This window comes from Adiantum capillus-veneris, chromosome 11, assembly GCF_014529385.1.
Source record: "Adiantum capillus-veneris isolate H3 chromosome 11, ASM1452938v2, whole genome shotgun sequence".
Taxonomy (NCBI): Eukaryota; Viridiplantae; Streptophyta; class Polypodiopsida; order Polypodiales; family Pteridaceae; genus Adiantum; species Adiantum capillus-veneris.
In genome coordinates this window covers 136,043,908-136,115,996 of record NC_140941.1, presented here as the reverse complement: position 1 = coordinate 136,115,996, position 72,089 = coordinate 136,043,908, and the positions used below count along the sequence as shown (strand labels likewise).

Genomic DNA, 72,089 nt, shown 5'->3' with positions numbered 1-72,089 from the left:
AACTGGCTAGGGCCACGCTTATCAAGGGCATACACACCTTATATGATCACAATATCAAAACATGGAATCCACTGACACCTTATGAAGTAGAGATGAAGACGGCTAGAAAAGACCAGCTAGAGTAGAAAGTCTTTTTTAGATCAATTCAAAAGGATAATATTGGTTCAATTGCTCTAGAGTCTTCCAAGGTACCACATAAAAAGAAGAAGGCACCAGGCAAAATGAAAGTTCGTTGGACGGACACTAGGTAAAACTAGAGGTCTTCTAGAAATTTTGGTTACATACCAAAATTCAAGAAAGGGGAGGAGAAATATAACATTTAATGCACTAGTAACTTGTGTGTAGTGGAAATTGATAACATAGTGAGCCTTGCATTAAACACAAGTTCCTAATGAGCATAGAGAGAGTACTTAATTTGAGAAAGCAACCTAGCAATTTAAACCTAGATAATTTGGCATTGACAATACTTGAAAAGAGAGAGAAATAGAACAATTGACAGCAATTGAGGACCGGATTTACATGGAGCCAGTCCCCCCTCCATAAAGGCTTTGTATTATAGCTTCTCCCATCAAATGAGACTTTTGTACAATACAATCCTTGTGTTCCTTGACAAAAATCATTGGTGCAATGAAGATGGAAGCTTCATGCACCAAATTATGCTTGAAAAACACACCTAGTGTCCCTAGCCTCAGTCCCAAGACCTCACACACCTTCAAAAATGGTGAGAGCTAGCAGGGAATGAGGATAGATTGAGAGGAAGAAGAGGTATCTTACAAGAAAGAAGTATTCTCCTCACATAATCACTCTAATAGCATAGCTTAGCTTAGTAATTAGCATGGTAGAAGAGATGAGCATGCCATTGAAGCTTGGCTCTTGGTTGGATTTACATTCCATAGCCAAGAGTTGTTGGTGTAGGCCTCTACTTCTCAATGCTTGGAGAAGGAGATGGAGTTATTCTTGCACACATGAGTTGTGTGTGTGTGTGTGTAGCAATGAGTTAGAGTAAAAATGCAGCCTTCTCTCTCATCTTGTTCGACCCCTCTTGCTATTTTCTCATGCTGGCATCCCATTGGTCCCTGTAAAGCTTCCAATCACAAATTAGAAGCATAATTGCTAGCCTTGTGACATGTGTCCCCCTTTCCCCTTTTGTGAGAGCTTTAGGTAATTAAATAATTCAATTAAACTCTCATTGGACCTCTTAGTCTTCTGGCAAATAGGAATCAGGCAAGCCATTGGGCTGCTGAATGCTCATTGGATCCCTTGGTAGACTGTCCAATAGTCTTCTAGGGAGCTTAATCTCTATTGGTTCTTTTATCAAGCATTTTTAAATCGATTAGAATAATCTTACTCTAGCCTAATTCTCATTGGTCCACCTCTATGGCCATCCAATAGGATTTGAGGAGAGGTTGGGAGCAACTAGCCTAGGAACCTGACATGTGTCTAGAATTACCTTTGTGTAAAGGGGGAGCCTTCGAGTGTGCGTGCGTGTTTCTCTCTCATCCCCTACTAATAGGGCTCGCCCCCTGCTTCCTAGGGATGTGGCAAGACTTTTTAGTCTTCCCATGACCATCCAAATTTCCCCTTGCTTTGGCCATTGGATTAATGAGTTAATTTTTGGAACCTTAGCCTATGGAAGTCTTAATAAAGCTAAACCTTAGGTCTTTTAAGCCCCATTGAAGCACATCTTTTGAAGACTGTCCCCCTTTGGATCCCTATTTTCCCTTCTTTGGATCCTTGACAGAGACGGTTTGGCAGTCTTATCAATATTCAAGCTTTTACTCCCTTGGTACTTCCCCATATTAACATGAGAAAATCATTTGGGAGTATTAGATATTAGTTATTATGACATTACCTCTCTCTTGAACTCATAGTCGTCCTCGACTATGAGGTAGAGAAGATAAAGCCTAGTCATTAGTCAGTTTGCTAGCGGGTAGAGGATCCCTATTTTACCCTATGACATCGTCCCATAATGGATGACTGGTCCATTTGGTGCTTGAGAGCGTTAGCTGTCGCAAGCATGTATGCACATTAGTCCGTATCAATCTTCCATAGTAGAGTGAAAAGCTCTACTTGGTGTTCGGGAGACATCGTTTCCAAAAACATGATCCTAAGCATGCATACTCATTAACATGCATACTCATTAGCATGCATACTCATTAACATATGTGCACATTAAATAAAAAATGAGAGTCTTATAACACAAAAACTTTGTTTATCTATATATAATTACATTTGCTTACTGTAGGGAATCATTGTAAGCATTGACAAGGTTTAGGTTATCCTTTAGTTGTATGTTTTCTGGGATGCATTTTGTTTTTAAATTAATGTTATTTGCGCTTATTGTCGAGGTAAAGGCTCACATGAGCCCATGGGTTGTCCCCCATGCTCATGATTTTTTGGATTCTATTGAGGTTTTGGCATGTTTATTTGCAATGGGCAACCCGTTTGGGGAGCCCATTGCATGCAAATAGACATACGCTAAACTCATGCTGTTTTTTGGCATGTCTATTGGCATGCCATGGGCTCCCCAAAAGAGCTACCCATTGTATGCAAATAGTCATGCCAAAACCTCTCTGATGGAGGGGTCAAACGTTAGCCCAAAACCCCTCTGATAAAGAGGTCAAACTCATCCCAAAACCTCTAGTTTTTTGGATGAGTTTGGCCCCTTATTAGAGGGGTTTTGGCATGTCTATTTGCATGCAATGGGCTATTACAAAACCCCTCTATTTGACCCTAGCCCAAAACCCTATGTTTATTGTCCTAATTGGTTGAGGTATAGGCTCATGTGAGCCCATGGGTTGTCCCTCATGGTCATGTTTTTTTGGCCCTATTTTTCCTCCCCCCTTCAATGTCCAAAACCCCTAGCAAATGGCACGAGTTTGGCCTCTCCATTAGAGAGATTTTGGCATTCTTATTTGCATGCAATGTGAAGCCCGTTTGGGGAGCTCATTGCATGCAAATAGACATGCCAAAACCCTCTAATAGAGGGGGTAAATCATGTTGTTTGGCCTCGGTTCCTGCTACTACATTTAGAGGCATTTTGGAAAGTCTATTTGACCCTAAGCCCAAAACCCTTGGTTTATTGCCCTAATTGGTTGAGGTAAAGTCTCATGTGAGCCCGTGGGTTGTCCCCCATGCTCATGTTTTTTTGGCCCTATTTTTCCTCTACCATTCAATATCCAAAACCCCTAGCAAACGGCAAGCCATTTGGCCCCTCTATTAGAGAGGTTTTGGCATGCCTATTTGCATGCAATGGGCTGCCCGTTTGGGGAGCCTGTTGCATGAAAATAGACATGCCAAAACCCCTCCAACAGAGGGGCCAAACGGCATGGCTGCCTGTTTCAAAAGCCCATTGCATGCAAATAGACATGCCAAAACCTCTCTAATAGAGAGCCCCTCTATTAGAGAGGTTTTGGCATGCCTATTTGCATGCAATGGACTGTCCAAACTTTTGGCATGTCTCTTTGCATGCAATGGGTTGTCCGTCTGGGAAGCCCATCGCATGCAAATAGGCATGCCAAAATCTCTCTAATAGAGGGGCCATACGCCATGAGTTTGGCCCCTCTATTGCTCAAACACTTGCAACAAAAACAGTGTGTGCCATTGAGGATGCATTTCCTCGATCAATTCTTCTTAGTCAAATCCACCTCTTGGTTCACGTGGTTGAGGAGATTGGTATATGCGGAGTAGTGCAGCACGATGGATGTTCTTTTTAGAGAGGTTTTTAAAGACTCTCAAAGATTTTTTGTGGCTACAGTCTCAACCAGAGGCATGTACAGCCAAAGGGTGATGTGCAAGAGGCATTTGTTTATATCTCAGAGTATTTGGCACAAGCTGATCCCTCAATGCTTCGCATACGGTCAGATGATGAGGATGCAAGGATGATTTCACACTTGCCAAGTGGAAAGGGAAAATTATTTAACATGGATATGAATCTATCTCGAGTGGTCAATAACTTTTGTATTCTCAAGGCAAAGGTTATGACCAAGTGGGAGGACTTGTGGACAATGGCAAAGGAGTGGAGCGAATTCATGAGAGAATGACCAAAGAAAAAGCGTGCGGAGAAGACATCACCGACAAAGAATGGGAGTATGCATGAGGCTGTGTACCAAAGCTAGAGTACTCATATACCTAAACCATATATTGTATAGTTTTTTTCTTGATTATATCTTTGTAATTGATAAAATATATTTTCCTATTTTGTAGTGCCTTTCCTTTAACTCTATGTGGTCAAAGGGTCGTTACTTTCGTATGCGCCACATTGACGAGAGTAGAACCACCATGGACTGTGGAATCATGGGCAACTTTGACATAGATGGTGATGAAGACAGGTACTATGGAACTATTCAAAGGATGCTAAAGTTTAATTTTAGAACCTTTCATACCTTCATCTTCGAGTGGAAGTGGTTTGAAAATGTGACTAGACGGCATGAGAATGGCCTCTACATGGTGGACTCTAGTGTGCATCAAACAATGAGGTATGAAAATTTAGTTTTGCCACATGCAATTGTGAGCAGGTGAGTGACTACCTTTTTTATCATTATTTGCTTGTAACATTAATTATAGCAATGTTACTCACTTTGAGCTTCTGTTCTATAGGTCATCTATATCCCAGCAATCCACCAACCAAAACTTTGGTTCGTAATTCCTGTAACACCTCGGGGGCGAACCATTTTTTTAACTATTGAAGTGGAGACCATATTTGACCCTCTTCCACATCCTACTTTGGATGAGGAGGAGAGAGAGAGGAGAGGGCGATCGATGATTCAAGTCCGGCGGTTGCAAGTCTTAGCAAGGATGATTGTCATGATGATGATGAGATGGAGGATGATGAATTCGAAGATGATGAAGATAATGCAACGCATCCAGTAATAGCATGGTAGCTATCACTATGAGACGGGTAGCTACCAGTCCTATACTAGTGGCTCCTAGTTTAGGCAATGGATAATCTAACCACTACTAGCTACCAATGATCCTGGTAGGTACCAATTTCATAGTGGTAGCTACATTGTCTACCAAAGGTAGATACCACCCTAAAACTAGTAGCCACCACCAGTTTGTGCTAAGAGTGGTATTGGAAACTACTAAGTTGAAAGTGGTAGCTACCTTGCCTACCAGGAATTCTTCCATGGTAGAATGGTAGTTTCCACTACCATATTGGTTTCTACCTTTATCAAGGATAGCATGGCATCTCCACTATGAGGTTGGTAGCTACCAGTCCTGTACTAGTGGCTACTAGTCTAGGCAAGGATAGTCTAACCACTAGTAATCTACCAATTTGATCTTGGTAGGTACCAGTCTCATAGTGGTAGCTACATTATCTATCAAAGGTAGATGCCACCCTATCACTCTTAGCCACCACTATGTGACATCAATTGATCTATCTATAGGCCTATCATAGAAGAATCTACAGTTGACAGGGTTCCCTTGATAACAATAGATAGATAATAATTTCTAACTGAATGTTACTAACAGAAGCTAGGGTAAATACCATAGTCCATGCTTTGGATGCATCACCATTGCTTAAGGGCACTGATCATGGTTTGGTTTGTGATTGAACTCCTTGGAGATCGGCATCAATATTGTCGAGTATCACTAAAGCCCGCATAGCTCTCGAAATGGGTTGCATGCATCCCATCTCCATGCATGTATCTTTGCTTGCAGAAGTGTGGCAAAAACAGTACATGTGAAAGGCATGATTACAGGGCAACAAAAACATGCCAAGTGCATCATCATCATACACCATCAACCCGAGTAGTAAAAACTTTGTGGAAAGCAAAGGTACCCATATCCACATATGGAAATTTTAGTGGAGGTGCAAACACCAAATTTGTACTTCTTTTGACATGCATGCTTCTCACAAAATCCATTTGCGCACGTGTACACTCCTCGATTTCATGTGCTAAATCTATTTCCTGTTGAGCCCTAGCCATAGCCTAAGTTGATGCCTTGTCCACAACAATTCCTTGAAATGTTTGGATTGCTAGTAACAACCTGCCGACATTATTTCTAAGCTGCTCCACATGCACTCAATCCACATCAATCATGTTGTCTTTTGCCTTCTGTAATGCAGCCTCTGAATCCTTTAATTTCCCGATGAGTGTGTCTACTAGGAGATTGGTACCTTCATCTCGCCTTATGCAGTTCAAGCAGCTTCTTGGTAGCTTCATTACACTCTGACAATGCCAAAACATGCCTGCTTTCAACCATGTTGTAAATAGAATTTAGATCTGCACAAGAGATGATGGACCAAATAATTTTTTATTTTGTTGCACACACTACAAGAGGTACTTAATATTAGCGACGCTCACAGTGCGATGCTCAAATGTGAAAACCCGCGGCATTTCTATAGGCGTCGCTATGAGCTTCGCTAATTTACTTGTAACTTAGCAACGCTCATAGTGACGCCTATAGCGACGCCAATAGGGGTAAAAAAATAACCGAGAGCTTCCGAAAACTCAGATCTCAGATCTGAGTTTTCAGCGCGTGCTTAAGCAAGCAAAGGTAACCCGCACTCTCCCTCTCTCTCTCTCTCTTTATTCTCCACACACACACACACACACACACACACGAGGAGAGGAAGGAGAGCCAGGTATGCTCCTTCCCTCTCCTCACTCTCATGTTCCCTTTCCCTCTTTCTCTCTCCCTCTCTCTCTCTCTCTCACACACACACACATTGTGTTTTTGAGAGAGAGAGAGAGAGAGAGAGAGAGAGAGAGAGAGAGAGAGAGAGAGAAAGAGAGAGCACATGCATAAATAAAAAACGCACACACATGCATAAACAAAGAATGCATACACACACATTGAGAGAGAGAGAGAGAGAGAGAGAGAGAGAGAGAGAGAGAAAGAGAAAGAGAGAGAAGAAGAAGAAGAAGAAGAAGAAGAGAGTCTTAACGTCGTAGGAAACTATCCCAAGAGACCTTAAAGATCTAGTTGATGAGGAGTTGAACTCAAGACCTGTTATTCAAGAGGAAAATGGCATAACCAATCTATCACACTTGGGTGATAGAAAGGTTATACCATTTTCCTCCTTTTATTGGCAAGCACACACACACCCGAGAAGAAGAGAGTTTAATTTAACGTCGTAGTAAACTATCCCAAGAGACCTTAAAGATCTAGCCGACGAGGACTTGAACTCAAGACCTGTTATTCAAGAGGGAATGGCATAACCAATCTACCACACTTGGGTGATAGAAAGGTTATACCATTTTCCTCTTTTTATTGGCACACACACACACACACACACACACACACACACACACACACACGAGAAGAAGAGAGTTTTAACGTTGTAGGAAACTATCCCAAGAGACGTTAAAGATTAGGTTAGATGTAGATTTACGTTAGATTAGATTTAGGTTTATTTAAGTTAGATTAGACTAGATTTATGTTTATTTTTAGTTATATTTACGTTAGATTAGATTTAGGTTTATTTACATTAGATTTAGATTTAGGTTTATTTTGAGTTTATGATTAAATTAGATCTAGATTTATGTTCGATGGACTAGCTTTTTTTAGATTTAGGTTATTAGTGCATGTCAATGAAGGTGCGCTCATGATGGTAAGCATTGTATGAAAAACACTTGCTCATATGAAAAACACTGAAAAAGACTCCGTTTTCCTACATGAGAAAATTTATTGCGCTCACAGCCTCGACAATCCATGCGGACCAGTAATTCCATCTACATGTTCGACTACTGCTACCATACAATAAGCCGTCATGATCAGCCAATGGAAGAGCAAATTGAGCCTACACAGAAATTAGTGATGCAAGATGACGATTCCAAGGGTCACACACACACACACACACACACACCACAACCCGTCAAATCTAGAGTAAGAATTAAGTGCTTTGAGCAGACATCAACTACATTGCAAGAATGGCGTACCTGCATGCTATAGACAAAGATCTACTATGAAAAGATGTTAAGATGCTGTGAAATGCTACAACTAGAGAAGAGGCAAAGGGGTTTTGTCCACTACATGCAATATCATGTAGACGTGGGTGTGTAGATTTCTTGTACCCACAAATATAGGCATTGACCAATAAAGACGAGATTATAACCCAGTGGTTCTGATCTCCGTGCACCTCTAGACCGAGGTGTGCGGGGATTGGACATGACTAGAGAATGTGAGGTAGTTTACAGTGTCAACAGAGAGAGAGAGAGAGAGAGAGAGAGAGAGAGAGAGAGAGAGAGAGAGAGAGAGAGAGAGAGAGAGAGAGAGAGAGAGAGAGAGTTGTCCAGGCTATAAGGTTTTTACCCTCATTATGAGTAGTGACGAGGATGTGGGGCCGTCCAACCGAAACACCTATCTCTCAATGAGGATCTTATGTCCTTGTAATCAATGCAAGTATGTTGTGCGACGGACAAGACGCATTTCTTTGCAGCACGTTCGTGAATTTGGCGGGTTCGATCCATCTATTATAGATCGAGTTGTTGCCAATTATAACTCGTCAGACTCTGACGCTGGCCAACAGGCAGCAATCTTGCAACCCATTAGACGTGTTGGCAGGCGCTTTGGTTAAGCAGCATATATGAGGCCACAAGATGTAGCCTCTGACAGCTCAGGGAATGATCATGCATACCACATTCCCAATGAGGCAATGTTTGAGCCCGAGATCAATGAAATGATCGAGACGATCATGGATTCAGAAAGGCTTATCTATGATGATATGAAAAGTGAAGCCGATACGCCATTGTATAATGGAGCACGTGTGTCTAGATTGAAGGCGCTCTTGGTTCTTCTCAACATGCATGCAAAGTTTGGATGGGGTGACACTAGCGTCACAGCGCTTTTCAGGTGATCTATTATAATTAGTTTACTTTAATAAAAAACTCTAGATGTATAATGATCTGATAGATTTTTACACAATTGTACCATATTTTTTTCGTTGTGTAGATTGCTCAAAGAGCACATATGCCAGCTGATAATGTGATGCCAGATTCCAGAGAGAAAGCAAGAAAGATTTTGCAAAACTTGGGGATGGATTACAATTCGATCCACGCTTGTCCTAACGACTGCATTCTTTTCAGAGGGGAATACATATATATGGAGAAGTGTCCGAAATGTGATTCCGAGAGATATCGAGTAGATCTTCACGGAACAAAAATTCCGCAAAAGGTTTTGTGATATTTTCCTCTACTTCCTCGCATCAAGAATTTCTTTGAATGTAAGTCCATGGCCGCCCTAGCATCATGGCATGAGGAGAATAAATCTTCGGATGGTGTGCTATGGATTCCTGCAGATTGTGCAGCCTGGAAACATATAGATGAAACATGGTCGGATTTTGCCAGGGAAGCTTGAAATTTACGCTTAGGCCTGGCTATGGATGGTGTAAATCCATTTGGTCAAAGATCAACATCTTATAGTGTATGGCCCGTTGTCATCGTACATTCCCCCGTGGTTGACTACGAGAGGGGCACCTATGGCTAAGCTTGATTGTGCCGGGGCGATATAAAGTATGGATGTGTATCTTCGTCCACTATTGGAAGAGCTACAACAATTGTGGATTGCCACAGAAGTGGTGGATATGAGCCGACACACAGGTCGACGGAATGCTTTGATCAGAGGCATTGTAATGTGGACCATGCATGACTATCCCGGACTAACAGAATGCTCAGGTGATTTACACTCCTCACTCAAACATTGTAAATCTTGGTTTTTCTCAAGCTTATCTATTATCATGTGTATACATGCAGGGCTTCAAACAAGCAGATACAGAGCATGTGTCACATGTGGACCTAGTCTGAATGCACGTCAGGCGCCCTCATTGAAGAAGCAAATCTACGAAGGTCATCAAGCGTATCTTCCAGAGAATCATGTGTTACGCGACGGATTTTTGGGAAGAGAGCCATCGAGGATGTCTGCACAAGCATGGTTAGAGCAGAAGGAGATGTGTGATGACGGTTTGCCCCCAGGGATGAAGAGACTATCTCTATGGTACGAGTTACCATATTGGCCCCGACTCATGATCAATCACTTGCTCGATCCAATGCACATATTCAAGAATGTGGGTTATCTACTATGGGACCATCTGACCGGCAAGTAAGATACTTTGGGAGCCAGGGTTGACCTTAGAAATGTGGAACGTATGGAGCAATATTGGCCGCAGACAGCGTCCGATGGATCGATAAAACTCCCTAAAGCACCATGGATTTTCACAGGAGCCCAAGAACGCAAAGTAAAAGAGAGCATTCGATCTTTGCAGACCCCCACTGGCGTAATGCACTCGCTCCGAACGTGTTTTACTAAAGAAGGAAATCTTACCGGTTTGAAGTCACACGACTGGCATAAAATGTGTCAGGTATGTTCATAGTGGAATATATCATAGTGGGAATTGTGTAACAAATTCATGTGTGGACTTTAATATCATTGCTGCACGTGTTTTGTAGTTTATTTTACCCGGTGGCCATTTAGGGATGTTTGTCTCTTGACGTCCGTAACACAATCTACAAACTTGCGAAGTTGGTGCAATGGATATCACAAAAGGAGATCAACGTAGACTCCATACCATTCACCAAACTAAACACTGCGGAGGTTGTGTGCATGTTTGAGAAACACTTTCCTACTACCATGCTAACCATTCAGGTGCATCTTCTTGTGCACATAGTTGATGAGGTGGAAATAGCTGGCACAATACATTCCAGATGGATGTTCTTTTTAGAACGTTTCATGAAAACGCTCAAGGGATATGTGCGTCAGAAGGCACGTTCGGAGGGTAGCATGGCAAAAGGTTGGCTGGTATCAGAGTCCCTAGTGTACATTGGAGAGTGGCTGGATGGATTTGATAAAGCCCGGGACACGCTATGGCGAACCATAGATGATGAGCGCAATCTGGGATTGTCATGTGCAATCTCGGAAGATCTAGAGGCTAAAATCAATCGATTTTGCATGCTTCACAATCCAGTGATGCAAAAGTGGATTTCACAATATGAGGATGCAAAGCAAGAATGACAAAGGGTACGAATCGAGTGGAGACGAGGAAGACGACCACCAATGCACTATCTGACGGGTTTGGAGAGCCTACCAACATTCATGAGCTTAAGATGGTTGCACAAGCAATTGAAAAGCGCACAACAGTGCGGTGAAGAAGTGACTGAGGAGGAGTGGGAGTACTCTCGGAGTTGCGTGACCAAGGTAAGTTTGCAATGTACAACTAGTGACTTTCTAGATGTTTGAACGGCCACTCATAATTTTTGTTCATTGTAGTATAAGTCATACACAGCAGCATGGTCTAAAGGTTGACATTTTAGGGTGGAACGGATTGAAAAAAGTGTTTTACTCAAGATTGTGGAATCATGGCAAAATTTGAACAGTCTAGTCGACGATGGTCCTCTGATGTAGATCCTGTGGTGGCGGAACTCACTTACTTCGGCACGCTACAATAGATTTTGAGGATCGATTATAGAGGATTTTTTGTCGACTTGTTCGACGTGTAATAGTTCAAGATAATCATGGAGGGTCGCAACGCTACTGTGCGTAGAGGAGAGTCTGGTTTTCTTGAGGTGGATTCAACCAAGAAATGGACTGAACTAAGAGACACTTTCGTACTACCCGAGCATTGTGAACAAGTAAGTATGTAAATAGTTAACATCCCATTTTAGAAGTTATGTGCTTGGAAGCTCTCATGTAAGTTATGTGGCTCTGGCAGGTGATATTTCATCCTAGAAAGTCTGCATCAAACTGGTGGTACGTCATAGAGGTAGCCCCTCGTAGTGCACGGACGTATGAAGGCTACCATGTGCCAATCACAGCGGCATCAATGGAGGAGATCGGATAAGATGCTCAGTCAGAAGCCGCTGAGGTGGTGCCAGACGAGCATCAAGCTGCTACTCTCTACGGGGTGCATGCAGAGAATCTACAAAATGAAACGGAGGACATCTGTTTAAACGGAGAGCTCTATATAGATATAGGAAGTTATGCTGAACTTTGCGAGGATGAGAGAGAGACCTCTTAAAGCCATAAATATTGTATTTGAACAATCTAGCTCCGTTTTATAATGTATATTGTATTCACGTGGCTTTTTATCCATTTTTTTCTATATGCGTCATTGCGTCATTGTATTTAATGTTCATTGTGTCATTGCGTCATTGTATTTAATGGTCTTTGCGTCCACTCCAGGTACGTATGCTCTAAGTATGTTCTCACAAGTAGGGACGACGAGCACTGCGCTCCGAGTGGGATGGAGACTAAAGCTGCAATCGTGAAGCTGGTTTGCTCAATATAGATGCTGCTCATCTCACCACTAGATCTAGCTGATCGGGTGAAAGAGACACTAAGAAGCACTACTACTGCTTCTCAACGTCTCTTTCACCCGATCAATTAGATTTAGTGGTGGAGCAAGCAACATCTATGAGCAGATCTTCACGATGCAGCTTCAGTCTCCATCGCACCCGGAGCGCAGTGCTTTTACAAATTCACAAAAATTCAACGAAATCTCTCTACACAGGAATCCCTCCCCCTTTATGAGTCCCCTCTCTCTCTTTCTCTCTCTCTCTCTCTCTCTATATATATATATATCTACTTGTCCATGTTTTCTTCTCCATTCATTCAATATTAACTTTAAATGTTCGTGTGTTTAATGCAGGTATGGATGATGAGCAGTTTCTTTCTTCTTTGTCACCCGAGCAGAGACAATGGTACGTGGAGCGTCATCGCTTTGGCGCACCATCGCGCGTTCCTACTCCGGCCGCGTCTCCCTTTGTTTCAGAGCATTCAACGCGCTCCGAAGCTTCGGTGTCGACGAGACGATGGTGGTGGTTGTTGTGGGGATGTCGCCACCCGTGCTTCGACACCGCCTTGTGTTCGACGAGGCTCTTTACCCTCCCCTTCTTTGCCCGCCCCGACACTAACCACGACATCGCCATCGACACCAGGTTTTGTGCGGCTGATGGCCGTTCCTAGCGGCTACACACCACTAGCTACTCCTCCAGGAGTCACTCCAGTGGTGGACACTCCTCGCTTCGGGGCCCAGACTCCAGTGGAGACACCTGACATCCGTACCCCCCTCGACACGCCACTAGAGACTCCTGTCGGGACACCCAGGTTCACGCGTCACCGGTCAGAGGGCTTGCCTTACTCCGTCGACTTCAGCGGCGGCATCATCTTGGATGATGAAGGCAAGAAGGTGATTTCACGCATGTGCGGTCTTTGCTCTCAGGTGTTTAGACACTACATACTAAACACCTGAAGTGAAGTACCAAGTGATTTAAAAGACAGAGTCATCAGCAGGCTTCATGACAAGTTTCCCGTTCCAACACGGGATGACCGCTTCAATGAAGACCTGATGAAGGTTCGAATGCGCGAATACTGCAAGCACAAGCGTTCCGAAGTGCAAAAAGGAATCAAGCATGGGTGGAACATACCAGATTGGCTGGCCAAAGAAGATTGGAAGAATGCGAAGAAAGCAGCGCGCGAGAATCCCGACAAGTAGAAGCAACAAAAGAAGGCAGCCAGAGCGCGAGTAGAGGCAGGGAGCTCGCACCACTTGGGGAGCGGTGGGTGGGCATCATTTGAGGCCGATTTTGTAAGTGTTTTTGCATTGCTTTTTATGTTTGATAGTTTAGGGTTTAGGGATTTTTAAATTGTAACATAATGGATTCTTTGTATGTTTTGACAGTGGTCGATGACAAGACGTGACCCCACATTGTACGAGCGCGAGTACGCAGGTAGGAAGGGCTTAAACGCCCTGATGGACATTCTGAGTTCTTGCGGCGGCATGGTTAGTATTAGGGTTTACTCTTTTCTATTTTTTGTATTGTTTTCTAAACGTCGCTATATGTTTATACTTACAGAAAGCTGTCTTATTGTTTTTTTTTTTGCAGAATCCGACAGATACGCCGCTTGGACGCATGAGATGTCTGATTAGATGACGTCAGTCTAGCTGTAGCTAGATAGCATTAGTTTCTTTTTTGTCATAGGATATGTATCATGAGACTACTTTTATACGTCTTTTTGAAAACCATGTATATTTTTTCAATAATGACAATGGTGTTGTAACTATTACATTTGCAAAGTTTAACAATCAAGTGATTTTGCCTATGATGTGTACAACTGTCATTGATTTACTTTCATCAATTTACGCTTGTCAATTTTGTATCTTTATTCTGCAAACAATACTATGGATGATGGGGTTAATGGTTATATTGTCTTTGGGTGACTACTTTGGGTCTATATCTAAGCTTGCACTTTTTTCCAAAGGTGAATCAATTAATGAAACATTCAATATGGTTGATGGTTGAATGTCCTGCCACCAAAAAAAATTCTCTCGGGTGTCGCTATGACCGTCGCTATATAAGGCTCTGCAGCGTTGCTATAAACGTCGCTATAGATGGCCTGTAAACGTCACTATATGCGTCGCTATAACCGTCGCTATATGATCGTCGCTATAGGCGTCGCTATATAGCGGTTATAGTGACACATATAGCGACCATTATAGCGACGCTTATAGCGACGTTCCCGTATTGACGCTGCTAGCGATGGTCTTAGCGACGTTGGGGGGTATAAAAACCCAATGTATTACCGTCACTAACAGCGTCACAAGAGCACACAACCTCTTGTAGTGACATCATCCACTCTAGGGATCAGAGTTTCTTGTCCTACCTCCAAGTGATCTAGAGTTCTCGTCATTCACCGAGAACTTTGAGGGGAAAAGGAGGAATGGAAAAATGCCCATCTCTACTTCTTTGCCTGCAATTTGATTGCATCCATATGTGTGATCATACTCTCCAAAAACAAAGCCCAATTGACATGTCCCTTCAGTTGTTCTCATAGAAAGCCCTTGGAAAATGCCTAAGGATTGTGCATCCACTCCGGAGTCGGGAAGGTCATATACTTTATGTGCTTGGGCTTTGTTCATGCAGAAAGTTGTCTTCCTTTCTAAAGACTCATAAGGATTGCACCGATTTATCTTGTACAAGGAAAAAACAAAGACATGAAAACATGGGCAACCAGCCAATAAAAGTTAAACTAAAAATACATATAGCACATACATGTATGCTTCAATGCATGATTGCATGCTTAGACTACCCCGGGTTTTAAATGCAAGCTTGAATGCATGCATATAAGTTTATGAAGCTTGAATGAATCCACAAACATTTAGCCTCCAACGGAGTTTTCTTCAAAGCAAGCTTATAAGCTTGTGGGCCTTGAAAACAACAATGTACTATGTGCACAGACAGCCAACATTAAAATACATGAATGCATGCATGCACTAGTAATACATAAGGTTGAGAGGTCACAATATCAACATGAGTTTAGTAAAATACATGAATGCTTGTAGTAGTACCTCTATGTTGGGAGTGACAACATATGCCATCTTTAAAGGAGTGGAGGCCTTGCGTGAAAGAGTAGTGTACACCTTCTTTGTCTTCTTCCTGGCAGGGGATGTCGATGGTGTGGACAAAGGGGAGTGTGAGGGCGGAGGAGAGGGAGATAGAGAACGGGTTTTCCTCTTCCTCCCTGTTGACTTGCTTTCCTTTGCTTCAACTGGGGGAGTCGCCTGGCCACGAGCATTGCCCGCCCTCTACAACCGTCGACGAACAGGCTTCATGATATCGTGGTAAGGTGGTGTCCCCCACTACTTTCACACACGTAGTGAAGTTCTGTAGACAATTTCAAAAGAGTAAAGCTTTTGATTCAATTCTTAAAAAATATTAAAGTAATTATGTTTCCTCACCTAGCTACCAAACATCCCACCCCCTTACTACCAACTCCAAAAATAAGTAGTTAGTGTACCACCTATTCATGCATATACCCAATATATTTGCGTTGTGTGAATTGTATGACTACTATGAACGCATAGTCGTATGAGAACCATGAGCCCATACTCCGAGCCATATATGCACTGTGTGGGGAATGGCTCTAACTTCCTATCGTTTGAGCTCGTTTCATTCATTATTCTTATGCCCACGTTTGATTGGATTTTTGTGTGCATGCTACTATGACCAGCCCTTCTTTACGTAGCAAAATAAAGTCAACACGAGGCTATGGTCTAGTCAAGCGTCACGCGGAAGCTGCTGGACAGCGGTGCGGAGGCTGAAGCTAAGGGATTCGATGGTTTTGAGTCCTCCTCCTTGCGCATATGTTGCTCTCAACTTGCAGGCGAGTCAACTCTTCTCTCTCTCTCTCGTGCCAGCAAAGCCCTTGTCCCTTCTGTCGTTCCCCTTAAACCGATTTTTTCATTAGTTCTTAGCTCACCCACAGAACCCACAACGCAGGTGCCCATATTGCCATGGTAGACAAGGTCCCTTTGTATACTGTGGCGATTGGACAGCAAGAGAGTTAACCATTTTGCTTCATTGTAGATTCATTCCCCTTGTGAATGAATACATGGTGTAAGAGTGTGCATCACAAAGTACACTGGCAATCAGCAACATTGAAGGATTTGGAGAACGCTGACTGACTGAGATATAATAGCAACATGACAACGATTGAAGGAGATCATCATGCGATCGTCCGATTGGCCTTGGGACGTCTTGGATGTTTGGGTGACCTCTACGATGCTCGCAAAGAATGCTTCACTGCAGGATCCATCTTTAGTCGATCCAAGGTTCTCTCTCTCTCTCTCTCTCTCTCTCTCTCTCTCCCTCTCCCTCTCTCTCCCTCTTCAAATTCTACCAATTGTGCATTCAAGTTCACCCACTATCAATCACTTAATAGGACCAATGTGCTCCCATAATTGGGTTTTTTATGGTCAAGAACACAATTGGCTTGATTGGACCTTAGTATAATTTGTGTCTAGCCATCAACAACAATGCAAACTCTCTAAAGAGAGCAGTGGAGAGCTCATGATTAGAGGCTATGATACATTTTTTTCAATGATCTTGCCAACTAAGCTAGTAGTCATTGACATATTCCTTTATCATGTTTGGCAAGATAATCAAGCTCATTCACCCCTCGGGTGTCTTGATTTGGAAAGGGTTGAAACCATAAGTTGATATGCCACTTCTAGTTTATGTGTAGTATGTGGCCAAGGCATTTGGCCCAAGTCTTTTGAAGGGAATAAAAGATAAATTAAGGCGGTATTGTGAAAGAGATTTGAGTGGGGATAACTTATGAATTCGATTTTCTATTGCAAGAAGAATCAATGCACCTATTTCAATCTATGTTGAATCTACATCTGTCATACTGTAAGAAAAGTCATCGCTTGCAGTCGAAGGAGTGAATTATAGGAATCTATGTTAAGAAAGTACCCGTTTTGCTATGTAAAAGTATAGAAATCCGTTTAAGGAAGCTACAAGAAAAGTTCGGGTCAGGCTTTTAGTAGGAAATGTGTGAATCAATTTTCATTTTACCAACGTACAAGGAAGATCAAAAGTTCCTCCCATCTCGAGGATCCGTAGAAGATCGGTGAAGGTAAAGGACAGACACTATATGTGCATTACAACAAAGGTGCAAGTCAGAAGCTATAGCATAAGTACTCTTTTGAGTTAAAGAGCTCTAAGGCTCCTTGCAAGGACTAAGTCCATTCCAACATCCAAAATACTCTTTTGAGTGAGCCAAAGGGAAGCTGTACTAGTGGGGAAGAGGAAAATGAATGGACCAGCTTACTGGTCCAAGTTTTATGCCTTCCAAATGAGCTCTCTTGAACCATTCAAGACAATCTCTGCTGCTTGAAGAAAACTACTTGAATTTGATGAGCTTCAAGAAAAGCCATCCTTGAGCACATGGCCAAACTGTAACGAAGATTCAATTGTACCTATAAAAGGCTTCAAACATTCAGAGGGATTTGGCACCACAAAAGACATATTGAAGGAATGTTCTAGTTGTGTGTGTGTGTGTGTGTGTGTGTGTGAGAGAGAGAGAGAGAGAGAGAGAGAGAGAGAGATATTAACGTCTCGAAAGAGCCAAAATGGCCCATGAGACAAGAAACTATACATCTGGTAATACATCTCTCGTCTACTGAAACAGAAAAAAGATCTACTCAACATCATAGTGATGTTTGAGTCTACAAAGCTAAAACTAAGCTAAAACTGAGAATATGTACAAATACATGACTGATCTCATCCAAATCTGACCATCAACTTCTATCTCCCTATCCTCTATCCTAGGATATCCCAGATGGGTAGATCGAGTATAGAGAGGCCGCTGAAAGGTGGCACTCGTCTCCGATGTTGAGCGATGATGCCTCTGATTTGGTGCAAATGACGGGGTCTGGGTCGAGGCCCGGGTGGTCGAGGACTGCGAGTACGACCCTGTGCAGTGGCCTGATCAAGACGGACTCCTCTAGGCCTCGATGGACGTGGTCCTGGGGGTGTGGTTGTATCCATAGACGGAGTCTGCGTCCCAAGGTCCTCTCCCTCTCAACTGAAGAAGTCACGCATAGTGCGCTGTCGATCTGTTGGTGGAGAACTATCTTGTAATAGTTTGTCCCTGTGCCTCCTCAGCTCTAGTAAAAAGAGTCCGAGGCATCTCTGGTCCTCATAATCCATCACCCGACGTAATGGTCCAAAGCCCTCTCAGAAAAGGCAATGGTATCTCCCCCTGATCTCGTAATAGACTGTGCAACGGCAAATGTAATGCTCCTCAGATTCCACCTCTTGGTGGCATAGCTGACATGTCCTATCTGTCCGGGCCATCTGCATGTATCTGCCCGTCTCGATGCGTAGTTGATGGGAGGAGGTACGAATCTGTCCAATGGCACTGCGCAACCCATGTGAGAGATGTACATCCATGTATGCTGGCCGAATCACAAAACCCTCCAACGAAACATGCAAGAAGTGGTCCCTGTAATGGGCCATCTTCGTGCCTAATGGCTCTGGAGGTCGCTGCCAGGTCCTTTCTGTCTCCAGCTGCACAATATCTGATCTGATCACCCGGTTGCGCTCAGTGCGCGTAAGCTGGAGGTGCGGGTAGTCCAAGCTATACTGGAAGGGTGGAAGTGCATCCATCTGTAGTCCATGTCTCCCAAACCATGTCTGCATCTGTGCATACCAACAATCATGAACCCCATCTTCTGCTAACTGTCTGGAGGAATCTAGTGCCAATCTCGAATATCTCTCTGGGGGGAGCTCCCATATGCGATGTAGGCCTGTCACACTCTGAAATATGGCCTCTGTCACTATGGAGGATGCTGCCATCTCAGCTCTGACAATAGCATGTGGTATTGATGCCTTGCACCGGATCATCTGTGCAATCATCGTAACTAGTGGTCTCTCCATACGCCTCCACTCCTCTGTACTGAGGCTAGGCCCCCACACCATGGATCCATATAACAATGCCGGGGTGACCAACGAATCGAACAACCAAAGCTTCGTGCGCGGCTCCTGAAACTGTACATGAGCACACTGCCTCTCAAGCCTCCCCAAAGCTGCGAAGCCCCTGTCCAACCTAGCATCTGCTGCTGGCTTCAATGAGAAGCGCAGGCCTGTAAAAGTCACTCCTAAGTATACATAAGACCGTACCTGCTCCACCATCTCCCCTCTAAATGTGAAATGATGCTTTGCTCGAGTGACCCATGCCTGTGTGGTGTTGAACCTTGGTTTTCCCAAGGTTCACTGTCAAGTCCCTATCTGCACAAAATCTCTGGAGAGCATCCAACTATCTCTGTAGCCCCTCTGGAGAGTCCGAAATCAATATCACATCGTCTGCATACAAAAGAAGTGGTATCATCACCCCTGCCAGGCTGGATCCTGCATCACCATATGTATCCACATACTCTGAGAGCTCATCGATGTAAATCCCAAAGAGAGTGGGAGACAGTGGGCATCCCTGTTTCACCCCAATGGTACTTTCAATAGCATCTGAAAGTCCACTTGGGGCCCTCACCCTCCCAGTCACTGACTCATACAATGCATAAATCCCCCATCGGATAGCCTCTGGAACTCCTATATCCTGTAGCCTCTGCATCAAACGAAATCTCGGGACAGAATCAAATGCCTTGCGGAAGTCCACAAAGCAACAATATAGTCTCCTCCTATCTCCCTCTGCCCACCGCTCCTCTATCAATGCCCGAAGAGTCAGTATGTGATCCATAGTGGAGAACCCTCGCCGAAAACCAGCCTGTCCTCTAGCTCTTTGGCCATGTCTCTATGCCCAGACACTGAGCTCTCTCTCTACGATAGACCCATAAATCTTGGCCAGATAATGCCCAATCATAATGGTCCTATAGTTGCCCTGTACCATCGGATCCCCACTTTTGAAAAGTGGGACTATGGTATTGGCCGTCCAACTGGCTGGAAAGCCCTCACAAACCGCCCTGTTAAACATGTGTGCCAAAAGGGGGGCCAGTTCCCTACATGCATAGATGAAGTGCTCACCCACTAGCCCATCCTGATCTTGGGCTCTCCCATGCTGTAATCTGCTGATGGCCTCTACTACCATATGTATAGTAAAGAAGTCGCTCATGTGCGGTCTAATGTCCCCTGGCTGTGCAATGGGGGGCTGTCCTGGGATATCATATAGTGCCTCTGCATACGCTCTCCATGCCTCTGGGGTTGTAATGGGGGTACCCGGCTGTCTCTCCTGAAACATCCTCCATGCTCTCTTGCTGTCCTGACTCAAGAACAACTGGTATATCTCGTCCTCCAGGCGTATCAGGTAGGCCCTCTTCTTCTGCCGAATAAGACGGCGGAAGATCGTCTGTGCATGCTTATGGCTACATGCCCCACAAGCCTCCTCTCTCTGAAGCCTCTTCCGGGTCTCCCGGCACTCATCATCATACCAACTGTTGCACAGAGCAGTGCAACGCAGAGGGGCTGCTGATGCCACTGTACATGGGAAGGCCAATCCCGCTGATGCATGTAACACATGTGCCATACCCTGGGTGAGCTCATCCAATGTGCGATGCGGATCCAATACATACAGCCTATCCGACACTGTGGCCCCATAGATGTCAGTAGTCACTGTAGTAAACTGATAATGTGGATGTCTAGGGGATGGGTCTCTGTGCAGCTCTGCATCTCCACCACCCATCAATGTGAAGCTCAAATATGCATGATCTACTGCCAAAGCCAGGGGACGCCTTGAAATAGTAAAATCTCTGATGTCCGGAATCAGTGCATGTGATCCCATCAAGTAGTCTACCGTACTCGAACCCCCTTTGGGGTTCCAACATGTAAGAGCATCCGATCCGGGCCATCGTGGAAGGCCATTATAGATAAGCAACCCATGGGCACTGCCTAAAGCTAGAAAATGCATGCCGTATTCTGTCACATTCCCAGCATCCTGTGCCATCCTATGCATATCCAAGTCACATGGGTTCAACTCGCGGAGCATCTCGTCCTGAGTATCATACATTGCCGCTTGCTCCGTGCGAGTGCGTGCATTGAAATCCCCTGCCAGAAGTATGTCCCCCATGCTGGCAAATCTCACAATATCCTCATATAAAGGCAAAAACGGTGATTCCCCATGAGAAGCATAACGCGAATGAGCCGGTGGAAAATAGCATGCTGCAATGTACAAGTCCCTATTGCATCTCCTGCGTACTCGAATCCACATATAGCGTGCCTCAGGGTCTCTATGTACAATATGTACGCTGTCATGCAAGGCATCTCTATATAATACTGCCACCCCTCCTGAGCCTCGAGTACCTCCAGGCGTCCGGGGCTGTGGACGGAACACGGATTCCCATCTATAGCCACGGACGTCTGGTAGTCGTCTCCCTGCACACTGACGAGTCTCTGTATAAATAGCTAGGTCCACCTCCCTGAATGTATCCTCAAAGTATCCTGCATCTAACCTGAGCGACCCGTTACAATTCCACACCGTGCATCTCAATGTCTCATGGGCGGCCAACCGTCAACGAGCCTTCCGCTCGGCAATGATCACCCGTCCATCTCTATAAACAGCAAACTTTCCTTGTTTTCGGGCTTCCAATACCTTTGGCATACATTCCTTACGGTGTGCAACTTGGGCGGGGGTAAGATCCAGGTAGATTTTCTCACCCTTCAATGCTGATCGTTTGGCCAGGAATGTATTCTTTTTCCCCATGTCCTCAAATTTCAGCATAAGGATACGACCCCTTTTGTCTGCCACATCCCCAACCCACCATGCATCCAGCACTAATGACGACTCAACTCCCAATTTGCTACATAAAGCCGCGGCATCCTCCTTGGCGGTCTTTGCCTCCTCCCATCCAACCACTCTAACGCCGAGGGCCCTAACTTTGCGCTTGGCTTCCTCTTCAAGTGTAGCATTCATCACTTCCGTTTGATTAGAGGGCATGCCTTTGTTTTTCTTGACAACCTCAATCCAAGGAGCGCATTCTTTCACCTCTTTGTCCACCGCATCTTTCGCCATTTCAGCCCATGTGTGTACCTTTTTTTCAACATTCTCTTGCACTTTTGACACACTTGCTTCCACCGCTGCAATTGCCTCCTTGCTTTTTTTAGTCTCATTTTCCATTGCTGTGGACACCTCCTGCTTGCATGCCTCTTTCATGGCCTTGCCTTCAGCTTTCAACCCCTCTTGTAACAATTTAAACATGTCCTTGGCCATGAAAGCGTGTATCTTTCCCTCAAGAGGGACCAATTCAGCCTTGAGTTGAGCTGTCATCTCCTTCTGTGATTTGCCTTCATATGTTTGCATCTCCTCCTTCCATTTTGCATACATAGAGATCCCAAGGGTGTGCATTTCTCCCCTAATCTCCGATTTAAATGCAGTCATACATTCCAGTATTCGGGATTCAACCTTTGCCATTTCCTCCTTCACATAAGCATACATCTCATCTTTGTCCACTGGTGCAGCTCGTGTGCGGGCTGATTTTGACAATCTCTTGACTGAGATAGGCGTTTGGCCAACCTCTCTCGCTCTTCTCCGTACATACTTATTGAATGGCATTCTTATGTCAGGACTGAATGCATTGTTCAGATTAATTCCCTTCACAGGGGATACCGGGGGGGTGTCAGGATGCCCCTCAGGGTCCGAACGATCCATATCTCTCTACTGCATACCCAGAGAGAGAGAGAGAGAGAGAGAGAGAGAGAGAGAGACCTACCTGCGCTGCTGCTCGCTGTTGTCAATTCCCTTCTATGCTGCCTGTGTAACCTTGGATAATAGAACTGCTGTGTCCAATGACTCTGTATCCTGCGCGCTATTGCTCACCCTGCGCGTGCTGCTGTAGAGAGATAGAGAGGGCCTGCTCGCTGCCCTGCTGCCCTGAGACCTGCTCACGGAGAAAGCTTCCCTCACGCTGCCCTTCCCTTCACACGTGCTGCTGCCTTCCCTTCACGCACGCGAGAGAGAGAGAGAGAGAGAGAGAGAGAGAGAGAGAGAGAGAGAGAGAGAGAGAGAGAGAGAGAGAGAGAGAGAGAGAGAGAGAGAAATCGTCATTACAGGTGGCAGGTCGTTGCCAAGCGTACAAGGGGCTTTCACTTGTGACAGTGAGAAATGCAGGACATGAAGTTCCTTACACTCAGCCTGGAAGAGGATATGTGTTGATTAAGTCATTCTTGGCGAGCGATGAACTGAAATGAAATGTATATTAACGTTTGCAAAAGGCCTAGAAGACCTATGAGATCAAAAGAGTAACTACTTCATCATGATTCTATGATCCATATCCAACAATGACATCACATGAAGTCTCTCATAGGCCTATGCCTCATGGCCTCAATCTCCTCCTCTCTGAAGAACCTGGCAAAGGCCGCTCTCTGCCTCTCAATGATGGCATCGATCCGATGATGAAACATATGATGTCGATGTGACCTACCACAGATTTGTGGCATCCGTATCTGCTAATCTGTGTAGCTCTACTCTATGAGAGTCCCCTGTGTGGTCCAGAGACTCCTCTGGGCCAGATACGTGTAGGACTCCACATACTCCACCATCTCCTGCCCATACATGAGGACCAGTGCTGATGCCCTCACCCATTGTGATGTAGTGTTAAAGATCATTACCTCGGTCTTGCCAAGATTTACTGACAGGTCTCTATCATGTGTAAAGGTCCATAATGCATCAAGCTGCTTCTGCAGCCCTTGTGGTGAGTCAGCTATGAGCACAATGTCATCAGGTATCCTAGTACTTGATAGATGTGCTCCTCTATCTCCCTCTCTATCAATGTACTCTTAACACCTCATCAACATACATACCAAAAGGAGTAGGTGAAAGTGGGCATCCCTGTTTCACTACAACGGTGGAATGAACCACCTCCAATAAGACCTCTGCTGTGCGTACTCTGTCTGTCACTGTCTTAAACAATGCCATGATTCCCCATGTAAGGTCAGTGGGGACTCCAATTCATATAGCCTCTGCATCAATCTTGCTCTAGGGATTATGTCAAACACCTTGCTAAAATCCACAAATGGCAACTGCGGATCTGACTCCTATGCGCTCTACCCTCCACAATAATGGCTCTCAGGGTGAGATGTGATCCAAATAGAGTACCCCCTCCTAAACCCTGCCTGTCCCTGAGCTCTAATACACTCTCTCGCTGCCCCTTGGCTAAGCTGACGCTCTAGTATAGAAACGTATAACTTAGCCAACTTATGCCCAACCATGATGGTGCAATAGTTGCTAGGTAGCATAGGATCTCTTGCCTTAGTATGTGCACGATGGTATTAGAGCTCTAGCTCTCAGGAAAGCCTTCACACATTGCTCTATTGAACATGTTTCTCAAGCGAGGTACCGACCTATCTCGAGATTGAGGTAGGTGCTCTACAACTAGCCCATCATGGTCCTGTGCTCTCCCAATATGTAATCTGTATGTACCATGCTAAGAGTGAAAAAGGTAGATGTAAGTGGGAAAGATCCTGGTGGCGGCTGTGTGGGGGGCTGATCTGGTGTTGCAAATAGACTCGTAGCATACTTGCCCCATGTGTCCAGAGAGGTGATGGGTGTAGTTGCACATTGCTCATGAAAGAGTCTCCATGCCTCTCTCGAATCCTGACTCAAGAATAGCTGATAGATGTCCTGCTCAAGCTACGCTAAAAAGGCACCGTTCTTTCGCCTCACCAAGTGTTGAAAGAAAATCTGTGACCATCGATGAGTACTCTCCTCAGTAGCTACCTCTTGTCGTAAGTGTGCTCGAGTCTCCCTACACTCATCATCAAACCAACTGTTCTGGGGCATGGTCCCAGTAGGAGTGCTCGTGTCGCCCCGGAGTGGGAAAAGGCTTCTGTTGCTGCTGTGTGGATGGCATCACTGAGCGTCACTGACCATGCCAGTGTGGGTAGCATGTAAATTCTCCAGACAGTGGTAATGCCATTAACTATGGCCAACTCATGTGTAGCTCCCATCTCCAAAAGATGTCTACTATACTTTGTGTATCCCTCTGCATTCTGTGAAGATCTCTCAATGCCAAGATCTGTTGTGTCATGCTCTGGAAGTCCTCTGATGATGTGTCAAAAAAATCCACCTCGTAGCTTGTAGTCCTAGCATTGACATCCCCAACCAAAATAACATCTCCCTGTCTAGAGTACTCCATGATCTCCTCATCCGTAATCACATATGGTGATTTCCCTCTTGGGCATGCATATCCAGAGGTAGCAGGTGCGAAATTAAAGCAAAAGAAAAAGAAACAAAGGTTCTATGTCTGCACTTTGACCCACATGTATCGTGCATGCTCATCCCTCTGCAGTACCTGAATGATAGTGTGCAATCCCTCTCTATATAACATGGCAATTGCTCATGATCCTCTTCTCCCTGTACTCGTGCGTGCTCCACTTTTGAAGCTGACTCCCACCTATACCTTGTGACTATGAGCAAGGTCCCCTGCTGACACTGCTGGGTCTCTGTGTAAAAAAGATAATATCTTGTCCTCTAATTGTCTCCTCGAAGACTCCCGCATCTAATCGTAGCGCTCCATTGCAGTTCCAAACCACCATGTAAACTGGTCCCATAGGTCATGCACCATCATGAAGCCCTCTTCTCTAATATGATCACCCTGCCATCCCTATAGACTGCCCACTTTTCAGCATCCGTTGCCTCTAATATGCATGGCATACACTCGTGCCATCTGGGGGATAGTCAAATCATCTTCTCCCGTTTCAACAACTGTCGATGTGAGAGGAAATCCTTCCTTTTCTCCAAGGACGCAAGGATGAGGGCTCATTCCTCCGTTGCATCCTTCCCCACTCTCCATGCATCTATGTACGGGGTCTCCTCTACTCCCTTCTTTGGGCATAACACCAATGCTTCCTCTGTGGGGTTTCCCTTCTCCTTCCACCCTACTACCCGCTCATGTAGCTCTCTTACTTGCCTCCTCTAGAGTGTCGTTGATAATTGTTAGAGAGGATGGTACGAGAATCTCTTTTTGCTTCCTCACCACGTCTATCCATGTCATGTTTTCCTCATGTTGTTTCACTACATCCTTCCATGCTTTCTTCCCCTCCTTCATATGTGATTTTACAGACAAGATCTGTGTTTGATTTCTAGTGTTCCCACAAACACTCCCTCCTCCCTTGCCACCTTTTGAATATCTGTTTTACATGTCAAGTTTTCAGCTTTGAGTTGATCAATGATCGCATCCTTCCCTTTTGACTAAATCCTTTAGTAGGGATATTTAATTGTCCCTTTCCTTGAGCATTTCTATCCACGTACTCTTCATGTGCATCTTCCATACATCCATTCTCTGTTCAATCCACACTTGGATCTTTGTTTTCGCATTTTAGATCATCTCCCCCACCACCCACTTCACCTTGCTCTGAGAGTATTGAGCCATGATGATCTTTGATTTTACATTTCCAGGCGACATGTAATAGACTTGGAAAATCCAAGCCAAAGATCTACTGCAAATAATTGTGCAAAACGTGGAGAGAGAGAAATGAAATGAAATGAAATGTTAGAGAGAGAGAGAGAGAGAGAGAGAGAGAGAGAGAGAGAGAGAGCACAACGTAGTTTTGTGCCCAGCACTGGCCCCAAAGATCGTTGGTATTTCTTTATTATTATGCTTTGCAAAGTACAATGTCTGAAAGTTGTGCTTCTGTGAGTGCTCCCAAGCTAATCTGAGTAGAAGAGAGGTCCTCAGCTATAATGTGCAGCAGAAGTGAATGATGGTGTATGCTTGGATAAGTGCTCAGTTCGTGCCAAAGGTTCCTTTTAGTGAAGGGGAGAGAGAGTCCCCCTTTACTTTATGAGAGATTGTGCAATGGAACAAAAAAAGAGAGAATGAACCTGTGCGAGAAATTGCGGGGAGAGAGAGAGAGAGAGAGAGAGAGAGAGAGAGAGAGAGAGAGAGAGCAGATGGGGTCCCAAAACCCCCCTCCAAGGGCCCCCCTCTCTATTGCTAGAGAGGTATTTGCTTTAGATTGCACAAAGTCTGGTACAATGGGTCTAGACGTTGAGATGCTTGGTGACGACGGCGACAACGATGACGTTGATGCTTGAGGTAGGTGATGAGACTGCGAGGGTAAAGGGCTGAAATCTGAATACGCTAGGGGTACTGACTGAGGTCTGGAATTGTGAGGAGGCTATGGGCTGATCTTCTATCGCCGGTGGCGGCGATAGGCTGAAAACTGAAAACGCTGAGGTATCCGAGGGCTGAAACTGATTGCTAAGGGTACTGTGGTGACGGGAGTCTGCTGGCGATAATGAAGGCTGAAAACGCTGATCACCTGGTTGGAAAACGCTGGTGAGGCTAATGCAAAAACGCCAAGGGCTGATGGGCGTTGATGACAACCACTAATGGGCTGCAAAGGAAATGCTAGGTACTTGTCCTGCCGGTACTTGAGAGGCTCGTCTACTGCTCCTTTGGCTTCTACTGGCGCCCCAAGGGCTGGCTATGTAGGTGCAATTTACTCGGTCGAGCAAGGTGATGAATGAACCCACGATTTCATTAATAAATCCTAAGTCACTTAATAAATAAATGTCTAATAAGAGTTGGTTCCCACATGCACAAGAGAGGTGGTTTGTATGCGGTGAATTGCTTATGCTGGGTTAAATGCTTATGCTAGGGTACTATTGGCTTGTGCAATCAGAGGGTATGCTGCTCCTCTTAAGTGCCTAGACATGCACATCTTGCGTACAAGCTCACAAGGGTGCCAGGACACTTCCTAGGCTAACCTAAACCCTAGAAGTAGGAGTTACAGTTTGTCCACATGCACATAGGGTTAGATATGCACGTGAAATCCCCTCCTTTTCAAGATAAGGTAATGGTACCGAGCTGTATGGCATCCGTATAGCCGCCAAAAACTCGTGGGAGTCTAAAAGAACTCTTCGCTGGCCCCAATATTTGAACTTCAAGAAGGTTTACAGTGCTTGCTTCTTTGGGCCGCACCGAAAGCAATGCAGAATCATCTGTGTAGGCTCCGTGTCTACAACTTTGTCTACGATCTCGGGTTCATCTTCTTCAAGAATCTGAGGATTTCCCTGAAACCACTTCAAACACAATATCATAGACACATCTGTTACTTGTTGAGTAACTGGAAAAAGACTATGCTTCCTAAATGATTGCAGATGGAATGCAGAAGAAAAATGTGACAAATTGTCAAACCTTTCAACAAGTACATGCTAAAAATGGGATCTAAACTTGATTTCGACTCAAAACTATCTATTGTGGCAAACCACAAGGGGAATACCAATGCTTGATGGACAATCGTGCGAGTGCTTTTGCGGTGACTATGTCCTGTCAAGGAAAATGATTGAGATGAGTGACAATCGTGAACAATGTGTTTTTCTTGAATGGAAACTTCCTACCTTTCCTAGAATTCATGTTTATGTGCTCATCCGTGAGTGAATCATGTGCATTGTGTAATATGGAATTCCTATGAGAAGGTAACACATAAAGACGGTGATGGAAATACAAGAGACTTTCACGAATGAGAGACTCGAACAATGCATACTGACTAATCATGCGAACAAGAGATATATTCTGAATGGGAACTGTGGTCTTTGACTTGAGAGCCAAGATCGGTTCTGCGTGACTGATCGTATCTGCAATTGGGTTAGCTTTACTAGGAACACAATCAATCAAACCACCAAATTGCTCACAAGACTGGAACCGTCTAGCTTGACGGTCACCCCAATGTGTACTCGGTATAGACTAGAGCAACTTGAAGGCTTGATGATCCTTACGAACAATCAAACCTCTATCATGCACAAAATGCATGTCCTGCTCAGGAAAAAAGGTTTCTTCTCATGCAATGATTGATTCTTTTTTGGATTGTGGGGCTGTGTGCTTAGAGAGACTATGAGACTGCGTGTTTTATCCTCTTCCAAAACATGAGAGTGAGAGATCAATGACACAGACGGGTTGCTCTTGTCACAACAAAGAACCAAAGGAGCGGCACCTTCGACTGCGAGAGAGAGTGTTTTCTTTCTAACTAACTTGTGGATCATAATCTTTAAACCACTTGATGCCAAAGATCATATCACATCCTTTAAGAGGAGAAACCACAAACTTACGACGAAAACCGACATTTTGAACTAAGGCTTTCACATTAGGACGTTCATGCGTGAAGGAGGAGTGCATACCTGGAGCAAATCTAGAGATCACAATGGGATCTATTGGAAGAGCTTCTAAACGTACGCTCTTCACGAGAGTCACAATCACATCATGGATACTACCAGAATCAAACAAGATCACAATGCGTTGACTATTCACATGACCATAACATTGCATAAGAGACTCATCTACATGATCATTAGAAACTTGAAACACATTAATGTTCTCATTTATTGCATTAATAAAAGATGTGGAGTCTGTGGATTATTTGGACGCTTTCTTGGGACAATCTCTTTTCATGTGACCTTTAGTGTGACATTCAAAACATCTTCCTTTCTTTCCATATTCAATTTTTTCTTCAAGACTTAACCAACCTCCTGCTATTCCTTGCGCAGATTTTTTTATCAGGTGTCAACTTAGGGTATTCTTGAATTTTAGCCTTTCCTTTACTATTACTGTGAGGTGAAGTAGATGAAAATCATAATCATTGTAACTTATTTACTAATCAAATCCAGATTGCGGTAATCTTTTATGGATTCCTCAATCTACTAAATGTCGTTACTATCACATTCACATCATCCCTCAGGTGACTAAGATAAAATGTTGCAGTCATTTCATCTTTCCGACATGTACTCAAACAATACAAAAATGAGAAAGCACATGTAACATATCTATTTTAGGGGTTCCCATTTCAAATTACTTCTTTATATAAAGTCATTCAGCAGAATACTGACAGCCTATCAGTATCCTTGAAATCTCAAAAGAAATCACTAACTTTATTCCCGTCGAGGTAACTTGTGGCAAAGAAGCGGAGTAACTCCCCTCTTGTACAGTCCGCACGGCTCCATATTCAACCTGCTGATTCATCAGTAACTCTTGGAATAATCGGTGCTAACCCAAAAGCCTCAAGGTAAAGCTCTAGTATCTGAGGAGTATCTGCTAAGTCCTCCATCCTCTTGGCATCAAGAGCTAGATAATTCCTGAACTTGACCAAATACCGTCGTGTCAACTTACCTTTCACTTTTCTTTCCTTGTGAGCCAGGACCTGTTTTGGAATAAGAATCTCTTTTGTCTCTTCCACTTCTGGTTGCTCGTCTGGATCCCTTTCCAGCAGCACTTCACCTTTGAAAGGTTTCAATAGACTCACATGAAATAAATTGTGAATCTTTTAAGTATCTGGTAACTTCAGTCTGAAGGATACGTCATTTATCTTTTCCTGTATCTGGAAAGGTTCATAGTAGCACGTACTTAGCTTCGGAAAAAGCCTCTCCTTACCCTTCCGCTTTTGTAGGCGTGCTTCCTCAAACCGGAGTAGCACCCAATTGTTTTCCTTCAACTTCAAGTCACGCCGATGTTTGTCTTCTGCCTTCGTATGCCGTGCTTGAGACTTCTCCAAAGCCTCTCGTACCTTGGGAAAAGTAGTGTCCAGATCCTATGTATACTGATCTCCTTCAAAAATCTTATCTTTGGTGCTGAGAACGGGTGGAACCTTCCTGACACCCTTGACAATCTCATATGGTGCCTTCCCCATAGATGTGTGAACTATGTTGTTGTAAGAAAACGCCACTAAGGGAAAAACCTTTTCCTACTGAGTCTTCTGGTCATAGATACATGGCTTTAACAAGTCTAAAACCACTGAGTTGGCAATCTCTGAGTGCCCATTTGTCTGTGGATGAAACGAGGACGAGAACTTAAGCCATGTGCCTATATTCTCTCATATTGCTCTCCAAACAAAATTGTAGAATGGGGATCTCTATCCAACACGATAGATTCAAGCATACCAAGTAATCTGAAAATTTGTGAGACAAGATCAATCATATCCTCTAAGTTTTGATAGTGTATCGCCAAAATAGCCATTATCTGTGGCTTTCAAGACAATGCATCTTCCACCGAATTCTTCTTTCCCGTAGCATGGACTATTTGAAAGTGGAACTGCAATAAAATGTTCACCCATCTCATTTGCTTTCGGATTTGCTTATCCGAAAGCTGTTTCTGGGACAAGAAATATCTTAGGCTCTGATGATTGGTGAACACTATAAAATTTGCTCCGAGTAGGAAATGTCACCACTAAGTAAGAGCGTGTATGACGGCTAACAGCTCCTTTTCATGGATCTGTGAACCCACTTTGGTCACGAGAACATTCTACTCTCATAGGCTACAACATGGCCCTCATGCATTAAGACCACCCCCAACCTACATCCACACGCATCATGGTAAACCTCAAGTTGTTTCTACAAATCTAGTAAAATCAACACAAGACGAGTTGTCAGTTTTTCCTTGAGAGTCTTGAATGCGGCAATTTCTGATGGTCCCCAAGCAAAGGGAACTCCTTTCTGAGTTAAAATGTGTAGGCGAGGAGCAATCTCTGCAAACTTTCGAATGAACCGCTTGTAGTGAAAGCGCGAAGCAGAGGGTACCGGTAGGTGCGCGTCGCAATGTAGTACAGGATTGGGGCAAGAAGCAGGAAGAAGAGTGCAGCAGAGAGGAAGCGCTAGGGATCGAAGCAGAGAGAGAGAGAGAGAGAGAGAGAGAGAGAGAGAGAGAGAGAGAGAGAGAGAGAGAGAGAGAGCTCACGTTTTTGGGGAAAACTCAATAAGTGGGTTTTCCCACTTTTATTATAAGTGACTTTAAAAAAATGTGTCCAGGTTCAATATTAACCCGGACAAAGTATAAAAATGAACAAAAAGGGGTTATTTAGGCCTTTAACCCAACAACCTCCCACTTAAAGGCATAAATGACGCCTTTAAGTTAACCAACTCCCACCAGCTGTATGCAATGCTCATGTTGAGCCTTAGCAAGACTCTTGGTGAGAACATCTGCAGGGTTATCGTGTATATGGATCTTAGTCAAGGTGACTAGACCATCCTCCAATACCTGTCATATGAAGTGGTACCACACATCTATGTGTTTGGTACGCGCATGAAACATGGCATTTTTGGCTAAATAGACAGCACTGTGGCTATCACAACCCAACACGGGTGTATGAGCAGGCATGCCAAGTTCTTTTGCAAGTCTGCCCAACCAAATGGCCTCTTTTGAAGCTTCTGTGGTTGAAATATATTCAGCCTGAGTAGTACTCAATGCCACAATTTTCTGTAACCTAGAACACCAAGAGACTGCACCACCAGCAATGGCAAATACATATCCACTGGTAGATTTCCTGGTATCCATGTCACGTGCTATGTCTGCATCACAATATCCCTGCAACTTCAAGTCACTCTTTCCATAACAAATACACTTTGATTGTGTACCTTTCAAATATCTCAAAATGCATTTGACAGCTTCCCAATGCGCTTTGCCAGGATTCGACATGTATCGACTAACAACTCCCACTGCATAAGCGATGTCGGGACGAGTGGCAACCATAGCATACATAAGAAAACCACAAGCTGATGCATATGGGATTCCCTTCATTGCTTTCAATGCCACCTCATCCTTTGGGCAATCTGCTTTGCTAAGCTTAATGTATGGAGGTAAAGGTACTCCAAGAGGCTTAACATCAGCCATATTAAACCTGTAAAGTACTTTTGCAATGTACCTTTCTTGAGATAAAAACAGCAATTTCAGCTTTCTATCTCTTTTAATACACATGCCCAAAATATGCTCTGCATCACCCAAATCCTTCATAGCAAATGCTGAATTTAGCTTACGTTTTAGAGCATCGAGACTAGTCTTATGTTTCCCAGCAAGTAGCATGTCATCAACATAGAGAACAAGTATGATGGGACTACCATCTTCATCCCTTTTCGTATACAAACAATGATCTGCATGGCTACGTTTAAAGCCTTGAGACAGCATAAAAGTGTCAAACTTCTTATACCACTGTCGTGATGATTGTCTCAAACCATACAGAGCCCTTTTCAGTTTGCATACAAGTTCCTCGCGTGTAGGAACTACAAAACCTTCAAGCTGTTTCATGTATTATGTCCTCTTCAATGTCACCGTGCAAAAACGTTGTCTTTACATCCATTTGATTCAATTCCAAATCAAGCACCGCAACGAGAGCAAAAAGGATACGTAAAGTTGTAAGCTTTACAACAGGAGAAAAGATTTCTTAAAAATCAATTCTTTCTTTCTGTGCATATCCTTTTGCAACCAATCTTGCCTTGTACTTAGGGTTTTTCATCCACTATCTTAATCTTGTATACCCATTTGTTAGGAAGAGCCTTTCTCCCTTTAGGCAATGGCACAAGATCCCAAGTATCACTTGCATACAAGGGTTCATTTCCTCTTGCATCGCAAGCTCCCACTTACTGCTTGACTCACATGATTTGGCCTCTTTATATGTAAGAGGTTCACCCTCATCTGTCAACATTACATGACCCAAAGAGGGGTTAAATCTCTGCGGTTGCTTTCTCAAACGAGTTGACCTACGTACCCAATGATCTACGTTCTCAGGCAACGGTTCTACATCATAAGGCAACTCATTTTCAGCTCTATCATGCTGCTGAAAATCATTTTCAGCCAATTCAGGTGGCTGTCCATCCTCATTAGGAGCATCAAAATCATGTCCTACCTCTTTTGGCTCAAAGTTAACCGGCTGATTATCAATTTCAGCTTGCGGTAATGCATCATGAGCCTCTTTTTCAACATCAATGGGTGGCATGGAAGATTGAAATCTGACTGTTTTCTTGTCAGCATCAGATTTTGTAGCATTCTTAAGCAATTTTGCCTCATTGGACACTACATCTTGGCTGCGTATTACCTTTCTAAACTGTGGTAACCACACTCTATAGCCCATTTCACCTTATTCCCCATAACCTAGGAAGACTCCTTTAATGGACTTCATATCAAGCTTTGTTCTCAAGCCTATTGCATACATGAACAAAAGCTTCGCAGTCAAATACTCTCAAATGATCATAAGAGGCAGGTTTGCCAGACCAAACCTCCTCTGGAATGTCATTTTTCAGCATACTATTAGGAGAGCGATTGCAAATATGAACTGCAGTTTTCAATGCCTCCCCCCAAAACTCTTGGGAAAGATTAGCGGTGGACAACATGCAACGGACTCTCTCGCATAAAGTACGATTATACCTCTCAGCCACACCATTAGAAGACTGATTATAAGGGGCTGTCAACTCCCTTTTAATCCCATTTTCATCACAAAAACGCTGAAATTCAGCAGATACATACTCTCCTCCATTATCAAATATGAGACATTTAAGCTTAGTACTCTTTTACGTAGTGACAAAAGCATGAAACTTCTTAAAAGCATTAAAAGTCTCACTCTTACTTTTCAACAAATGCACCCATTCTTTCCTAGTATAGTCATCAATGAATGTAACAAAATACAATGCACCACCAAAAGACTTAACAGGCATAGTGCATACATTGGAGTGAATAAGATCGAGAGGATTAGCTTTGCGAGAGACATCAGAGTAATAAGAAGATTTCTTTTGCTTTCCACAAAGACAATCGTTACAAAAATCAAAGTTTTTGCCTTTTACACCAACCCTCTTCAAAGAGGAAAGCACATCAATACCCTTTTGGCTCATATGGCCAAGTCTCTTATGCCACAATTCCGTGTGTGAAGCAACTTTAGCAACAGCAAGAAACTTGCGAGGCAAAGCCTTGCATCGAAGATAGTACAAAGTACCTCTTTTAGACCCTTTTGCAACAAGCATAGAGCCCTTAAGCAACTTCCATGAACCCCCAGCAAAGATGGTAGTATAACCATGTGCATCTAACTAGCCAACAGATAGCAAACTTTTCTTAATGCCTGGTACAAACCTGACATCATTCAACACAAGCTCTTGACCATTGTTAAGAGCCAAACGCATAGTACCCATTCCCTCAATATTGCAAGAAAAATTATCACCCAGGTACACCTTGCCATAATTGCCTGCTGCATATGTAGCAAAACACTCCAAAGATGGAGTCACATGGAATGAAGCACCAGAATCCACTATCCATGATTGGGATAGGCCATCATTAGCACTGAACAATGCATCAATGACATCTTTCTTCGAGATAAGCATGTCTTCTGTATTAGCTATCACCAAATCTGAGGGGCATGAAGCTGCAACCAAGATTTCCTCAACGTCTGACAACTCCTCAATGACCACACTAGAGGATACATTTGCATTCTCAGCATCCCTGGAGGAATCACCTGCTGATTTTTCCCCTTTCTTCTCATCTTTTTTCTTTTTATCTTGCGTTTCCTTCTTCCTTTCCTGCTCTTTCTTGAGATACCTGCAATCGGGTTTCTTGTGACCCTTTTTTCCACATTGATAACAAGTGACATCCTTATCCTTTGTTTTGCTCTTACTTCTATTTTGAGTCCTGTTGCCCACATCACGCTTTTGATTTCTACCTCTTGCATTGTAGGCAGAACTACCACCTTCCCCACTAGACTTGCGTCTAATCTCTTCATTGAGAATAGACCCTCTTACACCGTCATACGTGAGGATGGGACTGTTGCTCAAAGAGACAACCAAGGTTTCCCAAGTATCTGGCAATGTCATAAGAAAGAAAATAGCTTTCAGCTTATCATTGAATTGTTGAAGCCCACTGTCCTGCAACTGACTCAACACACCTGTAAAAGCACTCAAATGCTCAGAAGCTGACTTCGAGTCATCAAGCTGCATATTCACCAACTTTCGCATCAAATGCACCTGGTTCACAGGCGTGGTGTTTTCATAATTGGACTTTAGCTTTTGTCATATTGCATAAGCAGAGTCCAAACGCTTGATGTCCGTCAAAATGTCATCATTGATAGCCAGTTTGATATAGGCCATAGCCTTCTTATTCAACTTGGCCCACTCTTCGTCAGACAAACCTAGCGGCTTATTCTCTTCCAATGTATCTTCACAATCCTTTAAGAAAAGGATACCTTGCATGCGTTTTTGCCAGAGGTCGAAGCCTTGACCATCGAACCGTTTAATTTCCATCAAACTTTTAATGTCAGATGCGGAAGAGGAAGAAGCCAGTTTAATTTAATCACAAGTGTGTATACTAGAGAGATGCAATAGGCTGAAAATTTCAGCAAATAGGAGCAACCACAAGACTTTGCATACGATAGACTACAATTTCTTTACATGAAATTGTCCAAATCTGAAATTTCAGTTGAAAAGTGTAATTTCAAGCACCTGTACTCAGCTTTTCACTCAATTTGTCGCGACAAACATCAATACATGTGATCCCACAACTTTGGTACACCTGTGTATTGTTGTTTTGACCTGTTATAACTTGTAAATCACCTGTTTTGACCTAAAAACAGCCCAAACATTATTTTGGGCTGTTTTAGTGACCTTTTCGACTCCGGAAGAAAGGGGCTTCACGATGGAAGCGAAATTGATCGCGGAAGAGCAATTTTAACTCGCTGTCTAGCAGACTGCGCAGGGCTGTTTTGAAACCCTAGGGCTCTGATACCGGTTGAAAGCGCGAAGCAGAGGATATCAGTAGGTGCGCGTCGCGATGAGTGCAGGATTGGGGCAAGAAGCAGAAGGCGGAGTGCAGCAGAGAGGAAGCGCTAGGGATCGAAGCAGGGAGAGAAAGAGAGCTCACGTATTTGGGGAAAACTCAATAAGTGAGTTTTGGGTTTTCCCACTTTTATTATAAGTGACTTAAAAAAAATGTGTCCAGGTTCAATATAAACCTGGACAAAGTATAAAAATGTACAAAAAAGGGTTATTTAGACCTTTAACCAATATGTAGTACAAACATAAGACCAAAAAGCTACGAATTCTGTGTACATTTTTCAAATCTGGTCAATCTCGGATAGTTTTTACTTTGGCTGGGTCCATTTTTACACCCTTTGAAAAGACGATGTGTCCCAAAAAGTGTATCTCTGGTAAGAAAAAAGTCGTTCTTCTTCCCGTTAATTAACCACCAATCTAATTTGCTATAATGCCTTCAAAAATTTATAAGAGATGGTATCTGTGCTCTGCTTCACTCTTGGAGAATACGATGATGTCTTCAAAAAGGTGCCCACAAATGACCTGTACTCTTTGAAAATCATGTCCATCATCCTGTTGAACAATGCAGGAGCATTTGTGAGACCAAAAGGCATCACCAAATACTCGTACGATCCGAAGACATCCTGAACATGGTCTTGTATAAAAGCAGTGGCATATGTAGTGTAGCTTTGTCTCTGGCTCTCTACCGCATAGTTGACATATCCTAGACTCTGGTGGTATCCCTCTAAATCTACCCGTCTCAATCTCCAGCTGGTGTGAGGATGTGCGAATCTGACCAATAGCACATCGCAGACCATGAGATAAACGAGTGTCCATGTAGTTCGGACGAGTCACAAACCCATCCCCTGAAAGTTGGAGAAGGTGCTCTTTGTAGAAAGCCATCTTCGTGCCCAACTCCTATATCGGCTCTACCCATGTCCTCCTGGTGTCCAACTGTACAAGATCCTGATGGATGAGTCTAGTGATCTCCGTCCGTGTGACTGGCAGGGAGGGTGCGTCCAGGGAGTACTGAAAGGGAGGCAATCTATCCATGCTGAAACCATGTCTCTGAAACCATGAGGTCATCTGTGCATACCAACATGATGCATCTCCCTGCATCGCTAACTGTCTAGAGGACTCAAGAGCCAGTCTAGTATATCTGCCTCTATGTGTATCCCATAGACTGTGCATAAAGGACATTGATCTGGTAAGAGCCTCAATCTCTATAGGAGGGGCGGCTACCTCCGCTCGAATAATCGCATGTGGTACAGAAGCCTTGGCTCTAATCATCCATGATATCATAAATACCAAGGGTCTCTCCATGTTCCTCCAACTGTCATGATTCAGAGATGTCCCCAAACTTGGACCCCATAAAGCATAGCTGAAGCAACCAAAGTATCAAAGAGCCATAGTTTTGTTCGTGGGTCTTGAAACTGAACCTGCGAACACATCCTCTCTAGCCCTCCTAATGCCGCATAGGCTCTGGATAGTCTAGTCTTTGCTGCTCTCCTCAGGGTAAACCTCGGTCCCGTGAATACCACCCCCAGATATGTATATTCAGCTGTGTACTCCACAGTGTCCTGGCCATATACGAGTGTAGGTGCCGATCTCTTGACCCACTGTGGTGTGGTGTTAAACACCATAACCTTGGTTTTACCAAGGTTCACAGACAGTCCACTATCCTCTGCAAAGTTGTGCAATGCATCCAAATGTCTTTGCATGCCCTCTGGCGACTCTGACATTAACACAATATCATCAGCATATAATAATAAAGGGATCCATGTCCCTGCCAGCTGAGCGCCTCTGTCACCCTCTCTGTCAATGTAGTCAGAGACCTCATCTACATACATACCAAAAAGTGTAGGGGACAAAGGACACCCCTGTTTCACTCCAATAGTGGAATGAACAACGTCAGAAATCCCCTCAGGAGTGCGTACCTGGCCAGTCACACTGAGCCGTATAAAGCCATGATCCCCCATATGATCTCTGTGGGTACTCCCAACTTCATTTTGCCTGTGCATCAATCTGGTCCTCGGCACTGTGTCAAATGCCTTGCGGAAGTCCACAAAGCAACAATACATCCGTCTCCCATGTGCCCGACCCTCCTCAATAATGGCTCTGAGTGTAAGAATATGGTCCAAAGTGGAGAAACCCCTTCTGAGCCCAGCCTGTCCTGCTGCTCGTATGCCCTCATTTTCTGCCCATTTACTCAGTTGCTGTTCAAGAATGGATGCATACAACCGTGCCAATGTGTGCCCTATCATAATAGTACGGTAGTTCCCTGGTACCATGGGGTCCCCTGCCTTGAAAAGAGGTACAATAGTAGATAATCTCCGGGACTCGGGTAGTCCCTCACACATGACACGGTTAAACAACCGCGCAAGAACCTCTAATAGTAAATCTCTAGCATGTATCAAGTGCTCTGCCATCAAACCATCATGATCATATGCTCTCCTAGTCCTCATCCTGTCAATGGCGTTCTTCACCATCTCAGTGGTAAAGAAGGTACTAGTGGCTGGACATGGTTCTAGAGGGTCTGGTAATGGTGGTTGCCCAGGTATTGTATATAATGATGCTGCATATTGACCCCAAATCTCGGGAGAGGTAATCACTGGAGGAGGTGAGTGCTCATGGAAGAGACGCCAGGCCTCACCTGAATCTCGGCTCAAAAAGAGCTGTTCACAGACAGTCCACTATCCTCTGCAAAGTTGTGCAATGCATCCAAATGTCTTTGCATGCCCTCTGGCGACTCTGACATTAACACAATATCATCAGCATATAATAGTAAAGGGATCCATGTCCCTGCCAGCTGAGCGCCTCTGTCACCCTCTCTGTCAATGTAGTCAGAGACCTCATCTACATACATACCAAAAAGTGTAGGGGACAAAGGACACCCCTGTTTCACTCCAATAGTGGAATGAACAACGTCAGAAATCCCCTCAGGAGTGCGTACCTGGCCAGTCACACTGAGCCGTATAAAGCCATGATCCCCCATATGATCTCTGTGGGTACTCCCAACTTCATTTTGCCTGTGCATCAATCTGGCCCTCGGCACTGTGTCAAATGCCTTGCGGAAGTCCACAAAGCAACAATACATCCGTCTCCCATGTGCCCGACCCTCCTCAATAATGGCTCTGAGTGTAAGAATATGGTCCAAAGTGGAGAAACCCCTTCTGAACCCAGCCTGTCCTGCTGCTCGTATGCCCTCATTTTCTGCCCATTTACTCAATTGCTGTTCAAGAATGGATGCATACAACCGTGCCAATGTGTGCCCTATCATAATAGTACGGTAGTTCCCTGGTACCATGGGGTCCCCTGCCTTGAAAAGAGGTACAATAGTAGATAATCTCCGGGACTCGGGTAGTCCCTCACACATGACACGGTTAAACAACCGCGCAAGAACCTCTAATAGTAAATCTCTAGCATGTATCAAGTGCTCTGCCACCAAACCATCATGATCATATGCTCTCCTAGTCCTCATCCTGTCAATGGCGTTCTTCACCATCTCAGTGGTAAAGAAGGTACTAGTGGCTGGACATGGTTCTAGAGGGTCTGGTAATGGTGGTTGCCCAGGTATTGTATATAATGATGCTGCATATTGACCCCAAATCTCGGGAGAGGTAATCACTGGAGGAGGTGAGTGCTCATGGAAGAGACGCCAGGCCTCACCTGAATCTCGGCTCAAAAAGAGCTGATACAAATCACGTTCCATCTGGGCTAAAAAGGCCCGATACTTCCGTCGCACTAAATGCCGAAGGGCAATCCGAGACTGTCTATATGTAACGACTCCAAGTATAAGCTCGCTCTGAATCTGAACTCTCATCTCTCTGCACTCCTCATCATACCAACTATTCTGAGGCATGTTCCTAGAACGTCTTCTCTGATCTGGTTGAGTGTGTGGGTATGCCTTTGCTGCTGCCCCATGCAAGATCTCCGTCAATAAAGTGGTGATCTCCTCCACTGTATATACAGGCTCGGCTGCCCCCATCCGTCTGTAAATCTCTTCCACATAAACTGAATCCGTCTCTGGTGTAAAAGTATACCGTGTGTGTGCAATCCTCCGTGGTGTCTGAGAGACACTATACTGGAAAGAGACTGAAAAAGTCAGGAGAGCATGGTCCACTGCTACTCCAACAGGCCTAGGGCCCACACTGAGATCTTGAATATGAGAGATGAAGCTCGGTGAAGTCATGACATAGTCCACTGTACTGGCCCCATGTCTGTGTGGAAAGCATGTGAATCCCCCAGACGAAGGAAAAATCTCTAGACCATTAAGTATGGCCAGACCATGCGTAGTTGTCATCTCCATGAGATATCTCCCATACTTTGTGTGCTCTTTATCCTGTGAGTGTCTGTCAAGTCCCATCTCCGATATATCCATCTCTCTAAGCATCTCCTCCGAGGTATCATAAAATACCGTTTGGGAGTTGGCCGTCCTGGCATTAAAGTCTCCCAAGAGAATGATATCTCCATCTCTAGAGAACTCCCATATGTCATCATCAAGTATAGAGAAAGAGGATTGCCCTCTAGGTGAGGTGTAGACTGGTGTGCTAGGGGGAAAGTAACATATAGCAATGTATAAGAATCTGCCTGTCTCAGCTCTCAGTCTCACCCACATGTATCTTGCCTGGTCATCTCTCCGGACAATCTGTAATAGCGGCTGCAACTCTTCCTTGAATAAGACTGCTACCCCTCCTGAACCTCGACTTCCATGCTGGGATCTAGCGTCTTGCCGACAAGCTGTATCCCATAAATAGCCAGTCACACGTGGCATCAACTGTCCAGATTTTTGATGTGTCTCCGAGTAAAAGACAATGTCTCTATCTCTGAAGCTATCTTCAAAGGCACCCACATCCAGCCTATATGATCCATTACAATTCCATGCCGCCATCCGGAGTGTGGTCCCATATGTCTCGCATCGTCATGCTGTGCGTTTTTCCAAAACCACTACTTTCCCTCCTCTGTAAAAGGCAATTTTTCCCTTCTCCCTTGCTGCCTTGATCTCTGGCATCAACTCTTGCATATGTGCTATTTGTGCTAAAGTAAGGTCATCCCCCATAAATATTCCAGTTTTCTTAAGTGCTGGTCTCTTCTTCAGGAATTCCTTGCTTGTTTCCAAAGTCGGGAAACGCAAAATAAGTGCTTTCTCTTTGACGTTTCCCTTCTCATCCACTCCCTTCTTTCCTACTCTCCAAGCACCTGTGTGCATAGGTTCCGGGATGCCCATGCGCTGCAAGAGTTCCTTCACTTCGTCTTCTACATTTTCGGTGTCTTTGATACCAGTAATACGCACATGGAGGGCTCTAGCCCTCCTCTTCTGTTCCTCCTCAATTGTCATATTGATGATGGTAGAAGTCTGTGCGGCTTCTGGCATCCGGGCCTTTCCTTTCTTTGCACCTTCAATCCATTTTTCTGCTTCGTCAACTTTATCCTGTGTTTTAGAAAGGCGCTCTGCCCATGAGGAAGCCTCTTTCGAGTTTAGTTCTTCCCCTTCGCGCAGAGTTTTCACCTGCTCCTTAATATCTTCGAGCTCCTTTAACATCGAGGGCTGATTTCCCCCTTCCGTTTTGGGCATAATTTTGCACGCTGCAAGTTCCCCTTTAAGTTCTTCAATCACTGCATCTTTTTCCTTCATGCACTTTTCCACATTGGTTTTCCAAGATTCAAAGCTTGCAATTGCCTCATCCAACTTTTTCTGCATAATACATTCCATTACATTCACTTCTGCCCGCATTAGAGCCTGCATCTCCCCTTTCACAGATAGATACATCTCATCATGCTTATCTAGCATCGCTTTATCGAATTCTTTCCTCATATCTGCATACATAGAATTCTTATAACTCTCTGCGTTTGCGTACATCTCTTTCCTGATGTCATCTCTCATAAAGCTGAGCTCAGATTTAATCATCACTTGAACCCTCTCCATCATTAAATCATCTTCGATTCTGACGGTTTTCCATGCCCGCAATGAGCTTGGCGAGAGTATGCTATCTCTGTTCCTCCGCTTGAATGTCGCTTTCATTTTTTGTGGCGTGGTGAAGCCACTTGCTTCACCATCCTCGACTGGTTGGTCCATCCGAGAGAGAAGAACAAAGCGAGCACTGAGTCAAGGCCCTCACCAGCTGAGGTCTGGGCTCCGCCCTGGTTGGCCTTGCCCTCGTCACCAAGTCCTAGCCCTCGTCCTGGCTGACTTGACTGCTCTCGTCCTCGCCCTGGCACTGGTCTCGTCTGGTCGCCCTTGGCTCTTATAGCCCTCTCCCTTGGTAGGCAGCTAGCTCTCGCCCTTGGCACAGCTCGCCCTCGTCCTTCAGAAGTTAGGGCCCTCGTCCTCGCCCTTGGCAAGCTGCTCGCCCTCTCTTGACACAGGACCAGTAGCTCGACCAGGTCCACCTGTTCGCCCTCGACCAGGTCCAGCAGCTCGCCCTCGTCCCTCGTCCTCGTCCAGCAGAGAGAGATCTCGTCCCTCGTCCTTCGACCAGCAAGTTGGCAGCGCGACGAGCTCGCCCTTCGTCCAGCAAGGCAGCGCGAGAGGGTTTGACTCAGCCTGCTCGCCTTCGCCTCAGTCTCCTCCCCTCAGATATCTCGTCCTCGTCAGCCTGCTCGCCACATAATGCTCGCCCTCCTCAGGCTGCTCGCCCTGGTCCAGCTGCTCGCCCTCGCCCTCGTCAAGATGAAAAAGCTGCTCGCCCTCGTCCAGCTGCTCGCCCTCCCCTCGTCCAGCTGCTCCACAGAGAGAGAGAGAGAGAGAGAGAGAGAGAGAGAGAGAGAGAGAGAGAGAGAGAGAGAGAGAGAGAGAGTCGACACATGACGGCTCCTCTCGTTATTTCTTTACTATTATGCTTCGCAAAGTACATGTCCAAGGGTCCTCCTTCTCTTAGTGCTCCCAAGCTAATCTGAGTAGAAGAGAGGCCCTCAGCACACTTTTGATTGGCCAAACTCAAAAGCAGTTACATGAAAAGCTGCACTTCTAAAAGCTATTGCGCCAAAAACTAGCTCTCCACAAAGCTTAGCACAGTTTGCGACATTCCATACAGCCTACCACGTCAGTAGTGTAATTCGCGGAACGTCCATACAGTCCTGCCACGTCGACATCTCCTCGTAATTTGAGTCCTTGCTTTATTTATTAAGGGTTTAGGCCCCTCGCCGAATCCTGTAAGTTGGTAGGGTTAGGCTTTTAAACCTAACCCCCCTTTTGGGCCACTCCATCAAATCCTGCAAGTTTGGCACAACTTCTTTTGCTTCTTTTCACTAGGTTTTAGGTCCCTCCGCCAGTTCCTGTCCTCTGGGCCATGGCATGTCATCACTTTGTGACACCAACTCTCGTGCCACAAAACCTCTTACACAAAAGTCTCAGAATGCATACATTGTGAGCAAGCTGACCCCCTACTTGCCTTAGCTTAAGCAACCCCCCTGCTTGCTCTAACCAAGTATCCCCCCACCCCTATGCCTATTCAAAGAAGACCTCTGTTTACATGAAAAACCTGATATCTTATGGTAGCTTACATTAAGCCTTGGATTTTTTCACATACACACACACAATCACAGATGAATTGAAATGAAATGTTATTTACGTCTACAAGAGACCTAAAAGACCCATGAGACAAAAACTTTACATCATCATCATCATATGATACAAAAGCCTAGAGTAACAAACACTAAAATGTGAACAAACAAGTGAGTCAGTAGAGCGAGCCATGGCTTGATAGTGCCTGCTCTGCGAAGAACAATCATCTGAGCTCTGATACCACATAAAATTCAAGCCGGCTAGGTGATAGAGTCACTGCAGCAATCACCAAACCGAACCAAAACAGCAAACACTTCAACTTGAACTATAGATTATCACACTGGAGACAAGAGACATGGAGTGGCAGAGTTCCACTCCAAGAAGCAATGGCCAATAAGTTAGGTCTAGATAAGAGTGCTCCCCCGTAGGCCCCCTAAAGGGTCCTCAAAACCTGAGAGCCTTACAGTTTTTATTGGACCTTTGAAAATACTAAGAGCCCCCCATAACCACCCTTCATGGGTTTTCAAACGTTTGAAAAAGGATGGATAAAGGCTATAGGGAGTCACTATGCCTTTTTGACCTCTTGTAGCCCACCTAGAGGGTAATATGTTAATGTGGGGGGTGGTTTAGGCACCCCCTACCTAAATTGTAGCTGTCACCATAGGTTACCACCAAAATTTAAGGATGAGGGTGCCTCAAACCTAGGAGAAAGGTATGTGACACACATAAAGTCTTTAAAGGACCCTCCAAAAACATTGTAAAGGGCCCTTTAGAGGGTCTATGGGGGAGCCCTCTAATCATGCCATATCATCACTGTGTGACAAGGTTCCTTGCAGCAGCTTCTTGATCATCCTTGCCATCACCTTTTTGGTTGGCCTTTGGCTGTTGGTGACAGCAAATGCTGGTTTTTGAGGCTTTTGCCTAGATTGTGGGTTGTCATTTCCTCAGGAAAGTTATTGCAACCATAAACAACTGCTGGCCTCTTGTTGTCATTTCTTCCCTTGGAGATCATTGAATATTTGGAGTTGTTTCCGGTGCCCATCTTTCAGCGGTTGCTGGGAGTCATCTCTCCATTGTAGGCACCCAGTGAACTTTATACTATCTTAGGAGAGGTCTTTCCCCCAGGCATTTTTGCAGTTCTTCAGTTTCCCCAATGGCTAGTTCTATCAATTCTTTGCATGCATGCCTGCTATGTATTACAGTTATACTTGCCCCTCTTGGATCTGTACATCATTTGGGCGTCCAAGGGGAATTTTTGAATTGAATGAAACCACCCTCTTCTTTGTGTGTGTGTGTATGTGAGAGAGAGAGACTGATGAAACCACCCTCTTCTTTGTGTGTGTGTGTGTGTGTGTGTGTGTGAGGGAGAGAGATTGATGAAGTACACTTTGCTCTCAGTCAGAATATTGCAATATGTGATCACCATTATGAACCGATTATATCAAGATATTTAGTTCAGTCATTTGTCTGTGTTCAGATGCCTTCAGGGATCATACAAAGCCGGGACAACCCACGATATGACTGCCAGATTTTCACATTGAATACATATTCAGAGATGTTCAAAGGTTTGGGCTTTGATGGTCATCTCAAAGCAAGCTTTCTAGCTGGCATGGTTGGCCTAGAGGGCTCTGGGGCTTACCTCAAGGATCTCAAGGCAGGCACACGTTCTGTGAAGGTGACATTGAAATTTGAGGTGGAAACAAGGTATGAATCCATAAACATGAGCCAAAAAGTCCTGGAGAGGTGCTTATCAGATTTCTCAGGGGAAGACATCAAACAAGCAACACATTTTGTGGCAGGAGTGCAATGGGGGGCAAATGCATATGCATCAGTAGAGAGTGAGAGTAGCATGGGCATTAATGCAAAGGGCATCGAAGCAAGGTTGTCTGCACGACTTAGCGAGCTTGGTGCTTCCCTTTTGGAACTATGTACAGGTGGTGTGCCCTTAGGTGCCCTCATGGCCCAGTTCGGCGCAGGGAAGGGTCGTCTTGCAATTGAAAAAGAAGAGAAGTTCAAATTCAGGGTGGATGCAGATGTGCTGCCAGATAGCACAGAGAGCATGATTCTTCCAAAGGATTTGGAGGAAGCTTGGACCCTCCTGTCAAGAATACCTGTCCAACTTGTCCGTACAACCAATCAAGGACGGGGCCGGCCTCTACGTTTTACTTTGTATCCTCTTTCACAACTTGAGAAGAAGGTCCCACCTGGCTCCCAGTTGCATATTTCCATGGCACCAAGGTGTACTAGCTTCACCAGCCCTTCAATTGAAGAAAGTCTTGAGAGGCTTTTCAATGAATTGCAATATATCAAGCAAGATCTACATGATTTGTTCGAGGATGTGAGCATTAATCACTTGGCTGCATTTTCAAGTCATGACATTGAAAACATTGCTGCTTTCAGAAATGATACGGAGGCTGCGGAGGGCCAACTTCGAGCAGCAGTTCGTGAACAGCTCATCGCAATCCGCTCACAAAAGGGTGAAGTAGCAGCCTTGGAAAAGCTGATAAGAGACTTTTCCACCCAATCACAGTCAGCGCCATTGAAGGCTCGGGCTTTCATGGCCCCTTACAGGAGAAAGCTGAAGCGGATTATTAGCCTGAAAGAGCACGGTGTCCAGTTTGTCTTGCAAGCATCCTCCTCCACAACAAGCACTCTGGCATCTAGTACAGAAAGTTTCCCCATATCTTGCAATCATGGAGCATCAATATGGGCGGTAGTGTTGAGCTACTGGGAGCCAAGTGGAAAGAATAACCAGCAGGAGTGGAATAATAATTGGAACACTTTCTGGCATCTTCGTGACCAAGGCAGATGTGGCCAGGCACGCAACAACGATCCTGCAGTCACTGATGTTCATTTTGTTGTGCAAGAAAACCAGGATGGGGAATGCACTTGCAAGACCAAGGTATCTGTCCTTAGGGATGGAGATGTTGTCTCAGATGATACTGCAATGCTGATGTTAGGCAGCCCTCAATCTAACAAGCTTCACAAGAATCTAGTATATAGTAGTGTTCCACATGAAGTGAAATTGCAACCCCCTAATGCCAGAATACCTCTTCAAACCTATTGTCCTGGCCACCATGTGCAGTCCCCTCGTATGGCTTCATGTGCTGAACATGTTATCAGAGACTGGGCCTGCGAAAGATGCGAGGGATGCATCGAGTATGGCAAGGATGGCTTTTTATACTGTGCATGTGGCCGTGCTCCTCTGCGAGCATGCCGCTTCAGGTGTAGTAGCCAAAAGCATGGCCCTCTCTTTGTTGCATTTCCTGCAAGCGAAGATGTTGCCCAAATCTTGGAAAGGCAAGAGGCTCCACAGCAATTGAATATCTTGTTGCTGGGGGAGACTGGTGTGGGCAAGTCCACTTTTATCAATGCGTTTGCTAATTATGTTAGCTTTGATAGTTTGGAGAGTGCCATTGATTCAGCAGAGGATCTGGTAGGGCTTATACCCATGGCTTTTACACACACAGATCAGAAGACTTTTGAGATGCGTGAGATCAAATTTGGGCAACGTGATCCCAATGAAGTTCATCATGAAGGTCAATCTTCCACACAGGCCTGCCGCAGTTACACCTTTCCTTTGTCTCGACATCAAACAGTGCACCTTATTGATACCCCTGGTGTGGGAGACACCCGAGGCATCGAACACGACCAAGCCAACTTTCAGAATATACTGAGTTACCTCACCCACTACACAGAAATCCATGGAATATGTGTCATGCTAAAACCCAATACTGCACGCCTCACAGTCACCTTCCGCTTCTGCATTAGGGAGCTGCTGCGTCATCTGCATAAGAGTGCTAGTGAAAACATTGTTTTCCTGTTCACCAATGCTAGGAGCACCTTTTATACACCTGGAGATACTACTGTACCCCTCACGACGTTGCTGCGAGAAATTCAGAATGCCCCTCCACATGTTCACATAGCTTACAACCAGCGAACTATCTACTGCATGGATAATGAAGCATTCCGCTATCTGCTTGCGTTAAAAGAAGGGTGCTTCTTCTCTCCAGAAGTTAAACCATCATATTCGCAGAGCTGGACCACGTCCGCTGATGAGTGCCATCGAATGCTGGAGCAGTTCCGCTCTTTAAGGGCTCACAATGTCAGAGAAACTGTCTCTTTGAACCAGGCATGGAGCTTGGTATCTAAGCTGCAGAAGCCCTTGGAAGATGTAACCAATGCCATCCAGTGCAATTTGACAAAATGGGCTGCAATGAAGAAAGAACTGGAGGAATTTCAAGGAAACAGTAGAGAACTGGAGCGCATTTTCAAGGGTGACGAGGTCCTAAACTTGCAGGCAGTGCCTTTCAAGAAGGGTGCTCGTACCGTCTGCACCTCCACAGAGAGTTGTTGTGAGAGGCGTGAATCAATCAATGGTGAGATTGAGGTATTCTACAAGCGCGTGTGTCACGAACCCTGCAGCTCCTCAAAAGTAGTGCGAGTACTTGCACAAGGAAATTCTCTGTGGTTCTGCAAAGTCATGGATGTGCAAGGGATATGTAAGGAGTGCAAGTGCCACTACAAACAGCATAAGCGCATCACTTACAACAGCAAGCTGGTTCCTCAGAAGGTTGTCAGTGAGTACATCGAGACCAAACTGCACAGCGATAGCAAGAAGATAGAGGCCAAGGAACTAAAAACTCTAGAGCTTGGACAGCGTATTGAGGAGTGGCAGCAAGAACTTGATATTATAACACAGGCTTGTGCTAGATTTGCTCTATTCTTCAAGAACAATTCCATAACACCAGTGAATGATGACATGAAAGCATATGTAAATCACCAGATCGCAGTCGAGAAAAGCCGAGGCGACTACGACAGCGCACTTATTGCCAGATGGGAGGCCTTTCTTCTGGCATATCAGAAGCAGATCAATGATTTAGAGCGCATGATAAGCATGAAAGTAGAAGATCGTGCAAACACTGAGAAGGCTGCTGGGAGTCATCGGTCACCACACAGAACCCCGTCTCTGTATGGCACAGCAGAAGATATCATGCAACTAGCAGCCAATCTTTATCAGCTCAAGCACCACGGTACCACCATCAAGGACTTAGCTGAGGAGGTTTCATACTGTGAATTCCGCACACAATTTCACAACAAGACATTTCATGGCAGGCGACCTAAAAATGTAGCAGCCAAGCTCAAAGCTCATGTCATTGCATGTTCAGGTGAAGGATCATTACAATGCATAGTTCCAAGCAGAGTGACAGCTGAGAAATCATTGACTGCAGCGGGCCATATCGGTAGTAAAAATAGATAGGATGCATTGGAAAAACTGAAATCCTTTTGGTCAGCATCGACAGAATACCAGGAGGAATTCTCTTCAAGTAAATTTGGAACATTTCCAACAAGAAGACCACAATCTAGTTCTCAGGTAAATGGAAGTAAACCAAGGTACTCTCATGAAGCCTTTTCAGCCAACCTGTATTTAATGCCTCCTCAAGAACTCTTCAAAGAGGGCTTGTGATTATTAACCAATCTGTACCTTCCATCTAGTGACACTATCAACGCAAGAGCAAAGTCATCTTTTTTCTGAGAGTAAGCCCTCTCCTTTTCTTTTATAATTTGGATACTAAATCATGAACAAGAAAGTTTCAAACCCCACCTTTCTCTGCAGGGAAGGATGTTCCGACTATTGTAGCAGGTGTATATGAGTCTGCAGAAGACGAGACTCCAGAATGGTTGCTAGACTTCAGACCTAGCATTTCAGAAACAAGAGTAGACCGAATCTCTTTGAGAGCCCAACCCAAAATGGTTTTGAGATATTGTCAAGCAAAACAGACCTGTACAAAGCTCTTGCCCATAGCTCTTGCATTTAAACTGTCTCTCGTAATCTTTAGTACCCATAAATGAGGATTTTCTATTGAAACTTTAATTTCTTCTGAAATAAGAAAAAGAGGGGCAGAATAAAGTTCTGTTGAAACCCTTGCCGAAGGACTATGTGAGGGGCTGAAATTTGTTTAGCTAAGTCCCAAATGATGAAGAGTTTTTTATTTAAAGTGTTGTCTTAACACTTTAATGATCCTTTTAATATGAGTTTAGAGTGTTTCCTCTTGGTTCTCTAAAATGAAGCATGATATGACATCTTGTGATACTCTATTTTTGGCTCAAATTAATGATGAGGTTTAAATGATTGTAAAAGAATTTATTATCTTTTGAAAAGAAAGTGAGTGTCACATTCTGCATGTTGTGTGGAGCACATTCACCAAGTTTCGTCTCATGTGGGCAAATAAGTTAAGAATTGAGTAAATATTACTCTTTTCAAGAAGTTCCTGGGTAAAAGTAGTGAGATTGTACAATTCTGATATCTAAAATTGGATGTGAGCATCTTAGGTGGGACGCATGTTTAACCTCACTATCCTATCTTATTGCAGTATTAGCGAGAACCATGATTAAACTGTCAATCCATGGGACGAAGCTGACTCACTAGTGCATAGAGGCTACAAGAGGTTGCCAATCTCTCGAAAAACAATTAACAACTCGCATCTAACTCAAGCTACACTCAAGTGACTGAAGTCACCCAAAAACCAATCACTTATCGGCAAACAAATCACAGCCGTTACAGCATCAGATGACATCCAAACATAATGAAACTTCTAAGAAATGTTTATAAGACCTAAGCACACATGCTCATGGTTTCAAACCCCACTTTAGGTCAAGTGCCAAAATCGCGATTATTAACAGCAGTGGATTTTTGACCTAGTCGTTTTTAATCCTAAATGAATCTATATGCTTAGCAATGATCCTCAATATCCCGCATATGCTTAGTTTTTTATTTGAAAGTGTAAATTCTTAGTTATGATGAAATTAGGCCATGGGTTGGCGACGCCAAAAGCTATCAAATACCATGATGTGTTTACATCAATACGTAGAGCTCTTACCTGCGATTGCAATGCAACAAACAAAACTGCAATGTGACAACCGGGGAGGAAGTAGGAAGCACGAGAAGGAGAGGAGTGAGCACCGTTAGCTCACGCTGTGTATTTTATTATCCAAAACTTAACAATAATTTACAAAAATTGGCTTTTATACCTTAGCCAAGGTTTTTGGTGGTCAAAACTAATAATCTGGGAGTGCTACCAAAGATGGATAATGACAGGTTGATACAATCTGAAAGCTTGTAGCTTTGGCTCATTAATTACAGAGTTTATCCAAGAAAATAAGAGTTACAATATTCTCGATTTATCAAAATTATAAGTCTTTTACAAAAAATGATATCCGTACTAGCTTGCTGCTAACATTCCCCCCCCCCCTCCTCGCATGTGTCATCCTTTGACACAGCTTTATGGGTTGAAGTAGTCTTCGGGCTGGCAACTGGCGAGGCAGTCTTTAAGCGCACTTAGTGCCTTTTGGTATCTGATCTTCCTTTCTTTATCTGGCATTTGCAAAAATTGCATAGTTACTCTGTTTTTGAGCTTCACTGCTGAGTAGCTTACAAACCTTGATGTGAGGTTATTGATCACCGGTGCAAATATTTTTGTTCGCCAGGTGAAGAATCCTGTGTAGAATGCTTCCTCGAACACCAGCATATTGTGTGAAGGTAGAAACATGCATCTGGCATAGAAGCCATAGAGGACTTCTTCGGAAGGTTGGCCACTAAGATAATAGCACAAACCTTTGCTACCTTTGAGGAATGACATCCAAGGGGTGCCTGCTTGCTCTGGCTCATTGAACACTTTGATGCATGTGAGAAACATTTGGTAGATCTTATATAGCATAGTGCATGACAAATCTGGTAGACTTTTAAAGAATGATGTGGCACCCTTTAGGGGTTTTACCATGTATTCTTCAGTCGGCACTGGTCCCTTTTTTGGAGCAGGCAGTCTGGGGTAATTCAACCAAGTTGGCCGTTTCTTTAGTAGTGCCTCATGTGCTATCCAGGTCCTTACTCTTGGTACAGGACAGATAGTTGGATCTTTTTACAGGGCCACAGGTGCTCTCGTAAACAGAATCAAGTATCTTGGGTTTTTGTTCAGCTGGCTCAACGTCCTTCACTTCGGGTGGTCTTTATCTACGCCCTCGACTTGCATGTCTATGTAAAGCCTTTCTTTTACCTGTAGCAACTCAACTTTAATCAGAGGGTAGGGCAGAGACTCTTGGTGCCATTGCGCATTTATTTGATTGGGAGTGAGTTGTGTGACATTGACAAAATGAAGTACTCTCAGCTCCCAGTCCATTGCTGCCTTCCACTGCTCATCTACCTCTTGTGTAACTTTTTCTTTTAGTGCATCTTCTTCAGCCTTTGAGAACTGGACCATGGGCACTGTGTCTTCTTTTGGAATGGGTACTTGAAAATCTTATTTGCCACTCAGCTCTACTGTGGACTGTGTCTCCATTTGAGCAAATGATACTTCTATTTGAGGCTGCTCCAAAGTTCCTGCCTCTTCTTGCGTTTCCGGACTTCCCTCTCTCAGTATCTGGTTGACTCTTTTGAGTTCAGCTATCTCCTTCAGCAGTTCATCTTCTCTTTGGACCTGCATCAAGGCCACGTCTTTGCATTGAGATTGCTCTAACTTCAGCTCCAGCTTGAGGTCTTTATTTTTCTTTTCTAGTTCCTTGTAGACCTCCTTTGTACCTTTGATTGATGCGACGGCTTGATTCTCTTGTATTTGCTGCAAGAATATTGCCTGATCATTGATTCTTTGTTTAGAGTACTGTAGAGAAGCATTGGCTTCATCTAACTATACCTGGATTTTTTGAGCTGATAGGGTGGTAGTGAAAAGTTCATTTGTAACTTCCGTCATCTAATCATCCTTGGCTTTACATGCATCTGATAGTTTGGTAAACAGCTCACCCAGCTCCTTCATTTCTTTTTGTTGCTTATCTCTAGCGAGCTGATGTTGTTCAGCTTCTGCTCTCAGCTCCTGCACTTGCCTTTGCAAATCGGTGATGACATTAAGTCTGTCATCTAACTCCCCTTGGAGTGTGTCGATCACCATCTTAACTCTTTGGCCCATATGCTACGGCCAAGTGCTGCTGAGCGAAGCCTTTGTGTTCTCTCCTGCATTTGCTTAGCATATTCATTAACCTACAGGATGACTTCATCATTGGATTTTCAGTCTTCATTGCATGCCAGCTATCTTGATGTTTCTGCAGCCTCATGGGTGTCTGTTGATTGTGTCAGGACGGCTGGTTGCTTTTGTTCTTGTAGTTGTGGTTGTTCTTTTTCCGTGGAGGTAGAGGGTGGTGCCTCGGCCTTCTCTTGCTGTGCTGTGGTAGAGGGTGGTTCCTCTCCCTTTTGCTTGTTTGGCTGCTCAAACTGTATGGTGTCCTCTTTTGTTGCAGGACTTGCTTCCTTTTCTGTCTCTAGCTCTTTCTCTATTGGCTGCTCTTGAGTAGAATCAGCTGCTCGTTGTGTAGATTCAGCTGCCTCTTTGTGTTCTGGTTCTTGTGCAGATTCATCTTCCTTTTCATGTTCAACTTCTGCTTCTTTCATTGGCTCATTTGTTGTGTCTTTAACTGCCGGTGATGGTGGTGGGCTGGGATCTTAGTGTTCAGAGACAGGAGAAGAGATGCGGGGAGACACATCACCTTGGGCATGTTGTGCTTCTCCTTGTGCAGTGGTCTCCTCTGCATGCTCTTGATGTTCTTACACCTCTTTTGCCTTCTTTGCTGCTTCTTCGGCTTCCTTTAGCTTTAAAGCTTCTGCTTCTGGTACATCCGTTCCAATACTTCAGCAGTTTCTTCAGCCTGCTTCTTGGTGTGATGCTTGGTCCTTGGTCCCTTAAGTCCACTAGGCACCCATTTTTCCGGGTCCTTTACTTGTTCTTGTTGGCTGCATTGGTATGCGTGTTTCTCTCTTTCAAACTGGGCTTGCTTTTGCACAGGCTCTTCTAGGTGTGCTGCCACTACTTTTCTCTTCATTTCCTCCCTTCGTGCTCTCTTTTCTTCATTATCCGAGTTTTCACTCATGTGCCCTTCCGGCAAGCTTTCAGCCGATTCTTCATCAGATTTGTAGCATCTCTTGGCCGATCTTGTAGCTTGAGGAGATGGTTGAGCTTACACTATCCAAGTGTTTTGGTCGGGGACAGGTGGTAGGTTGTCGGCCATGCCGATGGCATGGTATGCAATTCTTGTCAATACCTCTGGTGCACCTAGGTAAGTTATCTTTCCTTCTTTCTTTCTTCCTTTCAAGGTGGTCAAGACAGATTGTGCTGGTCCATCGGTTGCCTGGTTGTTGACTTAAGGACTTGCGTGAAGGTGGTGGAAACCGCATCATTGGGTGTGGTATACCTTGGTGGCCTTTTAGCAAGGAAATGAAAGTGTTGGTGGTATAACCTGGATGGCTCTCAACCTGTTTGTGAATAATGTCAGCAAAGGTGGATGTGGTAGTTTCTTTGGTGAAAGTACCTGCCATTTTCCTGTCCCTTGCCCTCATTGTCATTCCTTCTGTGGGCAGTTTGAGTGCTTCTGCCACTATTTCCTTGGTTATCACTACTTCAACTTTATTCCCCTGAGGGTCAAAATTTTTTGCAGTTCCATCTTCTTTGATCGTGGATAAAAGCTCATAAGCTTTTTGGAAATCCACACCGCTCGGCTCCTATTCATAGAAATCTCTTAGTCCTAGCCTGCGGTTGGCTTCTTTGGTCTTAGGCTTTGCGGCAACATCATACACTTCTTTTGGTAGCAGTTGCAACTCTACCTGATGTCCCTCCTCACTCTTGAATCTGCCGGTGAACACTGTGGTGTGATGCTCTTTGAGCTGTTCTTTTGAAAGATAGGCTGCCTTGGCGGCTTTGACTGAATCTGGATCCAGTTGGTATGTGGGTAGCTCCTGCAACTGTTGTTTTTGGTGGAGCTTCTTCTTGGCGCTCTCTGTTGCTTACATGGCTCCTGTTCAATGAATAGAGTGTCAAAGTTAGCATATTTGTCGGATTTTCTATGAAGTGTCCTTTAGTATGAAATGCTAACAATTTTAGTCCAATTTGCTTCAAATCAATTTTTGAACAAGCATAGATGTATAAAAACATGCAAGGAACAAAAACGTCAAGTTCAAACAAAAATTTGCAACCAAAGTAAATAATCACGATTATTTACAAATGAGTAATTTCTCCAACTTTTTGCAAACTTGGCATCACAGGCTTGAAGTATATACCAAATACATGCTCTGAGTGAAATATGGGCTCATTTGGATGCATAGGGTGAAAATGGTACCAGATTTTGGCTTTATGTCTCTCAAACAGTAGATATAATGAAAATTTGAGATTTTGAGCTCCAAATTGGTTCCAACTTGGCTAGTGGACTTACCACATCATGTACTTTGGATGTATGATGACAAAATATCAAAATTTCTCTATTTTGGTTAGAAAGTAAATAATCGCGATTATTAACATTTCTACCAAAATCAACATTTTTTGGTACAAATTGGTTCTAGGCATTGTATAGACTCTGTATATGAGATATGAGGTGATTTGAATCAAGAAATGTGGTCCATAATCCAAAAATTGGTTTGCAAAGACTTCTTTGCGTGTTCTGGTAATTTTCCAAGTTATAGGTGCTCATTTTGACTCATACTTGATTTTTGGCATGTAATAGGTGTGTACACATGATAGGTGAGGTGATGATACAATTTCCAAGCAAAAATGATGCAAAAGCAAATAATTGCGATTATTTATATCAGTCATAATTTTCTTGCTAAACTTAAAATTTTTGACCTAAACACATTCTATACACCTAAAAGAAGTCCTAAAATGAATTTGGGCCAGTTTGGTCTTGCCGGCATCACTTTGTGCTTTGCCGAATCTGAAACCTCTGATTTCTATTACTATACTGCATGTTGGGTTGGTTAGTCAATTTTGGGGGCTTTGGACTTGTCCGCAACATAGTCGTGAAGCAACTCATCCAATTCTGGCTCATTTGGAGTCAGTTTGACCCCGTATGTCGAATTTGACGCTTTGTAACCTTTGAACCGTTTACTGCATTTTGAGGGCTTTGCTTGATTGATTTCACGAAACCAATCATATACATTGTATATGAACCTCGTAGGCAAGCTGTCTGTGGAGTCGGATCGGAATTCTAGCATCTGCCAAAAACCTAGCTTTTCTACTTGGGACCCCCTCAACCCCTGCTGAATGGTCAACTGATGATATAGAAAGGTTCTATTATGTTAGGGCATGCTACAATTCAAATCTCATCCGATTTGATCGAGCTGACAGGCCGCTATGGTCAGTTTTTGGTCGTAGGTCTTCGTGCACTGCTCGGTTTTTAGGGTTTTTTAAAGGGGTTTAGACTAGCTATCGGCCATACAAAATGGATCATTGATGAGTAAAGAACTTACTCCTCATGTTTCGTGTGAGACGGCACTGAAAACGGGCAACTGTAGACTCCGGAAAAGATGCGCGAAAGAGGTCGAAAAGCTCTCTCTACAAAGCCCACAAGTGGAAATGAAGTGGTTTTAGCCTACCTTGGATATCTATACCCGGACTTCCCAAACCTATTTTCCCTAGATTCCCTCGTTAGTCCTACTAGGCTGTGAAATCCATGTTAGACTCAAAAATTTCCTTGATCGGATTCCTGTAGCTCATTCTGCAAGAATTTTGCAAAAGTAGGTCTGGCCGCCTAATTTAGGCTTCCTGCTTCCATCTTCTGATTTCATTGAAATTTTTTGTGTTTGTTCGCCTTATCTTTCTGATCACCATCATGTCTTCCATTTTTCCATATGAGCTTTTTTGCTATTTATTATTAATTTTTGACATGTTTATTAAAAAAACCAAAGAGAATAAAAAATGCCCTAAAAAGGTAAAGTGAAAATTCAATAATTAAGAATATCCATAGAAAAACATACCTTTATTGTTTTTTGTTGGATTTCTCTATTTTTAAGTCTCATTATCAATAAAAATGATGAAAAATAACAAAAAAGGACTATTTTTTGATGATTTTTTTATAGTATATACACAATTTACACTCATTGGGAAGATATTATCAGTGAATTTTCCCTTAATAATGAATTATAAGGGCATTATTAGGTAATTTTGCAAAAAATCACACGTTAATATCAAACTTTTTCCTCCCTCTTCAAACATTGTCCTTAATTACTTAGTGCCCTTCCACCCCTCCTAGATGGCGTACTCCGGGACGACTGTGTGCATGGGTTGAACAATCGTGTTTATGCATAGCCGTGGTTGGCTCTACCATGCTTTGAAGATCAATGCAATTCAAACCACTAAGCTGTGCAAGAGCTGGGTCTTGAGTAATTAGCTCAAGGGTTTCTGATGTCGAGGCTTTCTGATGCTGTCTTCCAAAGAGAAAATCTTGTAGCTTGTGTGCTCTCAGTTTGATTGTACCATCAGGATACTTCAGCACGTTGATTGCTTGAGCTGTTGGTAGCACTTTTGACTGTTGTTGAGCTTTTTCTCGCCATTGGTAGCTTGGTTTGCTTGGTGCTGTATGGTGTGGTGGAGTCTTTTGAGACTTAACTTGCCATTGCTTGATTGGTTTTACGGTTTGTGGAGAAGATAAGTGCTCCATTTTCTTCCAAATCCATTTCAAGTTAGGTTCCTTGCTTAGAGATGCTTGTCTCTGTGTTTTTACCCTTGGAACCTTCTTTTGTTTTGTCGGTGATGTTTTGGGCACCCAAATTTGAATCGGCTTATCCTTAAGCTATGCTTTTGGTACCCAAATTTGCCTCATCCTTGCAGGCTACTTGTAGCATTTTCTTGTCGAGGGGATGGAGAAGATTGATTACTTCGTGGTTTGTTCTGTTGATTGCTTCCTTTCCATTCCTCCTTGCTTGGAGCAATTGGAACAATGAGTTTCCCGCCTTTAGGTGATAGCTTGAGCTGATTTGTATCCTAATCTGGTACTTCTTTGTATGTTCGTATCTAGGGAATTCCAAGAATCATCGTCTCATTCATGTGTTCATCTATTAAGCATACAAACTGATGATGAGGACATGAACATCCATGTACTATCACGTTCAAGTTGACTACTCCAATGTTGGGGTTGGGTTCTTGTTGCATCCTTTGATTGTCGCTATTCATGTTGTCAATGCTTGACTTGTTGCCTTCTTGTACGTGGAATAATTGACTGCATTTACTCTAGCTTTTGTGTCGACCAAATCATAGGTGCTATAATTGTTGAGTTGTACTTTGATGTGCAGGTCCATTCTGTCTAACCAATCATCTTCTATTGAAAGTGCATCTTTAGGTAATTCCCATTGTCAGTCATCTATTTCTAGAGTGTTGATGGGAATCGGTATCTGTTGATTCCTGAGAGTAGCTTTCCGTTTGAGTACCCGAAGCCGAGCTTCCTCTTGGGCGAGTCTTACCATACACCGAGCGACATTTTCCGAGCGAACTAAAATCCGAGCAAATATTTATACGGCATGGGCCCATGTTGTCCTATGTGTAGCAATTGGCAACTTCTTTACTCAACATTACTAGAGCCCCATCCTCTACATCAAGGATAAGGTGGAGAGGACATGCCACCTATGGACCATGCCTCTTCTCACTCTCTTTCTCTCTCTCTATCGCCATAGCATATGCAAAACTACCTTCAAAGCCTAATAGAATAGTGATCTATATGTGTCAATTCTTGTCTTCACGTGCTTATTTGAGAGACATGACTCGTGAGTCTTTGACTCCAAGAGTTGTAGGGAAAAGGCATGCCACATGCTCTCTGTCTCTCCTCTCTCGCGTGCCCTCTCTCTTTCTTTTTTTCAAAACCCACAATAGTATAATAATTTCCAAAACATTTACATCAAAATGAAAAAACAATACCATCAAGATCCATACACCAAAAAACGGACCCATCAGAGAACAACCAATACTAGCATACACCCAGAGATCACCAAACACTGGTTCAATAGGGAGCCACCCTCGAAGGAACCAACCCAACCAAAACAAGGAGAGCTTTTGCCCCTGGATGCACAGGAGCAAGCCATCTCCATGCCTATCTTTCCGAAAATGGACAAGGCTTGAGAGGGAGGGAGCCGGTAGTATCATCGCCAACTAGATTCTCCAAATATGGAGCAAATCCTTGATGCATCCTCACACATCTACTCTTGACACCGCCGAAGACAAAGTTTAAGGCACCTCCATGCTTCCTTGAAACAATGTCCATTGGCGCCCCCATCCATGAGAAAAGACTCTTCACTTTTGCACTTGGTACAAAAAGAGAGAGAAAGTAGAACGAAAACTATAATCGCTTTTGTATGTACTACAAAAGCGATTATAAAAGAAAATTATATTCGCTTTTGTATCTACTACAAAAAGGGAGTAGGTGTGCAAAACGTTTTTTGACATGCTTTATTTACAAGAGTCTACGAAGATGCTTAGAGACTCTTTGAGGAAGGAAAAGGGCACAAATGACACGTGTAGGGGGAAAAAAGATAAGGAGGTTTCCGTTCATGAGCTGGGCATGAGAGAGGAAGGAATATGACGTGTGAGAGTTGGGGTTTGACAGGCAGCATGGGAGGGCATCATAGGATGTGGCAGATGCTATCCACAATCTCTCTCTCTCTATCTATATGTGTGTGTGTGTATGTGTGTGTGTGTGTGTGTGTGTGTGTGTGTGTGTGTTTTTAGCATGATAAAACTTTTATCAATGTGGTGGTGGAAACAGTAGTGATTTCATAAAAAAGCACTGTACTCATGTTTGCCATGGCTAGTCCTGTGCAAGTGCTACCTGTAGCCCATTGGCATGAGCCCTCCTCTAAGTTTAGAACAAAGTCCTTGTATCTATGCCCTTTGAATGGGCAACAATTTTGACAAAGCCTTGAGGTGAAAAAGGGGGAAAATGGCACGTGGAGGAGATGGAGAGAGGTGCAAAGAGAGAAAGATGGATGTATTCTCTCCCTCCTAAGGGAGAGAGACTGGGTATATTCCATGAAAATTAGTAGGGTGAGAGAGTAGAGCCAATAAAGTAAACGTGCTCATTTTTTGGTTTCAATTCTATCAAAGGGAATCAATGAAGATGCTTTCATGAGTTTCAAGAGAAAAAGGAGCCATTAGAATAAAATACCCTTATTCTTCTTTTTCTTAACTCATGAAATAAACATGGAGATAAACATGGACATTTTGCCATGGCTAAAAGTTAGGGTTGGCACATGGTTTGTTGGAGAGAGAGAGAGAGAGAGAGTGAGTCAATGGGTGGGAAAAAATTGTTTCACCATGTTCACTAACGCCTTTCATGTCCTTGAGGTGAAAAAGAGGAGCAAGTGCCACATGCGCGCCGAGAGAGAGAGAGAGAGAGAGAGAGAGAGAGAGAGAGAGAGAGAGAGAGAAAAGTAAGTCACAAGGAAGGATCAGGTGGAGTCGGGACATAGATTTTTGTGATGTGGTTCACTTGGTGCTATGTATGGGACATGTTGGTGTTTGCATCCTGCTGAGCACAGGGCCGGTCACATGGAAGTGCAGGAGAAGAATGCTGATGCAGGGTGCCTTAGTGTGGGGGGACACAAAGTGTGGGTCATAGCGCAGTGTGTGTGTGTGTGTGTGTGTATGTGTGTGTGTGTGTGTGTGCGGTTGAGGTAGGCGGAAGGAAGTAGGGGATGGGTATGTAGTGCTACAATCAAGAAACTCAAAGAATGATGGGAGCTTTGTGGGAGGGCCTTGTGGTGTAGAGCAGGGCGTGCGATTCTACATACCAAGATAGCCATCCGTTGCATGCATCGTTTTGCAGGGTAGCAGTTTGGACCTACATCGTGTTGCAGACCAAGAACAGAGCGGGACAGCAGGGAGGGCTGCAAAGGCACAGAATAGGGTGATAGGGAAAGCTATGAAGGATCGAGCACGATGGCGCGGTTTTCCTCTTTTCCCTTCAAATTGTGGATTCCTTCAAAATCTCTATTGCTAATTCATGCGGTTACCAAGTCGACCGAGTATGTCCCTCCGTAGGGGGGTAATAGATGAGAGTATGTTTTACAAAAAAAACTCCCCCAAAGGATCTGCGCCGACGTAGATCCTTTGGGGGATTTTAAAAAAACTCTCTCTCTCTCTCTCTCTCTCACACACACACACACACATCTACTACTATTGGCATACTAAAATGTTAAAACCCTAAATCCCTTACATACAGTCCTAGATTTTGTCGCCTCCCCCCCCCCCCCAACACGTGAACCCTCCCCCCTATCACCATGTGCCACCTCCATCCCCTTCTCCTACATCCCATCCTCCTCTGATGGCTGCAACCAAGTCCCTCGGTAGTTTGCATGCTTGCAAAACATACATCGCGCGCGCGCACGCACACACACACACACACACACACACACACACACACACACACACACACACAGATCCTCTCCACTCCACCTCCCCGGATCCCTCCTTCAGACTTGGTCGCTCGTTCCAGAACTATGACGCACAGAGAGAGAGAGAGAGAGAGAGAGAGAGAGAGAGAGAGAGAGAGAGAGAGAGAGAGAGAGAGAGAGAGAGAGACCTACTGGTGTGTGTGTCTAAGAGAGAGTATAAGAGAGAGAGGGAGGTCAATTACACTACCCAAGTCAATTGTTGTGTCACCCTCGAAAGAAACTTCGCGAGCCATCTAGTGCTTTTTGCAAGATACTGACAAAGGGGAAACCTATGGAATCTACTGCCACTTGGCCCCATGCAAGGGAACAAAAAATTACCCCCAAAGCAAAAGTATGCAAAATAGATGCACTTTTTCTAACAAACTCTCTCTTAGTACATACTTGCAATATAATCTTGAGGGGAGTAGTACATAAGAGAGAGGGTGTGTGTTAAAAAAAAACAACTCCCCAAAGGATCTGCGCCGGCGCAGATCCTTTGAGGGAGTTTTTGTTTTTTTTTTAACACCCACACTCTCTCTTATCTACTACTCCCCTAAGGTGGGAAATTTTTTATGGGAGGGTTTATTAGTGGATACCATTGGAGAACAAAAGCAAAAGCGAAATGAGGGGGACTAGGTGAGGAAGAGTGGACACGTGGACGAGTATGTGGTGGATGCATGGGAAAGGCGGAAGCACTGACACAATCAAGCAGAAAATGTTGAAGGTGCCAAACCTGATGGGTGTTTTCTGAAGACATGCAACAACTATGTGCATGTTTGTCGCCGTTTGGGTAGTTTTTTTTATAATTAAGGACTCACGCTCTATACGCCAAAGAGCTTAGGGTGGTTTCATTAGCAGCGTAAATTGAATGCAGCAAATGGCACTGCAACATTGAGTTTGGCTGCTACATGGAAGTTCTTTTCTTCATTGAGGTCAAATCTCAAACCTGCAAGATCCAATCGCATCAACTCCCCTAAACCACTCCCCTAGAAAGCGCCCACTATTCCAGAGGGGGCACAAAAGCAAAATAAAAAATAAAAAAAATTTGATTTTGGCTTTCTGGCATGCTTGATGGTCCCAGTCTGCTCCCCCCCCCGACCCCCCAGAACCACAATCCTCATCAGTCGCCATCTCATATTCATCGTCTACCACATTCCCAACCACCTGTTTGCCCCAACTTCTCTCCCTTGCATTGTGCGACACCTCGCAAGTCACTTTACTCTCCAATGACACTTTACTTTTAAAATAAAGTCATGGAGAACATCTAGAAACCAAAGTGGCCGCAATTTATGAAGGTTTTTTTATGGAATGTGATGTGGGGTGCCCTAACAACGAGCATAAGATCTAGGAAAGAGGCATTGGGCCAGATCGATGCTTGGGATGCAGGATAGCTAGTAAGGATCTCTCCCATCCATTCATGGAATGTTAGGCGATCAGAGATCTGGTAGGACAAATTTGCAAGTGAATCAAAAGGACCATATCAGATTCTTAAAGACTGATATGTTCCTTTGTGGAAAGAAGTTGGGAAGCCTTTCTCTACCATCTGCACTCAAACTATCAGGCACTTCTTCTTTCATCATATATGGCAAGCGAGGAACTGTCGTGTGTTTGAAGGTGATGTTGATGTGGCAAGCTTCTCAGAGATCATACAAGAAAGCAAAGTGGTGATCTATATGCTAGGACATATACAAGACTTGAAAAACTGGTCTAGGGTCACCCATGTCATAAGTAAAGCCTAGAGATATAGCTCACTTACTCTTGTAAAGGTGATGATGATACGCCTCAATGAGAGGTGTTAGACATCCTATAATCATAAGCAACTCAAGGCTTTGTCTGATCTTGAGGTTGGCTTGTCATTGTATGTTGTTCTTAATACAATTCATTCACATATTGTGAGTTTGGGGAAAAAAAAAAAGTCAAATCTCCAGTGATTCTTGCTAAACTAATGAGTTCAAAATTAGAAACACTTGAACATGATTTTTCTTTTACTCTTCAATGTGTTTATAAAAAAAACTCTCAATAGCTTGCAAGAAAACAAGGTAGGAGGTGAACTAGGAAGTAAAGTGCGTGGATGGATGTGATGGCCCTACGTGTAGTCCACCCCATCAGCATTGGTAGCCCTTTCTCCCTAGGGTCCACTTTTGTTTCACAAGTTTCATATGTATGAGGAGATTGGTTGTGCTTTTATATGACAAACATGTGACTTGGGTTTTCCCTCTGTCCAAGATCGTGGACGTTCACCAAACCTGACTAGACATCTGTCATAGCCTGGTTAGTAGTTTCATGTGCTTGTATTGCAATGTGTATGATACTATTTGCCTGGTAAATGAGAGAGAGAGAGAGAGAGAGAGAGAGAGAGAGAGAGAGAGAGAGAGAGAGAGAGAGAGAGAGAGAGAGAGAGAGAGAGAGAGAGAATGGCTCCCTTTTCCCACTAACACAAGGATACCAAATTCACATTCCTTAGCTCCCTATAGGTGGCTTCATCATCACATTGATTTATATGGATATAGAATTGTCACAAGGATCACATGTTGTTGTTGGTCTGATGCATATGTAGATATTGCGATAAAGAGAGGCACGATAAGATCTACTAGTTTTGTGAGGGGGTTAGAGTAGAGAACATTGTATTTCACTTGTTCTATTTTGAGGATCAAAGATATTACGGTTTATTTTCTTCAGGCTCTAGTTTGATTTCTTTCTCTGTATTTCTTCCTCCCTCCTTAAGCACAAACACTGGCATGTTCTCTCTTACTCATCAATACAATCTACAAAAGGCTCCAAATTTCATCTACCAAAAAGATCCTAAAGTTTCTATGCGTATCAACTTCTCAATTTTGGAAGAGGCCTTCAAGATAACCCACAGAGAGAGAGAGAGAGAGAGAGAGAGAGAGAGAGAGAGAGAGAGCAGTGAGACAAGTATGAAGTAGTCGATGCAACACAAACTTCTTGCCTACGTTTGACAATCAATTTGTCTTTTGGGATCTTGGTAGATTCCTCATAAAATCTAAATAAAACTCAATGAGGATATTGATACTGGTCAACAAATAAGTCATAGTCTCAATTTGCAGCACCCTAAAATATTCACGATAGTCGGCTACTAAGGTTGCCCCATGAGTAAAGAAGAGTTAAAAAATACTAAGGCCTGCTATAATTAAGCAAAGGGTTGAAAAATACTCAAATATAGTGCAAAAGTGTTTTTTTTTTGGGGGGGGGGGGGGGGGGGGGGAAGGGGGGGCTGCAAGGTCGAGCGCCGATGCATAGGAAGGCTTGCAAACATCATATTACCAATTGGGAAAATTGATCTTCACAAACTTACAAAATTCCTTTGGGCAATGGATAGGCTAAGGGGTTTCTTTTACTTTCCGGGAAAAAACACAAGAAAGAACAAGCTCAAGAGTAATCCAATGTCAAGCTTGGTAGCACATACATCTTGCTTAGCATAGCCATTCTTAAATTTAAATGCCATATTTAGGAGGTCTAGGGTCAATTTATGTAGACTCTTGAGTGAATAAATGAATGCCTTACAGGAACTCATGGCTAAGTGCGTTTCAATAAAGTTCCTCTCATTAACTCGCTCGGTTTTATCATCGCTCGAAAAAGTTCGCTCGGAGTTTGGGATTCCTCCTCTTGGGCTTCATCAATAACCTGCTGTCATTTAATCCTCCTTTGTGTGGCTGCATGCATTCTTTCTAGTAATTCATTGGTTAGCGGCAAATTGTATTTCTTTAAACAACATCCACTAATCCAATTAGCCATTGGTTCACCATCTAGGGTGGAAAATTTTAATGCTCCACTTGGAGATACATCTTCAATGATAAACGCTTCGTTTCGCTTTTTCTTAAACTTGGGAATGTGTTGCTTAAGGGAATAGACTAAAATTAAGTCCCCTTTCTTGAAGAATTTTGTGATTAAGTGGGAATCAAAAAACTGTTTTTGTTTTCGCTTTTGTGCACAGATGTAAGCTACAGCAGTTAGCCTTTGCTCATCTATCTTTTCCAAATCTTCAAGTCTTTCTGACAATTCATGTCCAGTCCACTCAAGATTCCTTGCTACCCTTAATGTCGACAATAAAAATTCTATTGGCAGTATGGCATCAAGACCATAAACAAGGTTAAAGGGTGTAGCATTTAAAGTTGTTTTGAATGAAACTTGATGAGCCCATATAGCAGCATGGAGATTCATTTCCCAGTCTGTCCTTCCTGAACTAACCACTTTAGTGAGAACTGAGCTAAGAAATGTGTTCGTATGCTCAGCTTATTCGCTTGCTTGTGGGTGATGGGGAGTTGATTTGTTATGGATGACCATAAACTCATTAAGCAAATATTCGATTACCTCATTGAGGAAATGAGTTCCCCGATCACTGAGAATTTGTATTGGCAGTCCATATCTCGTGAATACATACTCCTATAAGAATGCGGCAGTGGTTCTTGCATCATTCTTTCGAGTTGCTTTAGCCTCAGTCCACTTGGTCAAATAGTCCGTAGCTACAATGATATATTGAGCATGGGTTCTATAAGCAGGTGGCTGTATCGGCCCAACAAAATCTATATCCCATTTCGCGAAAGCTCTAGCCCCCATCATTGGTCTTAAGGGCATGCTATCTACACGTGTTGCCATTTTTGCTCGTTGACAAGCATCACACCTTTGAACATATTTTTTGGCATCTGCAGAAAGTGGTGGCCACCATATGCCTGCCATCAAGATTGCTCTTGTGGTGGTCTCACTAGAAAAGTGACCTCCAACTAATCCAGCATGTGCTTGTTCTATAATCGGAATATACTTGTCTTCATTTTCACAAAGACGCAAATGTTGATCTTTACCTCTCCGATAAAATTGGTTCCCAATAAGAGCATAGTCTCTTGCTTCAGTTTCAATTGCTCTTTGACGACGTTTACTCATATCCTCAGGAAATGTTTGGCTTGATAAGTAAGTAAACAGATAGTTACTCCACTTAGGAACAAGTGACATTTAAACAATGTTACATGAGGTATGGGTGTTTGTTTTTGACATTGAGGACAATCCTTTACAAAAGATTAAACATCACTCCTCATAGTCGGCCAAAATACTCCAAGTCTCAAGATTCGTTGCATATTTTGGTCTTCTGTAAAGTGAAGTCCTACTATGGTAACATGTGCTTGACTTAGGTACTGTTCTTTTTCTTCAGGATTAATGCATAAGAGCAATATTTCATTTCGATTTCTTTTGTATAGCCTACCAGCTAGTAATTGATACATAATCGATTGCTCGATTAATCCGATTGTAATAGGAAGTGGTATTTGTGAATCCACTTGAGCTATTGTCATCAATGATGTTACCATATACATGTGGTAGACACACTAGGACCGTCGGGGCATTTTTTCCCTCTTTAGGAGGTTTTCTCTCCCGAGCATTGTATATACGCCCATCACTCTAGGGCGATCTATCTTTCCATTGCATACTAAGAAACACACTCTCTATTGTGTGCCTTGAGCTTCCTTCGTCTTCTCCAAGTTGTGTGCATTTCTCTGCAACCCAAATTCCAACAATTGGTATCAGAGTAGGTTACGTCCTCCCGGGCTTAGTCGCCAGCTGCTCTAGCACACGCCTGCTCACTTTCTCCGATTACAGTGAGGTTTGGCGAGCGTTCGCAGGTTGACAAATATTTCGGGAATGCTAGTAGAGCTTATTCTGCTCAAATTTCTGATTCGGGCTCATTTCGACCACCGTTTCCACCATAGGCAGTACAACACAGGCCATTTCGTCATTTTGTGCAAAATTTTTGTCAGTGCCATTTCTGCATAACACGTGCCTTACAGTCTTCTACGGTTTGTGCTATATAGCACGTGTTGTTCCCGCTCCATTTCTCCTATTTTCAGGCAGTTTTCACATCAGGTGCAACATTTACCATGGCTGACAACAACAACACAGATGTGTTCAAGATGTTTGCTACTCAGGACAAGTAGGATGGGGACAATTACCCTATGTGGGCTTATATGATGCAACATGTTCTTGTGTCAAAGGGCGTCTGGAACATTGTGCATGGCATTGATGTACGTCCTAGTTCTGAGGATGTAGGCGATGTTGAGGATGCTGCAGGGCTTGCTGCTATTAGAGATGTTTTGCCTACGGCAGAACAAGCTCATTGGGATGTAAAGGATGCACAGGCTCATGCATTGATTGCATTGTCTATGAAGCGCACCATTGTTCCTCACATCCGTTCAACAAAATCTGCAAATAGGCTTGGGATATTTTGGCTGGTCTTTATGCAAGTTGCAATGAGGCTAAAATTGCTTTGTTGCATAAAGAGTTGGAGTCAAAGATTATGCATGAGGAAGATGATATGGACATTTTCCTTGCTAGTGTCAAGGATATTAATGAGCAAATTATTTCTACAGGTGAAGTCATTTCAGATAGTTCCCTTGTGCAGACTGTTCTTGATGCCTTACCAGATTCTTACCAGACTTTTGCTAGTACTTGGAGACTAATGACCCAAGGAAATCTAGAAGTTGTCAAGTTTGATGCATTATGCACATTGCTGTTGCAAGAGTCACTTTCCAAAAAAAAAACGGGACTAGACAGCGTGCAATTGAATAGGCTTTTATTACTTCTCAAAGAAAGGTTCGTAATAGCAATGCAGCCACTTCTTATGGTTCTGCTGCGAGTGGCAAAACTTCTCTTCCTAATGCTTCTGTTGGCGTTCTAAGTTTCCAAAGGATGGTTCAGTTCGGGCACATGCATGTCGTAGCTTGTGCATAGTGATATTTGTGGGCCCATGCAAACTCCGTCCTTGGGCAATTACCTTTACTTCGTGACTTTCATTGATGATTACTCCAGGCATGCATGGGTATTTCCGCTTAAAGCAAAGTTTGAAGTTTTTATGTGCTTCAAACAATTTCTGGCTATGGCTAATGTCTCAAAATGTACTATGGGCACCCTCCGTTCCGATCGAGGGGGGGAGTATATGTCTCATGACTTTAATGCAATTCTGGCTAGTCATGGGATGAAACACCAATGTACAGTGCCTTATACACCTCAGCAAAATGGTGTTGCTGAGAGGAAAAACGGGTCACTTACAGAAATGGCACGATGTATGGTCAAAAGTCAAGCTTTGCCGCATTCTTTTTGGCTTGAGGCCATCATGTGTGCCACTTATGTACTAAACAGGTGTCCTACAAAAGCTTTGCAGTCTATTACTCCATATGAAGCATGGCATGATAGAAAGCCTTCTATTGAGCACATGCGTGTTTTTGGCTGTTTGGCATATGCTTTGGTGCCACAAACACATCACATAAAATTGGATGATAAGGCTGTCAAATGTATTTTTGTTGGTTATAGTGTTGAAAGCAAAGGTTACAGGTTGTATCATCCACGAACAAAACGTATTCTGGTTTCATGGGATGTAGTGTTTGTGGAAGATTCTGTTCAGCCCTTGCTGTCATGTACTAGAGACAGTAATGTAAGCTCACAGGACATTTATGACACTTTGTTGCCTCTTTTTGTTAGGAAATATGACGTAGCTAAATAGATATTTGAGTAGATTACTTAATGGAGAGAGAGATTTCACACACAAGAGATTATAGAGTAGAGAGAGAGAGAGAGAGAGAGAGAGAGAGAGAGAGAGAGAGAGAGAGAGAGAGAGAGAGAGAGAGAGAGAGAGAGTACACACGATATACATGGTTCACCCAATGTGGGCTACGTCCACGGGAAAGCAGCCACTCAATGGATTTAGTACTTCAAAACAAGAAGTAGTTTACAAAGGGATTATACCCTTAATGGAGCTCCCGCCTTGCTTCACTCTCACCACCTCACGCTCACCTTGTTGCATCAACTTCACACTATGAAATGTGTGTAGAATTGGCCTCCTTTTATAGGCCAAAAGCCTGTTGCCCTCTCTCATGAGAGGCAGCCATGTGTAGCCGCCCTTGTGTGAATAAGTCCAAATCGGACCCTCCAATCCGCCCATGTGTGGCCGCCCTTGTGTAGACAAATCCGCTTTTGAATCCGGTCACCGGCCATTGAATTCGGCCACCGGCCAATCGGCCATTGACTTCCGACCACCGGCCACCAGCCATTGACTACCGGCCACACTGGCCAACCGACCGGTCGTTTTCCGACCACTTTTTGGCCGCCGTCCGGCCATAATATTCCGACGAAAATGAATATTCCGGCGATGGGGAAAAAAAGACGTAATATTCCGGCAATGGGAATATTTCGGTCATAATATTCTGGCGAAAAGGAATATTCTGGCGACGGCCCCTGATTTTTACCGTGAAAGTTTTGGTTTTCGGCGAGTGATTTTCCTTCACGCACGATGGCTTCTCCTCATAATGGGGGCCTTACAAATGTGCGTTTTTACCATAGAAATTACAAGGGGTAAATCAGGCTCCATACCTAACACTTTTCAGTGGTGGAAATACGAAGATTGTTGCTACAAGTTTGAAGTATTGAGATGTTGTATATGGAAAGTATGATGGAAGCTTTGATGAAGGCTTTTGCTCTTTCTTGAGCGAGGAGAACTAATCAGGGTTGAAATCTCATAAATAAGAGATTTATGAAGGTTGGAATTTTTCAGGATTGGAAGATTACATGGAATTGCAAGGATGGCATTTTTGTTTACATCAATACTATGAAAAATTGAGTACTTATCCACCACTGAATTGAAGAAGTCTTGTTGAGTGCAAGAGTTGCAGATTTTCCAAGTTTTCTATTGTTAGGACTTCATGAGAATTGAAGATTACTGTAAATTGTACCAAGATAATCTTGAGACAGAACGATTTTTTTGATCAAGTGAAGAATTGGATTGCCAAATTGCAAGTCATAAGAAAGAATCTTAAGAGTGCAAGTGATGACCAAGTTTTTTTTCTCTTTAAAGTCCGACCAAAAGAAATCCCTTAAAGATGGGAAAGTGCAGGAGATAAGCTCACAAATTCTGCGGATCATTCAAAGACTTGAGAAGAATAAGAAAGCAAACTTATGAGTTAGCCAAGAACTTTAAAGTTGGAATCTTTACTCAAGACTATTGTAGAAGAAAGACCATTTGCAAAAATTAAAAGTACACAGTAAAGAAAGGTCATTAAAAACTCATTGGCAACAATTGAAGAAGAGAGACTGACATTTGAAGAAAAGAAAATATTGACAATACCCAATTTTTTCAAAAAGGGTTATTTCTTCAATTAAAGCCAAAAAGGATTACAAGGGAGGTAGGAATTAATTACAAGGGAGGCAAGAAAGTTTACAACTCATAAAGATCCTCTAATATATGGTCACATAACCAAGTATCACAAGTGCCACACATGTTAGGATGCTCACCCTTTGGAATGCTTCTATGAGAAACAGCTTGAGCAATTTCTCGGGTATGAGCTGAGAAAAGAAAAGGACCTCTAAGAGGAAGACTCCAGATGGTATCGATACAAATCTTGGAATGGGGGATAAACTGCACAAGCAAGAACAACCTTGCGGAGAACCCAGAATCTCGTGTCCTTTTGATGTAGTAGTATCGAGGGCCAAGTCCCTAAGCCTTTGTAACCATAGCAAGTCGAGTATTGTTGCAAAAATGGTCTCTACCCCAGAGAGTCACTCTTGTGAGATGTCGCCATGTCTTCCATATCGTCTGGCCGACACAAGAATTTGGCTGAGGAAAGAGGAAATATTTGTATCGCATTAAGAACTATCTTTTAACTGTCTCATCTGCAGTCTGCAAGTGAGAGATGCATACAGGAAGAACCAAATCTTCTTGCTAAGACGCCATCAGATAAGAAAATGACTAAGTTACAAGAGAGTGAAGATCACAAAAATATGAGGATAACAAGTGCTGATAAAGAAGGGATTACCAATAGCTTATAAAGAGGAAGTAGCGTATCGAAGAAGCCACAAACGCGATGACTTATTCACAAAGATAGCTATTAAGAAAGATTTCCCATGACTCTAATATTATATTATTAGATTTTTGGGGATGAAGAAGTGTAAGAGAGAAGTCAAGTTGAAAGCGTTAATAAGAAGTTAAGTCGCAAGACATATCCAAGAAGCTTCATCAATTACGTATTTTATTCGAGTTGAGGACAGCTCTTTCTTTTTTTGTTGGGGAGAGATGCTGCCTTCAATAGACTCAAAGACCTCTTGACCAGCAGTCCTTTCCTCATCAATCCGGAATAATTCACTCCTTAGCTCTTCTTTACCCGAGGAAGTTCAACAAGAAATTCAGGTAGACCCCTATTTTTACCTCTTCTACAAGAGATTAAAGCTCAGAACTTGAGGGAACACTTAACTGACTATACCTTAATAGATGGTCTTCTTTACTACCTGGAAAGCTTCAGCCCCTAGATATTCCTCAGATGAAGTGGGATTGTCTGAGTATGGACTTTGTTACGAGTTTTCCAAAGACAACTGGAAACTATGATTCTATTTTTGTCATAGTAGATAAGCTCACTAAGGTGGCTCATCTAATTCGAGTCAAGTAGACAACCACTGCCATCGACCTAGCCCAAGTATTTGTCACTCGGGTGGTTCACTATGTGTAAAACTACCATATCACGTGCGTTCAAGACATGTTTGTAAAACCCCTTATCTGTGAAATTATTTAGGAATATAATATACCCTTTTCTTTTAAAATCTGTAAGTTTTTTTCAAATTTGAAAAATTAATGCCCTTCTGTATATATATTTT

At 43.6% G+C, this 72,089-nt stretch overlaps 2 protein-coding genes across 3 annotated transcripts; one reads left to right on the top strand and one right to left on the bottom strand.

Annotated features, from left to right (window-relative positions):
* Nucleotides 1-15,106: 15,106 nt before the first annotated feature.
* On the bottom strand, nt 15,107-50,290 carry LOC147448073 (uncharacterized). Of its 2 annotated transcripts, none has more exons than XM_086523946.1 (3): nt 50,005-50,290; nt 49,827-49,919; nt 15,107-15,605 (listed from the first exon to the last, which is right to left on the bottom strand). In XM_086523946.1, exons 1-3 carry the CDS (start codon nt 50,066-50,068, stop codon nt 15,550-15,552), a joined length of 213 nt encoding a protein of 70 aa, XP_086380072.1. In that variant the 5' UTR covers nt 50,069-50,290; the 3' UTR covers nt 15,107-15,549. The 2 variants fall into 2 exon arrangements, with proteins under 2 accessions (XP_086380072.1, XP_086380071.1); XM_086523945.1 differs by lacking the exon at nt 15,107-15,605 and adding an exon at nt 49,600-49,722.
* Nucleotides 16,102-49,827, top strand: LOC147448074 (uncharacterized). The gene is made up of 2 exons (XM_086523944.1): nt 16,102-16,552; nt 45,699-49,827. Exons 1-2 carry the CDS (start codon nt 16,424-16,426, stop codon nt 49,479-49,481), a joined length of 3,912 nt encoding a protein of 1,303 aa, XP_086380070.1. The 5' UTR covers nt 16,102-16,423; the 3' UTR covers nt 49,482-49,827.
* Nucleotides 50,291-72,089: the final 21,799 nt, after the last annotated feature.

Excerpts from the sequence above, each read along its gene's own strand:
- LOC147448074 (XM_086523944.1), top strand. The coding sequence starts at position 16,424 with ATGACAACGATTGAAGGAGATCATCATGCGATCGTCCGATTGGCCTTG. Across the intron at positions 16,553-45,698 it reads CCATCTTTAGTCGATCCAAG|ATGCCTTCAGGGATCATACA; the intron begins GTTCTCTCTCTC and ends GTCTGTGTTCAG.
- LOC147448073 (XM_086523945.1), bottom strand. The coding sequence starts at position 50,068 with ATGGGTACTAAAGATTACGAGAGACAGTTTAAATGCAAGAGCTATGGG. Across the intron at positions 49,920-50,004 it reads TGGGCAAGAGCTTTGTACAG|GTCTGAAGTCTAGCAACCAT; the intron begins GTCTGTTTTGCT and ends CTGAAATGCTAG. Across the intron at positions 49,723-49,826 it reads ATCCTTCCCTGCAGAGAAAG|TGTCACTAGATGGAAGGTAC; the intron begins GTGGGGTTTGAA and ends TTGCGTTGATAG.